The 72,089-nt window shown below is 44.5% G+C and overlaps 3 protein-coding genes across 5 annotated transcripts in view; 2 read left to right on the top strand and 1 right to left on the bottom strand.

Annotated features, from left to right (window-relative positions):
* LOC133343345 (pleckstrin homology domain-containing family A member 1-like) overlaps nt 1-25,767 on the bottom strand; it is a 26,264-nt gene extending 497 nt beyond the window's left edge. The window contains 13 exon segments of the mRNA XM_061552875.1: nt 1-961; nt 1,625-1,705; nt 2,719-2,782; nt 5,196-5,260; nt 7,149-7,217; nt 8,735-8,845; nt 10,143-10,256; nt 10,258-10,293; nt 13,761-13,858; nt 14,818-14,863; nt 15,128-15,184; nt 18,947-19,089; nt 25,325-25,767. The exon segment at nt 1-961 is cut by the window's left edge and continues 497 nt beyond it. Of these exon segments, the coding sequence (XP_061408859.1) occupies nt 695-961; nt 1,625-1,705; nt 2,719-2,782; nt 5,196-5,260; nt 7,149-7,217; nt 8,735-8,845; nt 10,143-10,256; nt 10,258-10,293; nt 13,761-13,858; nt 14,818-14,863; nt 15,128-15,184; nt 18,947-19,087 (1,149 nt within the window). The 5' untranslated portion in view covers nt 19,088-19,089; nt 25,325-25,767 and the 3' untranslated portion in view covers nt 1-694.
* A 10,495-nt stretch (nt 25,768-36,262) lies between these two features.
* LYAR (Ly1 antibody reactive) lies at nt 36,263-47,655 on the top strand. Of its 2 annotated transcripts, none has more exons than XM_061552874.1 (9): nt 36,263-36,371; nt 40,255-40,394; nt 40,975-41,089; nt 42,246-42,353; nt 42,716-42,796; nt 44,172-44,619; nt 45,257-45,331; nt 45,490-45,575; nt 45,729-47,655. In XM_061552874.1, exons 2-9 carry the CDS (start codon nt 40,273-40,275, stop codon nt 45,867-45,869), a joined length of 1,176 nt encoding a protein of 391 aa, XP_061408858.1. In that variant the 5' UTR covers nt 36,263-36,371; nt 40,255-40,272; the 3' UTR covers nt 45,870-47,655. The 2 variants fall into 2 exon arrangements, with proteins under 2 accessions (XP_061408858.1, XP_061408857.1); XM_061552873.1 differs by having other exon boundaries at nt 45,487-45,575; nt 45,729-47,639.
* Nucleotides 47,656-49,161: 1,506 nt separating this feature from the next.
* On the top strand, nt 49,162-58,412 carry LOC133343342 (zinc finger and BTB domain-containing protein 39-like). Of its 2 annotated transcripts, none has more exons than XM_061552872.1 (2): nt 49,162-49,223; nt 52,356-58,412. In XM_061552872.1, exon 2 carries the CDS (start codon nt 52,376-52,378, stop codon nt 54,191-54,193), a length of 1,818 nt encoding a protein of 605 aa, XP_061408856.1. In that variant the 5' UTR covers nt 49,162-49,223; nt 52,356-52,375; the 3' UTR covers nt 54,194-58,412. The 2 variants fall into 2 exon arrangements, with proteins under 2 accessions (XP_061408856.1, XP_061408855.1); XM_061552871.1 differs by having other exon boundaries at nt 49,162-49,346.
* Nucleotides 58,413-72,089: the final 13,677 nt, after the last annotated feature.

Raw genomic sequence — 72,089 nt, 5'->3', positions numbered from 1 at the left:
TTCATCTTTGAAAATTTAAAACGTCACTCGATTTGCACATTTACAGTGTGACATGTTTTACAACATATCACAAATTCCGTTGATAATGGCAGAATTTGTGATTTGATCACAGAAACCCCACTAAATAACGTGCACAATCTTGATAGGGTGTAAAAGTAAAATGAAATCAACATACAACAAAATTGCATAGGCGTTTAGTTAATGAGTACGGTGTCTAAGAGCACAAGTTATGCTGTTAAATTACCTATTAAATGCGTTAAAAGTATTTGGTATATGTAACACTACTTGATGAAATATGCATACATTTATGAAGAAGTAAATAATTTCAATTCGTGACATAATAAACATTAGCAACAACATGTTAGAATGCATGTGAAAACAAACATAAGCATAAAAATCAACACGCAAAACTGATTTGAATTTTCTGTGGATTATGGGTCCCATATTTAAAAAAAAATCACCTTTATGCAATTTAATGACTTATAATGGTTTTCATAGCGGCATTAAGCACGAGACTTTGTAAAACATGCACTGGGTACTCTATAGCAAATCAAACATCTCATTTGCATTCACCATGCCACTTAAGAAACAATGTCATAATACCGAACGCTAATTTACTTGAATCTTCCTCTTTCATAAGGCCGACCTAGATGCGGAGCAACGTGTACAACTTATCGTAACTTCAATCGTAAACTTAAACGACGCTAGCTCTGAGGCTATCCAGGAGGTCCCAGTTAAACCTGTATGGGGGGTTTGAACCCGGGCTCGAGCCCGACTCGGCAGCCTGGCTCGACTGCTGCTCGCTCTCTGCGCCGCCCTGCGACGCCTCGCTGTGCTCCGAGCCCAGCGACACGCTGCGCGGTGGCATGCTGGCCGGGGCGAGCGAGCGCGTGGCGGCGTGCTCCTCCGTCGTGGCGGCCGGGTCTGCCCAGCTCGTGGGATGCACGCCAGGGTCCGATTCCTGCGAGACAAAACGGTAAAGGTGCAGCCATCCAATTTAGACCGCTGGCGCCACTGCTGGTGCTGGCAGAAGGGACTTTTTTATTGGGTGCAATTGTGAACATCGGCCATATCAGACATGATAAGTACATCCAATCGGCATCATCATTGGTTCACTGCAGTGTGGTGAAGTTAGGACATGTACCATGTGCGCTTGGAATTTGAAGGCCTGAAGACCAGAATCAGTGATCTCGCAGACAGTGTGTTCATTAGGGAGGCAGTTCCATATCCGGGCAGAAGAGTGAAGGAGGGAGCTTCTGTCCAGGGAGCATGTTCTGTCAACTGGGGGGGGGGGGCATGGGCCTGGCTTGGCAGGATTGTGCATAATCAGATGGCACGGCGTGTTTCATACGGGGGTAGAAGCATGCCCTGAGGCATGGAAAGAGCTCCAAAGAGCCTCTAGAGTGGGTACTTTAGCCCACGTTTCCACACTCGCCGATTGACTGTGGTCTACCCATATATACAGCGAGGTTGACAGAGGCGGGGCGAGATTTAAGAAATTACCCATTATGTCAACTGCTGCACTACATTCACAAGCGATTAATTTATCAAGAGGGTCATATTTGAATGTGGAGGGGGACCGTTATGATGCTGCTGCGATGGCAAATATTGTGTGCATCTGTACCGTGGACGTGAGGCGACCAGTGATACCACAAGCCCTCCTGATCGCCTGAATCCAGTCCCACATGTCGTTGGGGCTATCGGCCTGCGGAGTGAGAGAGGACACGTCACTGACACATCGCAGTCTCTCCAGGTCTGTGCAACATGGGATGTTAATAAAGCCGTAGCTTCTGCGTCTGGTGTTCTACCAGTGGTACGGTAAAGCCCAAGGTAAGCCACTCCGTGTGGTGAGATTAGACATGCAGGATATTCTGACACGTGGACTCCTTTACGACTTATTTACAGAAGCCTGAAGAACCCATACATTTGGCAGTGTCCATGCTGTGTACTTGGGCTAGAACGTTATTCACTTATATTAATATAAATTATTAATCTCGCAATGCAAGCATCAAATTGTGTGCAATATTTGCTTCTATTTGTATTGTATGTAATGGGTCCATGTCACGCTGCAGCCACTAGAAGCACTACCATTTACCACAATGTGAACATAGTTAATTATTTAAATCAATTGCAACACATCTCTCCATCTCGCTGTAGAAACTAATGTAAGACACGATTTTTTTTTCTAGAAGTGAGGAAGAGGTGGTCAAAATGCCCACGAGAGGGACTCCCCACAACCCCCTGTAGTGGAGGCCCTTCCGCCAGCAGTGCCGTAAGCAAGTCAGTGCAGGGCTGCACCTTTAATTTTCCGAGGCTTCTCCAGCAAAACCCTTTCCCCCAGTCAGTATTTCAACACCAGAGCCACAGTGCTGATGGCGGGCGCAGCAGTACTGACGGGTGCTGTGGTGGTGCTGAGATGTTAACTCCCTCGCCTGGTATACAGCAGGTCGTGGGTTCGATCTCGACCTTGACGCCTGTATATTTGGAGTTTGCATATTTTCCCCGTGGTCACGTGGATTTTTCTCCGGGTCCTCCGGTTTTGCCTTCCACATTTAAAAATCAACATGCATTGGCTGCTACAAATGTCAACATAAGCCAACGTCATTGGGCTATCAATTGTGGCCAGGTCGCTTCTGAAAGAGAGCTATGCAGCTTAGTGGGCCTGACCAGGTACAATAAACAAAAAATGTTTATTAGTTTAGAGCTGCCGCCTCTCACCTGCACATAGAAGGTCCTGGATGAAGTGACGACTTGAAATAGATTGTCCCGCATCATCTGCTCTCTGTTGAGACACAGGCAGGTGCAGTCATTGCAGATTTTGCCGTGTGTCTGCACAATACTCCTGCTGGTGCCACACAGCTAGATAGGACATTTCAATTGTTTCTAACTTGAAAGTATAAAACACACTTTGTTTGATACTCTCAAGTAACACATTGGGGCGTCTCGGTGGCGAGATGTTGACTACCTCGCCTGATCGCAGAAAAAAATATATAATAGAGTGCTATTTCAGGGAAACAGCTCTAACATGTTACACAGTATACTGCATATTTATTACTTATCAATGGTTTATTTACTTCTCGACATATAATGGAAGCTTATTCTTTGCTAGAAGAAGAAAAAAAACAAATACACATTTCTTGGGGCACCCACGGCACAAACTCTGAAGAAAGACGAGTTCACAAAAACATCACGAGACAGAGTTGATGCTGAATGTGGGTGTGTACATTCAGTCAGTGATCGTATACAACTACAAACCCATTTTCTTTGTTCACATATTATAGCTAATAATATAGGGCTTATACTAAATTGAAGCTCCTGGCGTCTAGTGGTGACATCCAAAAATTTCAAATCACCAACGATAATTTATTTTTATTTTACAAAATCACAATTAACACATTTAGCATTTTAGGCTCTCGCAAAAAACAAATGGGCAGAATGTGCTACGTGATGGCGCCGTACACTGCTGGCGCGGGGAAACACTAGGGCAAGCGAGACGTGCCGAGCACACGACAGGGCGCACCGCGGATAACAACACGACTCCCGCTACGAATACGTCGAAGGAAACAACGAATGCAAGTACCTCGGCAACAAGCGGATTTAAGAACCGTGCATGCTGCCTCTGTCGCACTGGGCAACGTGTAGGGTTTTTTTTTTACGATTCGGCGTGTAAATTCCAAATGGCGTGTAAACTCGCACTTGAGTGCGTAAACTCCACATGGCCAAACTAAAGCAACTTGTTGACGATGCTGAGAGTGGGAGAAACGTCCCACGTGATTGCTGGGTGGCTGTCTTGTTTTGGCTTGTGCTGCTACACCACCATGAATGTAAGTTCCTTATTTTTTTCATTATTATTTTGTTTTGGCGTACATTAAGTGTAGGCACGTCTGCTGAACTTATTTCGCAACCGTGCTCAGTGTACATTCTAACCTTATGCAATAGCTTTCACAATTCATCATATCACATGAATTTAAATGTTAGATTGCTTCTGCTGCTGAATGGAATAGCAAACACAGGCAACATATGATAATTCGTTTTTTACCCTTCTATCTGGCAACAAAACTGACACCTTTTTTACAAGGAGTCATGTTTGCATAGACCACAATACCTGCAGCCATAATGCAAACAAAAAACATAACTCTGATAATATATGCACTGTCCTTGAAGTTGATTGGTCCACACCCGGGACAGCTTTCCTTAGAGCCTAGTCTCACATGGGTTGGACCAGATGACGCCAAAAGGCGCACTAAAAAAAGGTGTCAGCTTTGTTGCCAGATAGAAGGGTAAAAAAACAATTATCATATTTTTTACTGGCAAATGAGGTTCCAGTGGTGTACAGGCAACATACACACGATTTAAATCAACAATTGGCAGTAAGGAGGCGTCTGTTAATTGGGTACATACGTCCTTGCTTTTCAAATCAGGAAACGTGTAAAAGTGTTTTTTTACAAATACCAGTAACATCTGCTATATAAATAATGTCAGCATAAATGCTATGCATGCTCTTGCACAATAATGTTGTACAGACGACCATAACTGAGGCTATTTTTGTTTAAAGCTGCCTTGTGCTACATGTGCCTGTTTATGAAAAACAATAACATTTTAAACTTAAAACGGATTGTGACACTTTAACATATACAATTGCATTGCAAAAATCTAAATTTACCCACTCCCTTCAAAATCGGTTTGCTTTAATTGCTCTGAGGACTGCTCCATGTAACATCTGTTTGGCATTCGATATCATCCAATAGCATTTCTCCGTGACAATAATGACGATTAAATTATCAGTGCTCGTTAGGGAGCTCAAATCATCCAGCAGGCCGCACTGGTTATCGCTGCAGTGTGAATTGGCCATAAAGTATGGTGCCGTCTGCTTTACCAGTGGACGTTAAAGGTCGCCCGACGGCTTTCGAAAAGCGTAGGCCCATCGGCCTGCCCGCGTCATGGTCCAAAGTTGTAAATATTGAACAAAATAACCTGCAAATAACTCAATTGAAGACTGCACACCGCAACATCTCCTCCTACCTTGAAAGCACCGCAACCGATGTACGTGAAACACAGCGCCGTCATGACGATCTTGAACTCACGATGCGGCGCGTATGGCAAATGCACAACATTATTAGCATTCTTTTTAAAAAGATCGGTACAAGTAGTTCCTGTGCCGTTTGAAATGTTTTCTATGCTTTTGTGATACTCACCCAAGCTCACACTGCTTTACATTCTTCACATCCTTCAGATGAATCAACCTCAGGGGTTCCTTATCCTAAAAGTAGAACAGATAAAATTAAATGTGTTCGCGCGCCGCTGGTTTTACGAAAATAACAAATGAGTTATTCTACTATCAGAGTACTTCTTCTGTATCCTGAGCTGCGATAAACGACGTGGTCTAAAACAAGTGATGCAACTCGTATTTATGCGTCATTAAATCATGTTGTTCATATTCACGTGTTTTATATATATAGTTGTGTTGAAATGCACTAGAAAGTATTTCACGTTTTAAAAACGTCCTGAAATGTAAGCATAATGTAGCTCATCTTCTTGGTTCTTTCGGTAAAGTCACGTAGAAGGGAAATAATAAAATAATAAAAATAAAACATAGTAAAAAATAATTCTCAGGACGTTTCGGCCACAACGCAAGCAGCCGTCCTCAGGTGAAGAACAGGGCTGTCGGAAAGACTTTACCGAAAGAACCAAGAGGATGAATCCCTGCAGTCACGAAAGCTTTAAATCGAAACAAAATTAATGTAGCTTTCAGAAATGTTCCTATCCATATTTTCTAATATGCTTTAAGAAAAAAAATCTAAACATTTTTACATAAAACATCTAAGCATTATAATGGAATAAAACTCAATACATTGCTTCTCAACTATACGTTTGCACAATGCACACGTATTTTTTTTTATACATTGATTTCCAATAATTATTTAGTACTATCTCTAAAACTATTATTAAATCTTCTACAGAGAACTCCCAATTGCGGAATAAAAATCATCCCACAAACCACATGACCTTAAGCATGTGGCCTTAATGAGGAAGAGCATACAGCAAAAACACCTGCAGGTTTGTATCAAAATCGTTCACATATGGTTAAAGTTAATTTGTCTTGGTGATACATAGTGTACTTTCTAAGTGTCAAAATATCAAATTTAAGTAGCTCATAAAACTTGATTATCATTATTACGCGCTTTTATTTAACTCACTCTGTCTGTTGTTGTCGTTGTTGTTTTTGTATCCACAAATCTGGTAACTCAATTTTAACCCACTTCTCAATGTGGTATCGACTGCAAACTTGGCATACTTATGTCATACTGATGACAATACTATATTCTATCATAAACAATAAAAAAACATATTTTTAAACATTATTTTTTATATGTTATGTTTCGGCTTGGGTCTAATTGTCCACGGTCAACTGACGTTGGCTGTAATTACGTTATGGCAAGCTTCGGGGCCACTTCCTGGAGTCGTAGAGTTCTTCCATTACTAGTATGGTACATTTTATTAAAGCGTGTTTAAAAAAAAAGTATTTTTTTAATATTACTTATTTTTGTTTCACCTCAGGAAAGTGAGCATTGCAAGTGACCCATTATGTTTATTCCACGTGAGATAAAGGTCATAAAGTTGGCTGCAGGTAACAGCGTTCACATTTTGCAAGGAGGTAAAAGGTCACGTTCGTGGAATAATAACCCGCAGAGCAGTCTTTTAAATTACATTTAAATTATCAGAACGTTGCCCTGCATTTACTGCATTGTATAGGCCATACTGCTCGGCTTAAGTGGCAAATATGGAACCTCTGGAGTTTTGATTTCTTTCCAAAATCTGTTACAATCTCAGTGGGTAGATTCCCTGATGTGCAATAATAATAACAATGCCCTTTATGTCAGCGGTCTCAAGACCCCCTTTCCACAAAAGTATTGCAATGGTATGTTTGGGAACTGGAATACCCAAAGGAAATCCTTGCAGATGTAGCGACACTGAAAACGCCACACAGATGCATGCAATGCATTGCCATACGGCCATCTCCTGGGCCACCTCACTGCCCAGGCTGTTTCCCATCTGAGTAGCAACCAGACTCAACCCTGCTGGTCCTCCGTGGTCTGACAAGCTTGGGTGAATTTACTTTGATCTTGAGCAAGAATGCCAAAACACACCTGCTCAGATTTGTAGTAACTCAACGAATGCTCGCTGAGAACAAAGAATCTTCTCCTCCAGGTCTTCATCTGCGAACGAGAGCCCCACGGAAGAGTGAATCGGCGGGAATCAGCACTGCAGTAACACAAGAATAGTGTCTGACCTTGCGTGCTCGCTATGGTTATAGCCAATGCTAACCAGTGCTCATGACTGAAAACAACGCTTCAAATGTGACTCGACAAATTAGAAGCAAAAAAAAACACGCACTGAAATGAATCAACAGAATTCTAGATTTGAAGCTTTCGTGACTGCAAGGATTCATATTCTTATGTTTTTTCGGTCAAGTCACGTAGGTAAACAATTTTAATTAATAAAAGTAAAATAAAAATAAAATAAAATCACGACGTTTCGGAGGCAACACAAGCTTCCATCTTCAGGTGGAACATATATCACTTGATACAGCGAGCGTGCTGTGACTGTTCCTCCTGGAGACGGAAGCTTGTGTTGCCTCCGAAACGCCGTGATTTTATTTTATTTTTATATTACTTTTATTAATTTAATTGTTTTACTTACGTGACTTTACCGAAAAAACCTAAGAAAAATCAACAGAATCTTTCAGGAATGGTCTAGTACATGTCAATTCACTGCTGGATGACGGAATTTACATGCCATGTGGTTCATGGGAGGGCTATTTGACCACACTTTGCCACACTGTTCAGTGCAGGTCGATAAACGTGGAGAGTGTCAGACCCGGGAATATATAATTGCATGACAACAATGTGTTTTGCTGCACCGCCCGCCACGTAGCAGTGCGGCCTATAACACGTGTTTGATGTATCATAGTCACCCATTCAATCACTATCAAGGCTCGAACCTGCTTATTTGCTGAGATATGATGGGATTGGGTGCATTTACGGTTATTTGGTGGTTTGGTCATAGATGACATTTCATCACATACATATCCATGGTCATAGGATAACGAGCGGTTTTTGTAAAAAAAACAAGGACGCTCTTAAACACAGCAATTAAAAATATGACATTAAATATTCTCGAATATACATTCCCTAGCACGAACACATTCGAAAGAACAAGTTTCACAGCACGCACGCTCCATGCGTCGAAATGCACCCAATGCACATGTTATGTCTGGCCGTCAATAAAGCACACATGCGGTGCACAACAACAACAACACAGCCGTTCGAAAGTAATACATTCAATGCAAGTGGAGAGCTGAAAAAAAAATAACACGTGGCACCTGACCGATTTCATCCCCCTTGCCAAAATGAATTACAATCAGATGCTTTAAAACAACAGTTTTTTTTTTTTTCTTGCTGTGGATTTCACACCTGATGACGATTGCTTGTGTTGCAGTCGAAACGTCATCATAATTGTATTGTTTAATATTTTTTTTATTTTATTATTTTCCTTCTACGTGACTTTACCCAAAGAACCAAGATACAACTGTGTTTCTCGTGTATTGTTGTTGCAATGGTAAGATACACCGTTAACTGGTGTTGCAAACAAAAAAACAAGCTTTTGCCTTGAAACAGAATTGTTTTTCTTGTACGGCCTTAGCAGGTGTGTGTGTGTGTGTGTTGCTTAATACCACTGCTCCTAGCTTGACACAGTATCCCGACTTTATGGCCGGGAGGGAGGAGGCTGAGTAACGGTTCCTCCTTCCGTGACCGCGGTCTGTAGATTCCTGTGACTCATCCTCCTACAAAAAACACACAAGTGCAATGAAAAACACCTCGACTCATCAGCAGAGAAACAGCTGGCCTGTTTTCTGTACGGTTTTTTTTCCATTCGTGTTTTATAGATACTTTTACATGTGTTTGTATTTAGAGTACATGCGCACGTGTGTTTGCGTGTGTGTGGAGTGTAAGAAGACCGCCTCGAGTAAGACTGATTGCGAAAATCGTTGCATGCTCTCTGTTTCTGTGCCAATTTTTCATTCATGGTCATGTTTTAAAGTAGAACCTTGTACCTTTGTCTGGACAGGAAGTTATACAATATGTTGGTAATATTCTCAAGATGTCATTTATGCATTTACATCAGTTTATAAATATACAGTAAAGTGCTGCAGCTACTGAGGTTTGAGATATGAACACATTTTTCCCCACTCATGTGTATGCCTTTATTTTTCGCATACAATTTTTGATGAACAACTTTAAATGTGACTGTGAAAAGCCTACTCCTGCTTCGTATTTCTTACACGAGTTACACAATCTAAGGCGCAGACGATCATTTCCATTTATATGTATTAGGCGCCTTTGTTTGTGTGAGCTTGTAAAATTGTGAGACCTTGGAGGAGATTAAAAAATGTAACAAGCTATATGGTTGGACCAAAGATAAATGAGCGGTGCTAAAGTCAGACACGACGTGAAGGTTGAATAAAAAGAAAATAATTGTTGTAGGGATACAACTGGATAGCCAACAAGGGATGTTTGTGCATCTTCGGGACATTACTGAAGGTGGATCTAAATGAGGAAATTAACACAGAGCAGCTTGGAGCACTTTTTGTCAAATTAAATTGGCTCATGAAAAGCAACTTATCATTGTACCTAAAGCAAGAAGAGGTTCAGATGAGCGCATATTACCTGCTCCGATACATGGATCATAGTCATGGACAAGAACAAAGAATGTTTTTTTTTACTAAAAACGTGAAAAGTGGGCAAAGTAGCTCGGCTGGAAATTCCACCGAGAAACAGAAAAGGGAATGAATGGATCAGAGAGCAAATGTAAATTCGAAACATCAAATAGACTTTGAAGAGAAGTCGGCTTGGCCAGGACACATCCCGAGAGAGGAAGATTGCCGATGGACGAGACTTCTGACATAACATCAGTACTGAATTGAATCTTAAAAGTTTAAAAGGGTGTGACAGCTTATGCAACAATGCAATGAAAACATGAGGCAACGCGTACAGTGCTTCACGGCAAAACGATACTCTGAACGAATGACTGTACACTTGAGATATTAAATGTTGCAACCATGCCCTGTGTAACAGCAGTACCTGGCTGAGCTGTGATTTGATGACCACACCTCCAATCACCTCGGTCTTGTAGGGCCCGGCTTTCTTGGCTCCGTGGTGCGGATGGAGGCCACCCTTTTCCTCCAGACGGCCCGCAGGTGCTGTCCAGCTGGGATGAGCATTGTCGAGGCACCTACAGCGCACAAGGGTAACAAGCTATTCCCACGTCTGGTGAAGATCGGCACTGTGCATACTGTCATCAGCGTTGCCACCTCTGAGGTCCAAAAGAAAATCGGGACATATCGTGTGCACAATAATACCTCACAATATCGGAAGAGGGGCGGACTACATATAAATGCATTGTCTTTGAGTGGTGCATTGCTGCACAACCGAAATAAGAAGAAAAAAACACAGGAGTTTAATGTTCCAGGAAGGCTTGCAGAATTCCCAGGACAGCGTCATCAAGAAGAGGACAATACTCCTGGGAATACCAAGATACGTAGCCAGCCTCACCATTGTGCTGGATTCTTCAACGAGCGGCCCGCGGACCACAAAAGGCTTTTGGGAGTGGCCCGCCGAGTTATTGCCCGCTGAGCAACACGGCTCGGCTCAGACATTATGATACACGGGTTGGTGAGTCAAAAGATGTGACAAAGCGTGCTTCCGGACGCTACAGAAGCAAAACATTCTGGCTTGAAACTTGCTTATTTAAACTACTTTCCTCAGGGGTGGTGTGAAGCAGTGAGTAAGATATCAAGGTGTTACAGCCTGCTGCTGAAGCTAGTCTGGCTGAGACGGTCTGAGGCCACGATGTTACGATCATGAAGTGCCCAGAAGCACACTTTGTCATGTATCAGGTCACCACATCTGCATCTGGCAGCAAGACAAGATAAATAAAATTACCGCGATGAAAGTGAGATAAACAAGAGAAGGACGAGACCTGCAGACAAGGGGTATGGATATGACGTCGCTGCACAATGCTCCATTATAAACACATCTACACGTCACTTATGATGTCGAGTGGCTCGCCAGCACGTGCTAATTTCACGTTGTGGCCCACCAAAAAATACAGTTCACGAACCCCGCTGCAGCCTATTTTCAGCGGGAGATCTGCACGGCCTACTCTTCCATGCCGACACTGCACGTCGCTTCACGCATTCTGCAAATCAGTTGACTTCACTCGAGATCAAGGTGTCATCATGACCCCAAAGCTACTGATGCCGCCACAGCTTGATAACACTCTACACTCTGCTGGATCTTGCAGCTGCTGCAGAGTAGCCAAGTGAACTCCAACATTTGCCCCAACAGTTTGGTCGCCAGACTTGTGGAGACCGTTTAATCATTGGCTGCAGAGGCACTGGCAGTGTGACAGCTCCCACTGTTGCTCCCACTGATGCCAAATGTGCTAATTATTTACCCGGGAAAAGCCTCACTGCATTTCCAGACTCTTTTTCAGGAAGATCCTGCATTGGGATGTTTCTACGAAGACCGTCGATGCATGTTGGGCATCATTTTCCTCCAACAGAATTCAAACTTCATCCCTTTGGATTGGAGGGCCAATGGCCTAGCGTCTACGCTGCGATGGTACCATGTTGTCCCGCAAAGCCTCATTTTTAAACCTAGGTTCAGAGTTCATTCTTTAAATAGTTGTCTCATGTTACATCATACAAACTAGCTACACCTCATTCTTCACAGGTTATCCTACTTTTACAACTTACTTAAATCTAGATTTAAAACTAATTTCTTCAGAAATACTTTTTTGTGTTTAGTTTGTTGGCCTCCCCCCGCACTTCCGATCGTTATGGTGTGCTATGTAGAGTGCAAAAGAAGTTCGACATTCATACGTGCAAAACAACATGCTATGTCAATACAGAACCGAGGAGTTTATTTCAAAAGAACAGCAAGAAAGTAGCATACATTCCGTAGAATTTTTGTCTGAATTTAAAATATTTCCAATGTAATGCCCGTTGTTGCTATGCGTGGCTAAATGATAATACTGCAGTCTTTAGCAGGGAGCTATAAAGCCAGCTGTGCTATTCACTTGAGAAACTTAAAAATCCCATGACACTTTTTAACAGTGGACTACTGTTAGCCATGTAATAGCCAAATCAGCCGCCCATAATGCGTAATGTGATTATGGAATTTCCCACAACAATTTTTCTTAGACTATATGTTCCACTGCACCCAAAAGAATTGCTGTACCCAATGAGAAAAAAACGAGAATGCCAATGAAGTCCCACTTTACCCTGTACACAAAATGACTCAAGCTTCCACTATTTATTCAAACGGCCATTGTCATCACAGGCATCACTCTACCATCATCATCAGTGCGCAATGTTTTTTTTACTATTCTCATATCATAAAACAGTGAGGTTTAGGAGAGATCAAACACTTAAACAGAACACTGTAGACAGTCTTATGCACTGTAACACGTGACAACAACTCGTATTTTACGATTCCTCTCCCCATACAAAGTTATGAGTTACAAGTGCGCATTGAAACGGTCCTTCCATCTGCACCTCATTCTAGCTTGATGTCTTCCTTCCTTGCTTTGTTAATGCCCAGTGGGGTGCCCCATGTCCAACATTATAAAGATATCAGTGGCCCAACAATCGTAATCTTCTTGTGGAACCAAACACTAAACAGTGTTTTCTCTCATTCGTCATATAGCGTGGCCTGATTGAGCTTTCAATGGCCAAATAATGTCGTCATCTTAAATATATTACACAGCATAATACTGGCTAATACATAAAATATCTTAAATTACGCTACATTTTAAAGGTCAGTTGGATGATTATTATAGAATAAACATAAAAGCATATTCTGTATTAAATTGCAGTACCCATCACAGATATTATGGTGCTACGTGGTGGGCAGCAGAGGGAAGTGCAGACAAATCCAATGTTGTACTGTGCTTCTGTGCTTCCACGTGTATGAGCTCCTCCTCCACCAACCCGCACTGGCCAGCATGGCGAAGCATGTTCAAATAACCCCAATGACCCGCACAGCGTTTGGGGAGCCCCTCATCCAGCAATGGATTGATAAGAGGGCTGTGCACGTACACATGCACATTATGGCTCCTGTTTCGGGAACACAAATACAGTTTCCGTGGAGGAGTTTTTTTGACGCAATACATTTCCCGCATCTCTGATCGGGAAGCAAATTGAAATAGGCCACGCAATTACAGTAGTAGTCATAATAATAAATTCCAGCCATTCTCAATCCACCAATGGATGAAGGCCTCCCTATGCCACGTTGATCATGGAAGTTTTAGACCATACTCCACCAGGCTTGTCAATGAGGATTGCTGGTGAGGGGAAGGGCAGCATCAGTTGTGATATCACTCACCGCTGATGTCAGCTGTGGCCGGGAATCTTAGGTCGCTGGGTTCACAACGCAGAGCGCAAACCACTGTAACGCCAATTCACCCTGTTTGATGTATTATTTTAGAACAGTGGTAATTTTGTCTCGACGAGAGACAAAGTGTTCCTTATGGAAAGAGCACATTTTTTTGGTGCAAGTTTTATCCAAACAAGCCTCTGAGATCTACTACCTCAGCAAAGAAGACCAGCTGTTCAACTAAAAAAAAAACATGTTTGCACATTTTTAAGTGTCACTAAAGAACAAGATGTTTAAATATAAAATAGCAAATATGTTCACCGTGATCTTGCAAAGGTTGTTTAGCTCAGAGACCCACTCCTCCAGGTCTCGGTCATCGTTTGCCTGCAGAAAGAACTTCCTCTTGATGGCGGTTATCACTGGCAAACAGAATCAGTTGCACAATGGTCATGGTATGCACTTGCCAGCACAAATTCATCATATTACTCACCAGCTGGTATATTTACCTTTAGAGTAAACTGTGGTTTTATGGTGCGGGTGGGCAGCCAGCCACACTTAAAACCTTGGTCTAGTTTCAATATTTTGTCTTCGTAAGGGGTCTGCAACCAGTGACTCTGGTGCCGCATGCGGTGGCTCTTCAAGGGCTGTTTTGTGACCGTCATTTATTAAGGACCACCACCATCTCGTATTCACCACACAGTGCATTGCGGCTTTTGAGTTTTTTTTACCGAATAAAAAAAATGTCTCTTCCTGTTATTTTGATTTCCGACCCCCTGGCCTAGGTCATTACAAGAGTGGCAAATATGAAACACGTCTAATAAAGCAAAATCATAAACACAGCATTGCACATTTCCATCGTTTTAATTTTGTAAACATGAGTCCTAAGAAGGCTTCATCAAAAAGTGCTTATATGACCGATAGTTTTTTTTGTGTTTTTTTTCTGGTGGTGCACCGAGTGAATTGAGCACTATAAATGGGAACAACAGGTTATTGTTCGGCAGGATGGATGTCAGTACTCCCACCTCTTACAAGGGGCCCTACCAGTGTGAAAGAGTAGGCCAATTACCATTTAGAGAGGTTCTCTAGATCTCCCTCGAATGGACGCAGTGGCATGAGCAAGCAATTTCAGGGCTGCACCTTAACCTTTAATTGCGTTCCCTTAGAAAATCTCTCATATCCAGAATACTTATCGAGCTGCGATATTTAACATGTTAGTGCAGAAACTACTGGGAAGATTACAAGTCCAGGAGTCCACTGAACTGAGAATAAAAACCTGTTGCATGTAAGTTCAGCTGTGTGGTGTGAATGACAGTACATTCTAGTGTTCGTGTTAAACTATAATTTCCGAGGATATGTACTTCCACTTGATAACACTTACCGAAACAGTTCTCCACCTTTGGCCTGAGTTTGCAAGCATCTGAAACCTGTACCCGTGAGATCGTTAGCACACTGTCGCATGTTGCCATCAGTGATGCACGAATACCGCTCTGTTCAAACGAGGACAGTGAATGTGTAATGAGTTCGCATTTAACAAATGACCCTTTAAATACTGAAGCAGGATCATTCACAAAGCAGGTAACATTTGCAATATAACTTACACACGCACGAAAATATGGACATAAGGTTACCAAAATGCAGTTTACTGAAAACATGTTTAAGTTATTACTATTATGTAGTGGTATTCTCACCAAAGAGATATAAGGGAGGCTAAGGTTCCCCAGTGGACCAGTGCCATCTGGAAGATTCTGCAGTAAAGAAACACACAAATACACATTTACACAGATTTTTACACACAGATCAAACGAATCCACGTTTACACGTACAGTATAATTAAACAGTGAGACAATGGCGGAGTTCAAGTGCAAACTCACCTTCTTCTATACATTTCAATATTTGTGCTTCACTTTTGAACTTCCACGAATAATGTTAATATTCAGTAGAAAAAGGAAGGAAAGCCTCACTGAGCATCACGCCTCTTTCAGGATGGTCCTGCATTGGGATGTTTGGCCAATGCCATTCACGATGTGATGTTTGGCCAATTCCATTCACGATGTGATGTTTGGCATGTAGGAGTAAAACCAGAGTACCCGAGAGAGGGCCCACAGATACGAGGGGTTACTCTGCATCATCGGCATCTCCTGAGCACCTCACCTGACAAAAACTGACAAATCCTGGTGGTCACCCATGCCAGTGCTAGCTCGGCACACCCACGCTTATACTTTCTGAGATCTGACTAGATTTGGTGCAGCTAGGGTGATTTGGTCATAGATTAAAAAAAAATTACAATACATTATCTTGAACAAAACTGATGGGAGAGAAAATCGGAAAAATATAAGCACTGCAAGCATCAATTTCTAATCTACACCAAAATTACGATACCAAAGTGAAAATGGGTCAATATGTGGTTGCATCACCAGCAGTCTCTCATGTCATGATTGCAAAATTGTTCTAGTGCTCGTGTCAATCTCAGCTTGGGTGGCTTGAAGACACATGCATTAATAATGCCCTTAATGTGCCGGTGTATAATGACTGACCATTACTGACCTTGGCCATTAAGAAAGCCAATTTGATACAGTGCAGAGAGAATAATAAATTATGTAGAACATGTACTGCATCTGAGCGATACAGGACACCTTCTTGGTTCTTTCGGTAAAGTCACGTAGAAGGGAAGTAATAAAATAATAAAAATAAAACATAATAAAACAATTCTCACGACGTTTCGGCCACAACGCAAGCAGCCGTCCTCAGGTGAAAACCAGGTCCGTCGAGGCGACAGAGTCTGAATGAAACAGCACACGAGCTTGGAGCATATATATAAGCTGGGCGCATTGACAAAGGAATTTGCATATCAAAAGGAATTTTGCATATTTATGGGAAATGCAGGAATGTGATTAGTACTGCATATGCATGTGCATTATGCAGGATTAACAGCATCAAAGGGAGCTGCAGTTACTGCTGCTGCAGCAGTTGCTGCTGCTGCAGCAGTTGCTGCTGCTGCTGCAGTTTCTGCTGCTGCTGCAGTAACTGCAGCTCCCTTTGATGCTGTTAATCCTGCATAATGCACATGCATATGCAGTACTAATCACATTCCTGCATTTCCCATAAATATGCAAAATTCCTTTTGATATGCAAATTCCTTTGTCAATGCGCCCAGCTTATATATATGCTCCAAGCTCGTGTGCTGTTTCATTCAGACTCTGTCGCCTCGACGGACCTGGTTTTCACCTGAGGACGGCTGCTTGCGTTGTGGCCGAAACGTCGTGAGAATTGTTTTATTATGTTTTATTTTTATTATTTTATTACTTCCCTTCTACGTGACTTTACCGAAAGAACCAAGAAGATAAATCCCTGCAGTCACGAAAGCTTTAAATCGAAAGATACAGGACACGTCATCTTTAATGGTTGGTCTTTTTGCCCCAATGGACTTGCGGTGTCTTGCCATGAGATGAACATTACACTTGGAAATCTGGAACAGCAAATGTGCTCTGTAGGAGAGGATTGCTCACAGATGAGATTGTTTTTTTGCATGACTTCTCCAGAAAAAAATTGTCATGTGCGCTATTTAATGCTTTACAACAAAGATCCCCCGTATAGCCTTAACAGACTGTGCTGTTAGCGAGCACCTATGAAGGCCAGAACGGCACACAAGGGGGTGGGTGGCCAGCACTACGCCCAGCCGCCTTTGTCTCCCCAGTGGTAGATATTTACACACCACACCAGGTACTCATTTGAGGCTGAATCGACCTAGGGGAGGCCCAGGACCGGTTCAGATAATCGTCACTGATGTTGGCCATGAGAGGAAATCGCCAGTTTCGTAGTGCAGCGTGCTAACCGCTACACGACACCGCTCCTCCTTCACATAGTAGGGGACACACTCTTGCACGTGCTTTGCTATTATATGCCCTCATGAAAGTCATGACAATACATTATTTTTGCTTATGCATGCTATTTAACCAGGTGAGCATCGACTGGGAATCATATATAACAGTGACCAGTCTGTTTATTTGCAACATGCAATGACTTGCACTTGCGACTAATGTCACAGTCTCCAACACCCATCAAAAATAATGGACAATGTCCTTTGTTAATTTCCCGTGAACTTTACCATGTTGTTGTGGGAATCTACCCGCTGCCTGAAACCGACAGCAGTGAGGGTGCTGATGACGAGGCTAAGCAGCCACCCGCGGATAACCTCACGAGACCATGAATTGTAAACACAGAATGACATCAGCGGTGCACCCAGATAAAATTTTGGAGGGGGCAATTAATTTCAGGAAACAAAATTGCAGAAAGACTGAGTTTTTTTTCACCCAGCGGCGAGTAATATTAGATCTTGTCCTGCCCTCCCACACTATTGCCAACCCGTACTGATCAGCATGAAGTATGGTAAAAAAAATATATCAATTTGAAAATCATGGCCGACATGACATGGGGAGGCCTTCATCAATTGGCAGATTGAAAATGGATGGAATGTGTTTTTTTTTATTTTAAAGTGTGGCTACTCGAACCACTTTCAAACTGACTGGTAAGTCTCAAAGCATAGGTGAACATGGCCATGGAAGAGGATGTATAAAAATTTAAGTTTGTATGACAGTATTTATCATTTCGGTTAATAATGTGTATGTATATGAAGTCTAAATATAAACTTGCAGTGTGTTGGCTAGCTGCCCAGGAAACAATTTATTTCTGAGCCATGTGGGACCTATAAACAGACGTACGTAAATGTCTGCCTTCCGGATCATGCACAATGCTGAGGAGATGTGAAATAATAAATAATGTACTTATTTTGAATATGCACATATGCTGTTTTGCATGCTATTGTGGAGGAAAGAGTACAGTATGCAGTCTGCGTGTCAGACCTTGGTAGTTTTAAGGTTTTGGACGTGTATTTCAGACACTTCAAAGATGTGACCAATCATGAGTCTAATCATAAAGTGCTTTTTATTTCATTTGGGCATAGTACGCCAACCATTTGGGACTGTAATTCAGACATAAATAATCATCTGTCCGCCTCCCTTGATAATAATGAGCACATGTATTTGTCCAGCGCCATGTTTCAGAGACGATGTCACGAGGCCGAGGCGGCCTGTGGCGATGCTCGACTGTGAAGGGGCATTGTTTCGCGTAGCCTGTCCCACACGTAACAATGTTTTTCATAAATGTTTCTTGGACGTTTCGTGACACCGAATGGATCGAAGGTCAGCCTGGCAGAGCATTCCAGACCCGTGGAGCTGGCAACTCTATAAATGCTGTGCCATCCATTACAACAAGGGAGAAATGTTCATACAATACCATATACGGTAACACGACATTGGCGGTAATCAAATGAACACTTGCAGCCACACTGGGATAGCGGCACTGCATTCGGTTTAATGTGTCAAACCATTGGCTTTATTTCCGTAGAGATGAGTAGATAATTACTTTCAAAATTACACTTTTTTGTGCATTATGAGGATGTTTTTTAAAATCTTGAACCACGAGGTTGCTTAATTCGTAGAACTGCCCACCTGTGGGTTGTCCATGTACCATCTCAGTGTGTTGGTGGTAACGTCCAACTGGAAAAATCGCCGCAAGAACCTGCTGCTGCCCTCGGTCTCCTCAAGGTCCAAAAAGCCACACACGTTCCCCTCGCGATCGCGGTACGGCATGTCTGTGGCGAAACATCAGAAGGCACGGGTTAATTGTCTGAAACAAAATGAAACCACCGATGGGCCCACTTGTTAAATGAATGTAGCATTTACGAAGGATTGATTAAAGTCACTTATACCATTACCATGTTTTCATCATGATGTACAGTATATTATTACAAATATTTTTCGCAGAACACGAACAGGACACATTCCTGGCACACGCACACATTGGAGGTGCAGGCCAAGTGCACTTTAATTTTTCAACATCCCTCAACGTCTCGCACAGAGAATCCACAATAATAATGTCCAGCTCTGTCTTATTGTGATAGGTTTGTCCTGTGGGTGTTCCTAAATGGATGGCGAACACGTTTCTGGACTACGGCGCTGAGGCTTATTGCTCCTGCTGGGAAGTGTTGACATAATGGATGTGCGAATCAGAATGTAGCGGCTCTACGCTTTATTGAAAATAGTTTTTAGTCGGCAAATAATGTTACGCTATTGTAAAAAAGAAATGCACTTTGCAATGATACGTTTCAAATAACATTTCCCACGATCATTTAGTTTGATGCGGGGTGGTTATTGAACCAACATTGCACGCAACATGCGAGTGTCAACTTGCTAAAGTTTTTCACCGTTTGCAAACACCCAAGGGCAATGTGTGAATTCCCAAACATAGCGTGCATTGTTACCGATTAACTAACCTTATTAATGTTATACGCCAACCACCGCCGTCACAAACACTGCCATGTCGAGAAACACCGTACTCTACCGCATATAATAAACACACATTTTGGGCAACGCTCCTTTACAAAAAAATCATCATGCCACACTGCATTTTAATCCAGGGCTGTATTTGGAAAGGCCAATGAGAACACTGTGCTGTAATAATGTAACACCAGATTTAACACCACTGCCAACTAGAGCTGGGGCAATTAGTCGAGTTAAGTCAATTGACATTTATGTTTAGTCGACTACTATTTTGTGGCTAATTACTGGCTGCCCTCACATCCTGCCTCCCAGAGCCACCAACACGCTGCCGTCCAGGGTGACTTGCTTGGCTGGTGATAGCGAAGCCATTACCCGGCTCCCGCTCATCACCTTCCATGCAGTGTCACACGCGGGAACAGAGCAGAGGCTTTGTTCCCAGCTATTTCCGCGTTATCCGATTTGTTGAGCAATAAAAAAAAAATTTAACCAGTAGTGTATTACTTAAATACTGAAATTGGATAGCTCGGCTCTTCGGCCAATGTAATTCCACGAAAGCAGCTTTTTATTTAAAACAAACAATTGGATTAATCCGAAAATAAGACCTAGATACAAAATTTCAGTCAATATGAGAATTGTTTTTGTTTCAGAATGATCTGAAACCAGAAATGGCAGCACTCATATGAATGTCACTTCTTAATTTTTTTCCACCCAAAAGTTTTTTTTGGGTGAATATAATGGAAATTATAAAAAAAAATTTGAAAACGATCCAAAATAGTCTTTGAAAGTTGAAAAATCCTGAGTTGTAAGTCCACAATTCATCCCTAAAAGGAGTATTCACCCTTGTGGAGCAAGTATCCGTCCTGTGCATGGGATCACAAGGGCTCGTGTTTACATTCGCAGCAATGCAGGAAACACCACGCTCTATATAGCACTGTATAATGTATAAATCACCTTGCAGCTGCCCTTCGGACCAGCTCTTGGGTCTGTACTACGGAGACTATAGGGGCATCCAATCAAATGTAATCGATGCACATTTTATCATGTGGGAGCCCAATATCACAGATCTTATTATCCGCAGGGTTATGCGCAAACTTATTTCACTCATCCATCCAAAAAAACTGCAAATAATTACGAATGAATGGAGTAACTTGCCACTCAACCTCTCTTATCCACAAAAAAAATATGAGGATAATTAGATTTTGTATGGCGTATTTGCCCAGAGTGCGTGGCAAGAAAAAGAGCTGTTCAATACCTATGGACAACCGACAGGTAAATCAATTAATTTTCCACACGACCATACTTATATTAAAATGCGCGCATCATTTTAAAAGTGTTTCATTCGCTATGGTAATGCTCAGGCATTGATATTGCAACAGGGGTCTTTGTCATTTGAAGCATAGCAGGTGTGCGTTCATCCCCGTCCTAACCCACGAGTAATGGAAACACATTTCCGTGCAACTCCTCTTACCGCAAAATATTGCACGTGTAATTGTATGTACAGTATGTATGTTGAACTTATTTCGCACCACGTACGTAGCCAACCGTGCGAACCGGAGATGCAGGAAATTGTAAGCCGATCCAAAGTAACCTCTCGGGGAAAAAAAACCTGCGGGTGATGGCTGACAATTGGAAGAAGAGGGCTGGCGATGACAGGGAGTTTTCACGGACCTGACTGTCCCCCACGGATAAGGGGGGCCGTGGACAAGAAGGTCATCATCGCTGCTGGAATCATCTCACGTCGTAGTCCCGTGTGTGTACCTATCTAGAGTTTGTTGCGCCAGTTTCCGCTTTCTCTCGCCAGAGCTTCCCGCTCATTGACGTTGATGTTACAGTCGTGCTTGCGGATGTCCTTCAATAGGGGTTCTGGGTGACCAACACATTTCTTGGCATTTGACATCTCACCAACAATATTACTTGTGTTACTATATCAAAATACTAGGTATACGTTTATAAATACTATGTATACATTTAAATGTAACTGTATTTTCAACGTACAAAATTGCGTTGGATCTTTATTTCGAAAAGGGAAATAGAGTACGTTGAACTTTTAATCTCATACGCCAAGAATGAAATAATTTCACTGCTTCATTTCGCCCATATAGGGAAATATTTTGAGGGGGTAGAAAACCAGATGTTCCACTGATGTTGGGTCATGGAACCAACAAAATTATTCCACATTACTTTTCCACTGTACATTATATAGTTCTGGAGGGCTACTGTATGTAAAAGGTAAAACTACAGCCTTGTAAATGATTTCTCTCACCTTTGCTTTCTATTAGGAAGCCACTGGAGCTATGCACTTTTAAATATAGATTGCAAAGTAATTTCTTTAGAACTGCTTTTTGTGCGTAGATTGTTGTCCTCTCTCCGCACCTGCGATTAGCGTGGTGGGGTACGTGCGGTGTGAAAGAAGTTCAACATACATACATTGCTGGAATAAGTATTTCCATGCTGGCCAAACGACTTGGAAGGGGCTGTGAGTATCCATACCTCCACCAACACGCACGGCCTGTGTGTCGATCGACTGTGGTGCACCCATTTATGCTACTGGGTGAACAGAGTGGCCGGGGATACAAAACTTTCCCATTGTTGCAACTATCGTGCCGGGATGCGTAGGCTTTCGCGAACAATATCATCCATAACACAGGTTTTTTGTTTTGGGTTAAATCGCGTAACTATATAAATGTGTCGTTACCTGCTACCGTTGAACAATAACAGGGACGGATATTTTAGTGCACACAATCGACTGGAGATACAAGAACAATGGGCTTGCAAAATGCACATGCATAATGTATGTGGATTACCATATAAATTGATACCATTTATATGAATTCATTAACCCCCCCCCCCAACTTCGTGCAAGAAGAGCTCACAGGTGATGTCATCATATCTACCCCTCTATTTAAGGAACTAAACAGGAGGATTCATCCACAAATCTGGATGTCGCCTGATGAAGCCAGTTGTAATTACTGGCGAAACGTCGTACTCAGATTGTAGTGGTTTTCTTATATTGACATGCTAATCTCTCACAATACAATGGCCACCTCCACAGCTTCGTCGTCGTGGAGGTACATCAGCTCTCCGATCTTACATTTACACGCAAATTCCATCTCTAGCCCCGCCCACTTACCCTTGGGCTACACCCATCTCAAGCCTATATAACATCCTGCTTCAGCAGCTCGGCCGCTATATTTTTTCCTGCCTCAGTAGCTCTCCCGCTACATTTTTTCACCTGATGACAATTGCTTGTGAGGCGATCGAAACGTCGTGATAGTTTTGGTATTTTATTATTTTTCTATCTACGTGGCTTTACCGAAAGACCCAAAGAATATGAATCAGATTGTAAATGTTGTGGCTTTGCTCTCCAACGCACCGATGTGTGCTGTACTAGTGTAGTGTCAACGATTCAGAGACAGAGTTTCTAGGAGGCACTTTCTTTATTAACAACTTCCACGGTCTCGTTCAACCACCCTCTCCACAGTAGCTCAGCCTAGCCTCTACATTACACTAGCCGCCTAACACTGACGGCGCTGCCTGAGATAGCCAACTACTCTCCTTCGCAGCGCAATATCTAGCGGAGACGTTTAGCGACGACGGCGACGAGACAACAGCAATGATGAGACGAGTCCATTCCCAGAACCGGCAGCCTCGAGCTACCGCTCTGGGCTCCTTTTATGCTCCCAGCGCGGCCTGGCCCCGCCCTGACCACGCCTCCCTTCTCGAACCCGCTAGCGGGTTCCAGGGGCCTCCAGACGGGGTCCTCCATGACCCTTGCCCCAGTTCCTCCCCTCTGCCCACACACTGTGCTGTCCACCAACCGGCGCTATTACACTAACTGCAATATACACCCGTCCTTGGATGGGCAAAAAAGCTAGTTAGGTTTTATTTTACCAGGTAAGGCCCACTGAGCTATACAGCTCTTTTCAAAAACAACCTCGCCGCAAATGATAACTCAATGAAGTGGCTTATCACGTGGAAATAATTATGAGCCATATACTCTAACACATGTTTCTAAATGTGAAGGGAAAAACCGGAGGACTCGCAGAAAATTCCACGCGACCACGGGGAGAACATGTAAACTCCAAATATACAGGCGGCAGGGTCGGGATCGAACCCACGTAGCTAACATCGTAAGTTGCTGAACATATGCTATCCTGAACAACTTACAAAAAGGTCTAAAGTTGTAGTTGTGAGCCAGTTTTGGTAATTAACTTTGTAAACTCATTTTATTCTGTAACAATTTTTCATTCCATGAAAAAGGTAACTTTTACGAATCTGAATTGTGTTATTCCATGCACTGTACATATGCACGTGTGAACTGATAAAGTTGAGAACTTCCTTATTCCATTCTATAAATATAAATTTGAGATGTATTGCAGAAGTAACAAAAATAAGTTTTCACTCTAAATTGCAGTGGCATGAAAAGTCATAAGAACCTGGGACCATATAAATTGGTTAATATATTGTACACTCTTAATTATATGCAGAGGCTTTCACGACCAACATGATTGATAATTATATAATTGGTTTCTTTTGGGTTAGGTCGAGATTTTCTGGTTTTAAGAAAGGTATCCTCCCCATAGGCTTACCGAAAACAAACCAAATATGAATTAATACAATCTCGTTGTAAGCAACAACACGCAGTGTCATCAAGTAAAATATGCTGTAACTTCTAATCAAAAGGCTCAACGTAAGATAGTTTGTGTTGTTTGTAATGGTGGACTGCATCAAATGTCCTGCACTGTGACAGCACTGAGTTAGTGGCAAACGGGAAGTACTCAGCTCATAGCTGACTGATGAAATCAGCACAGTTAAGCCCGTGTGTTTAAAGCGCACGTTCCAGTTTAGTCTGTTTAACCAGGTGAGAAGTCAAGAGACCAGAATGAGTCTCATTTGCAAGATTGAGCCTGGGTTACACAAATGTTGACAGTATTCCCCAAGTAATACCCAGAATGAAGGTATACCTAAACACACACCGTACTCCGGTCTGACTATCCGCAGTTGATAGAGAGTCAGAAAATTGCTGCTTGCTACCTGTTACTAGAACTGTGAGGAATAAACTCGGGTCTCACGATAAGACAAGTCTTCAATCTCACACGCTCTCGTGTTCATCCACTCTTCTAACACGAGCAGCTGCTTGTCCGTGTTTATTGTACAAGGTGGTCTAGATGTCTTGTGACCCGTAATTAATTGACTCCGACATTTCCCCCCCCTCCCTCTTTGCTTATTCATTTCTGTTTTAACATCATTAAATGGGGGGGGGGGGGTCACAAGACATATGGACCAGTACGTGCAATAAACAGCAACGCATGAACTTTCCCAACGGTGACCTCCCCCTACCCACGGTGACCTCTCCCTCCCCCCACACACGGTGACCTCTCCCTGCCCCCCATGGTGACCTCCCCTACCCCCCCCCCCCACGGTGACCTCTCCCTGCCCCCCCCCCACGGTGACCTCCCCCCTCCCCCCAATCACCCCGGCGCTTCTCTCACCTTTGGGGGGGTTGGGGAAGGAGTTGCGATGATGTTGTGTGGGTGGGTCACTCACCGGCACGTCCCTGCTGCTGTTGTTGTTGCTGCTGCTGTTGCTTCTGCTGTTGTTGCTTCTGCTGTTGTTGTTGCTTCTGCTGCTGTTGTTGCTTCTGCTGTTGTTGTTGCTTCTGCTGCTGTTGCTTCTGCTGCTGCTGTTGCTTCTGCTGCTGTTGTTGCTTCTGCTGTTGTTGTTGCTTCTGCTGCTGTTGCTTCTGCTGCTGCTGTTGCTGCTGCTGTGAGGACCCAGGCGGCTTGTGCCTCGTCTGGCGCCGTGTTGTGTGCGTACTGTCTCCTCTCGCTCTCTCTCCCTTCCGCTTTATCGAGTAGTCGGAGGAGGAGGGAGCCACACGAGCCTCTCCCCTCCCTCCCCCCCCGGGGCCACCCGCCGCTTCCGCGTCTCCCGCTTCTGCGGCCGGAGTAGCCGCCCACGCGGGGTGTGTGGTCAGCGGCGACAGCTACAACCAAACACCACCACGTGCTCTGTGTGTGTCCCCTCGCTACACCACCACCACCACGTGCTCTGTGTGTCCCCTCGCTACACCACCACCACGTGCTCTGTGTGTCCCCTCGCTACACCACCACCACCACGTGCTCTGTGTGTCCCCTCGCTACACCACCACCACGTGATCTGTGTGTCCCCTCGCTACACCACCACCACCACGTGTTCTGTGTGTAGCCTCTCGCTACACCATCACGTGCTCTGTGTGTCCCCTCGCTACACCACCACCACCACGTGCTCTGTGTGTCCCCTCGCTACACCACCACCACCACGTGCTCTGTGTGTCCCCTCGCTACACCACCACCACCACGTGGTCTGTGTGTCCCCTCGCTACACCACCACCACCACGTGCTGTGTGTCCCTCGCTACACCACCACCACGTGCTCTGTGTGTCCCCTCGCTACAACACCACCACCACCACGTGCTCTGTGTGTCCCCTCGCTACACCACCACCACCTCGTGCTCTGTGTGTCCCCTCGCTACACCACCACCACCACGTGCTCTGTGTCTCCCCTCGCTACACCACCACGTGCTCTGTGTGTCCCCTCGCTACACCACCACCACGTGCTCTGTGTGTCCCCTCGCTACACCACCACCACCACGTGCTCTGTGTGTCCCCCCGCTACACCACCACGTGCTCTGTGTGTCCCCTCGCTACACCACCACGTGCTCTGTGTGTCCCCTCGCTACACCACCACCACGTGTTCTGTGTGTCCCCTCGCTACACCACCACCACCACGTGCTGTGTGTGTGTTCTCGCTTCACCACCACCACGTGCTCTGTGTGTCCCCTCGCTACACCACCACCACCACGTGCTCTGTGTGTGTCCCCTCGCTACACCACCACCACGTGCTGTGTGTCCCCTCGCTACACCACCACCACGTGATCTGTGTGTCCCCTCGCTACACCACCACCACCACGTGTTCTGTGTGTAGCCTCTCGCTACACCACCACCACCACGTGCTCTGTGTGTCGTGTCCTCGCTACACCACCACGTGCTCTGTGTGTCCCCTCGCTACACCACCACCACGTGCTCTGTGTGTAGCCTCTCGCTACACCATCACGTGCTCTGTGTGTCCCCTCGCTACACCACCACCACCACCACGTGCTCTGTGTGTCCCCTCGCTACACCACCACCACCACGTGCTCTGTGTGTCCCCTCGCTACACCACCACCACCACGTGGTCTGTGTGTCCCCTCGCTACACCACCACCACCACGTGCTCTGTGTGTCCCTCGCTACACCACCACCACGTGCTCTGTGTGTCCCCTCGCTACACCACCACCACCACGTGCTCTGTGTGTCCCTTCGCTACACCACCACCACGTGCTCTGTGTGTCCCCTCGCTACACCACCACCACGTGCTCTGTGTGTCCCCTCGCTACACCACCACCACCACGTGCTCTGTGTGTCCCCTCGCTACACCACCACGTGCTCTGTGTGTCCCCTCGCTACACCACCACCACGTGCTCTGTGTGTCCCCTCGCTACACCACCACCACCACGTGCTCTGTGTGTCCCCTCGCTACACCACCACCACCACGTGCTCTGTGTGTCCCCTCGCTACACCACCACGTGCTCTGTGTGTCCCCTCGCTACACCACCACCACGTGTTCTGTGTGTCCCCTCGCTACACCACCACCACGTGCTGTGTGTGTGTTCTCGCTTCACCACCACCACGTGCTCTGTGTGTCCCCTCGCTACACCACCACCACCACGTGCTCTGTGTGTCCCCTCGCTACACCACCACCACCACCACCACGTGGTCTGTGTGTCCCCTCGCTACACCACCACCACCACGTGCTCTGTGTGTCCCTCGCTACACCACCACCACGTGCTCTGTGTGTCCCCTCGCTACACCACCACCACGTGCTCTGTGTGTCCCCTCGCTACACCACCACCACCACGTGCTCTGTGTGTCCCCTCGCTACACCACCACCACCACGTGCTCTGTGTGTCCCCTCGCTACACCACCACCACCACGTGGTCTGTGTGTCCCCTCGCTACACCACCACCCCCACGTGCTGTGTGTCCCTCGCTACACCACCACCACGTGCTCTGTGTGTCCCCTCGCTACAACACCACCACCACCACCACGTGCTCTGTGTGTCCCCTCGCTACACCACCACCACCACGTGCTCTGTGTGTCCCCTCGCTACACCACCACCACCACGTGCTCTGTGTGTCCCCTCGCTACACCACCACGTGCTCTGTGTGTCCCCTCGCTACACCACCACCACGTGCTCTGTGTGTCCCCTCGCTACACCACCACCACCACGTGCTCTGTGTGTCCCCTCGCTACACCACCACGTGCTCTGTGTGTCCCCTCGCTACACCACCACGTGCTCTGTGTGTCCCCTCGCTACACCACCACCACGTGTTCTGTGTGTCCCCTCGCTACACCACCACCACCACGTGCTGTGTGTGTGTTCTCGCTTCACCACCACCACGTGCTCTGTGTGTCCCCTCGCTACACCACCACCACCACGTGCTCTGTGTGTGTCCCCTCGCTACACCACCACCACGTGCTGTGTGTCCCCTCGCTACACCACCACCACGTGATCTGTGTGTCCCCTCGCTACACCACCACCACCACGTGTTCTGTGTGTAGCCTCTCGCTACACCACCACCACCACGTGCTCTGTGTGTCGTGTCCTCGCTACACCACCACGTGCTCTGTGTGTCCCCTCGCTACACCACCACCACGTGCTCTGTGTGTAGCCTCTCGCTACACCATCACGTGCTCTGTGTGTCCCCTCGCTACACCACCACCACCACCACGTGCTCTGTGTGTCCCCTCGCTACACCACCACCACCACGTGCTCTGTGTGTCCCCTCGCTACACCACCACCACCACGTGGTCTGTGTGTCCCCTCGCTACACCACCACCACCACGTGCTCTGTGTGTCCCTCGCTACACCACCACCACGTGCTCTGTGTGTCCCCTCGCTACACCACCACCACCACGTGCTCTGTGTGTCCCTTCGCTACACCACCACCACGTGCTCTGTGTGTCCCCTCGCTACACCACCACCACGTGCTCTGTGTGTCCCCTCGCTACACCACCACCACCACGTGCTCTGTGTGTCCCCTCGCTACACCACCACGTGCTCTGTGTGTCCCCTCGCTACACCACCACCACGTGCTCTGTGTGTCCCCTCGCTACACCACCACCACCACGTGCTCTGTGTGTCCCCTCGCTACACCACCACCACCACGTGCTCTGTGTGTCCCCTCGCTACACCACCACGTGCTCTGTGTGTCCCCTCGCTACACCACCACCACGTGTTCTGTGTGTCCCCTCGCTACACCACCACCACGTGCTGTGTGTGTGTTCTCGCTTCACCACCACCACGTGCTCTGTGTGTCCCCTCGCTACACCACCACCACCACGTGCTCTGTGTGTCCCCTCGCTACACCACCACCACCACCACCACGTGGTCTGTGTGTCCCCTCGCTACACCACCCCCACCACGTGCTCTGTGTGTCCCTCGCTACACCACCACCACGTGCTCTGTGTGTCCCCTCGCTACACCACCACCACGTGCTCTGTGTGTCCCCTCGCTACACCACCACCACGTGCTCTATGTGTCCCCTCGCTACACCACCACCACCACGTGCTCTGTGTGTCCCCTCGTTACACCACCACCACGTGCTCTGTGTGTCCCCTCGCTACACCACCACCACGTGCTCTGTGTGTCCCCTCGCTACACCACCACCACCACGTGCTCTGTGTGTCCCCTCGCTACACCACCACCACCGCGTGCTCTGTGTGTCCCCTCGCTACACCACCATGTGCTCTGTGTGTCCCCTCGCTACACCACCACCACGTGTTCTGTGTGTCCCCTCGCTACACCACCACCACGTGCTGTGTGTGTGTTCTCGCTTCACCACCACCACGTGCTCTGTGTGTCCCCTCGCTACACCACCACCACCACGTGCTCTGTGTGTGTCCCCTCGCTACACCACCACCACGTGCTCTGTGTGTCCCCTCGCTACACCACCACCACCACGTGCTCTGTGTGTCCCCTCGCTACACCACCACCACGTGCTCTGTGTGTCGTCCCCTCGCTACACCACCACCACGTGCTCTGTGTGTCACCTCGCTACACCACCACCACCACGTGCTCTGTGTGTCCCCTCGCTACACCACCACCACCACGTGCTCTGTGTGTCACCTCGCTACACCACCACCACGTGCTCTGTGTGTCCCTCGCTACACCACCACGTGTTCTGTGTGTGTCCCCTCGCTACACCACCACCACGTGCTGTCTCCCCTCGCTACACCACCACCACGTGCTCTGTGTGTCCCCTCGCTACACCACCACCACGTGCTCTGTGTGTGTCCCCTCGCTACACCACTACGTGCTGTCTCCCCTCGCTACACCACCACGTGCTCTGTGTGTCCCCTCGCTACACCACCACCACGTGCTCTGTGTGTCCCCTCGCTACACCACCACCACGTGCTCTGTGTGTGTCCCCTCGCTACACCACTACGTGCTGTCTCCCCTCGCTACACCACCACGTGCTATGTGTCCCCTCGCTACACCACCACCACTGCTCTGTGTGTCCCGTCGCTACACCACCACCACGTGCTCTGTGTGTGTCCCCTCGCTACACCACCACCACGTGATCTGTGTGTCGTCTCCTCGCTACACCACCACGTGCTCTGTGTGTCCCCTCGCTACACCACCACGTGCTGTGTGTATCATCTCGCTACACCACCACGTGCTCTGTGTGTCCCCTCGCTACACCACCACGTGCTCTGTGTAGCCTCTCCCTACACCACCACCGTGATGTTGGGCTATATGAACATTATGGCGGTACGCCGGGGTTCCATTATACCCCTGATCTCGCATAATGTCCGTGATGCAGTCATCTTTAGTCTGTTGATGGTCGGCGATGCGGCAATCGACTCATCTCAACGAGCTGTACCCACGATGCACTATTAAAAGTTTCATTTTTCGATAACGGGTTTTTTATGCGAATGTTTTGGCGTTTCGACATCGCGGAGTGGCACTGATTTCGGATTGATTGGTACCCCAGTCGCGGAGTTGAGTAACACCCCTGGAAAAAAATAGTGTCCCAGAAATAAAATATTTAATTGCCTCGACCAGTTTGTATTATTTGGTACCCCGGGGTACCGCCATAAGGATCATTTGTCAATAACACCTCCAGCGCCACGTGCTCTGTATCCTCTGGTTACACCACCACCAACACGTAGGGCATCTTCAACACCAGAACCACGTGCTCTGTGGAACTACTGGGCATCTGTGTATCTACTGGACGTCTGTAAAAATCGAGCTTTACAGCTCATCGGATTCCTCCAGTCTAAATATTCATGATTCGGTGTCCTCTGGCATGTACCAAATACCCGCCACCAACACTTAGGCCATCCATCAATAACAACGTCAGCACCACGTGCTCGGACTGTAGCTACACCACCACCACCACGTGCTCTGTCCAGTAGCACCACCGTGAGAGCGCGTTGGAGCGATGTTGTAAAGTGTCACTTGATAATGCTAAACATGCCAATTAATGTCTAAAGAAGAACGTTTTTAATCTCTACATTTTACCTGAATCTGAACAATTATCACCCAGATCCGGAAGAATACTCAAGAACAGTGGAACAACGTGGATGTCCAGAATAATCGCCTCATTGGAGACCCCAAAAATCATTGCTCCTCCTGCAATCATAAATCGAATCAAACAACAGGCACGTCTCCTTCAAGCCAAAGTACGACCGTGTTTATGCTTCCCAAACTATGGACCATCAAAAACACCTCCTTCAACGCTAATGGCAAAACTACACGAACTCTCCTGTGGCTTGCAGGCCTCGACATTGGAATGTAGCTCCTGAACGTATTGCTGCCATACGCAAGAATAGCGCCATGGTAGCGAGATTCTACCCACTTACCTGATATGCACGAAGGCGGAGGATCGATCCTGACCCTGACGCCTGCCGTATATTTGGAGTTTGCAATCCTCTCCGTGGTCGTGTGGAATTTTCTCCGGGTCTTCCCGTTTTCCCCTCCACATATACACATACCTGTCAACCCCTTATCAGTGCCCACCTTATTACAGACCCATTCAGACCTTATTGGTCACCCCGTGCCCTTATCAATCTCAACGTTCATCCTACAGTCAATTTCCCTGTACAAGCATACGGGTAAACCGTATGGGTTGACAGGTATTTATATAGAATCAACATGCGTTTAGAGTTTTGGGCTGCTAAAAATGTCCACATCACTTGATAAGCCACTTAATTGAGCTCTCATTTGTGGCCAGATCGCTTCTGAAAAAGAGCAATATAGCTCACCGGGCCTTAACTGGCAAAATTAAATTCGTTTAGTTTTACTTTAAGAAAACAGAAATCGTCACCATCACTTATCCCACCAAACAGAACACGTTCTCCATCCATCACAACCACGTGCACGTTTTCCCCATCACTGACCTTGAAGCGGTCTTCTGTGCAACACATGTTGGGATATATAGCTCCTGCTCTAACCAATGCGAGTCCGTGGAGACAGAGGGCCTTACAGGAAAATCGTAAAACAATACGGGGGGTGTCCATGCCTTTAGACTTACGACAGGCCACCGGGGACATTTAACATTTCAGCTGCGGTCAAATCAGAAAATAGTGTACATACAGAGGGACATGCAAAAATATGCAGAGACCATTTCCCAGCCAAGGAGGAATGTAGTAACTCTTCCGTGAGAACGTCTACCGATCAGGAGATGGAGCAGACAAATTCACCCCATGTGCTGGTGCTACGTGGATTGTTACCACCATCGTTATCGGAGAACCGTCAGAGATGGCGGTGACTTTGTGGAGGATGCCTTCTTCCATCAGTGGATTGATCACGGCTTCTGATGATGATGATGATGAATTTCCCCCTCGTGTCTGATTGAACACTTCGGGAATGGAATAGCAATCATTGCGTTAGCGGAGAAGAGGTGAGAGGAAGGACAGCGTTGATAAAACAATAGGCTTTTGCCCTTTTTGGCAGTAAAAGAAGTGCTAAGATGTAAGGCATCGGGTCTGCATTCGTCGTCTTGATACTGACACACACAAAAGGGTCCCATAGAAGGACTGCGTGTTTACCAAGAGCTGTAGTCACTGGTTTATACAGAGTGTGAGCGATTACACGGCGAAGTAGAAGTTTGTCGATGTGTCATGGAAACCAGTCAAACGTTCACAGCAACAACATTTGGCAACAACACAACATCCCCCCAAACCACAGGGTCAAGAGTGAGCGAACACTCGGCATAGAGAGGTCATTGACAATGGAATAGACTGCGGATGTTAAAGAGACGAACTCAGTTTAGTATCGTATCTCCGCTGTTTTAATGTCATTACGGCGAAAACAAACGCTGCATTTGTTATTCAATCTGTGGCCAATTTGGCTTTAATGAAGCAGCCGCTTTATATTGCGAAAAGAAATGACGTCACACACCTAGGGGGGGGGGGGGGGTCAGACATTTGTGACGATGTGTGACGGGGGGGGGTGAGAAATGTGACGTCACATCAAAATGCGCAACTTTAAATAAATATGAACAACACGTTCCATTTAATGAAATTGACTTTTTAATAAATGTTTTCTCCTACAACATCAGAGTGCAGCGGCACATTAAATATGCACTACAATGACAATAGTTTAAAGCGATTTGAAACATGTTTTATTTGGGGGAGGGGGGGCAGAGCTTTGTGACGTCATATTTGAGGGGGGGGTCTGACTTTTGTGACGAAGGGGGGGGTCAAAAATCGTCCAAGATTGCGTGACGTCATTTATGGACGGACCCTTATGAAGGGCCATTACCCTGAACGTCACCTATTATGTTTTCCCCTTTTAAGGCCGCACATACGCACAGCGTTATTGGAGAATGTGTTGAGTTGTTCAAAAAAAGGTGTCAGTTTTGTTGCCAGATAAAAGGGTAAAAAAGCAATTATCATATTTTGCTACTGGCAAAGGAGGTCCCAATGGTGTAAATGCTTCCCCGAGCTCTCATACTCTGATGGTTCATTGTTTTTGAGTTGTGCGCCTTATGCGTCATCTGGTCCAACACCATGTGAGACTAGGCTCTAAGAAAAGCTGTCTCGGGTGTGGACCAATCAATTTCAAGGACAGTGCATACATTATCAGAGTTGTGTTTTTTGTTTGCATTCCGACCGCAGGTATTGTGGTCAATGCAAACATGACTCCTTGTAAAAAAAAGGTGTCAGTTTTGTTGCCAGATAAAAGGGTCAAAACAATTATCATATTTTGCTACTGGCAAAGGAGGTTCCAATGGTTATTCTTTGTGCTTACAACTCTGTCGTGTTGGCGGTTCCGATGCTGGGCAAGATTAACACGCAGTAAGTCGTGGGCAGCAAGGCTTCGGCGACCAATATCCATAACTACTTTTTGTGGGTTAGATTGTGGGTTAGATTGCGTTAATATAAACCATACCTGTCAACCCCTAATCAGTGTCTACCTTATGACAGACCAATTCAGACCTTATCGGTCACCCCGTGCAACTCTCAAAGTTCATCACGAGGAAGAAACACAAATGGACAATTAAATATTTTTTGCCCGCATTAAAACAGCTGTATGCCGTATGGACGTGAATATTCGATTTCCGTGTGCAAGAATACGGAGTAAACCGTATGGGTTGACATGTCATTTTTTGTAGTTTTTGCGACATTGAAGTGTAATGTATAGACTTATTGTTAGTAGCTCAGCTTATTGGAGATTACATTGAGTATATTGATGATATTGATGTAGTTTATATTTTTGTTTTTTTTTTCGGTTCACTATATGATAGTCATTATATAGTGTATTGTATACCCAGTTACTTAATGTTAATAGCTCAGCTTATTGGAGAATATATTGAGTACATTGATTATATTGATGTAGTTTATATTTAGTTCTTTCACATCGGTTTATTGTATGATAGTGGGTGGTTGCAGTTCTTTAGCGTCAATATACTAAATGCCTCTGTTGATATGTAAACTTTCACTTGAACATAGCCACTTCCGTGACCAGTTACATGCTAATTCCTCACATTAACATCATGCTAATCTCCCAGTTACATGCTAATTTCTGACTTTAACATCCTGCTAATTCTCTCACATTAACACAGCTTATTCAAAGCTAAATTCTTCTGTTGATTTGTCAACTCCTTTGTCAAGGCGCTGCCAAGCTTAGCAGTGTTCATTGGAGTCAGTGGCGGCTCCTGCAAAATCTCTCAGGGGGGGCAAATGTCTGGATGATTGATAAGGATAAGGTCCACCCATGCAATGGATAAATTAACAGCTTAAGCATGTAAGGGCAACTTCACTTCTTTAATATTAATGAAAAATAAAGTGACTCTTACAATACATCTTGTTTGTTTCTATACTCACTATTAAAACAAACACTCAAGTTTATTTTATAAAAGTTTCCACTAGGTGGCCACAAATTATATTGTTGGATGAAACGTGCTTACGTATGATGACGTAAGCACGTATGATGACGTAAGCACGTATGATGACGTAAGCACGTTAGGGCGAGCCCTCCCGGAAGCCATAGAGAATGCATTGCAGCGCCCCCGTTCGAAAAAAAACATCTTTGAATGTAAGTCTATGGGGCCACTCGGGGCGATTCTCAGCCGGAGTGAAATCGCCCAAAAAGAGGCGGTACTCCACAGAACGTGACATGACGCTGATTGGACTATATCCAGAGGCTGACAGTGACGGCTAGCGTGACTCTGTGGTTGAATGACATTGGTGGTGCGTCGCCCAATCGCCCTAATGAAGAAACCGCCCCTGATTGGAGTGGTATCTTTCAGACAGCCCTGTTCTTTACCTGAGGACGGCTGCTTGTGTTGTGGCCGAAACGTCGTGAGAATTTTATTTATTGTATTATTTCCCTTCTACGTGACTTTACCGAAAGAACCAAGAAGATGAATCCCTGTAGTCACGAAAGCTTTAAATCGAAATGTCTGTGTTTGTTGTTGTTAATCACCAGCCAAGCGCCAGGAACTCGAATTGTAAAAGTTGTTGTGGGTTTACTTGCCAACACACCGGAGTACTGAACCTAGTCACACTAATTGGCGGTGTCTTGTGGTTGTTGTTGTTTGACTTGCATCCCACTGGGATTTTTGCACACAGTGTTGGTGTACGGTGCTTTTTATGCAATATTTTTCTGTCTTTTCTTGGATTTTCTCTTTGCACATAGTCACTTTAAGATGTTTTCTTGTTCATGTTTTTTGTTTGTTCCGGTTGCACCCAATTCAAGAGCCGAATGGCTCACAGGGCTATACCTAATAAATACATGAAATTAAATGAAATTTACGCGATCTAACCCACCCAAAATAAATAAAACCCAACAAACCTTCATTGTGGTTCAGCATGTGCTGCAAAAACCCAGGGCGCAAAAGGAATCGATTCCCGAATCGTAACTCAACCACTCACCTGAATCGTGGAATCGAATCGCGGGGTGAGAGGTGAAGGGTCAGAGGGAAACACGTGGGTGGAGGACACGGAGCCGATACTTAGCAGCAGCAGCAGACAGAGTCTTTGAGGATCTCGGCGCTGGACTCAGGTAACACGGGACGGGGTGATGGTCACCCCAGTGTCCAGCTTGTGCCTGGAACGTTTTGCTTTGCCGTGTGGGACTTGTGGTGGGGTGGGGGAGGGAGCTGAGTTGGTGCGGGGAGCGCTCGCCACGTGGCCTCCGTATTGGAATTTGGAGCGCCGGCAAAGCGGGCTAAGAGATGAGAACACAACGGCGTGTTCGTGTCAAGGCAAATGTCGCAGAGCATTAACTCCGAATTGCTTCGGTATAATTTGGACAGTTCAATACACACGTTGAACTGTGGATGAATTAACGACAGGGTTGTACTGGAGGCGATGCCGCTCAAAACTCCGTAACCCATTTTTGTGTGGTATTGCGTTGGCTACCTCGCAGGCAAGCAGGGTTTGGAAGTTTGATAAGTGTGGGCGAGTCGCAAGTACTTGCCCCGTATAGCACCCGCGTCGCTTTAATGGCCTGCGTCTCCGTTGCCCGGCTCACAGGGCTTCTCATTGATACACAACACACGATGGTCGTATTCACCGCCGAATTAATCAAATGCAATACCAAAAGTCTGTGGAAACTACGGTAACATTTTATTGTTTTTTTCGGTAAAGTCACGTAGAATGGAAATAATAAAAATAAAACAATACAATTCTCACGACGTTTCGGCCACAACGCAAGCAGCCGTCCTCAGGTGACATATAACCCTGAAAACCTCAATGTTTTTTGTTTAATGGCGAAACGAAACGTGTTTTTTGGTTCGCTAGGCCAAGGGCAGTGCATGGAAATGCATTGGGACTATTCAGTAGGTACGAGCATATAGATCAGCTTGCGTGCCTTGTACGGTACTTGCCAAGTTGTTAAAGCTTTGAATGCTCTCCGCCTTCAACTCGTACGGAGAGCAATGTGTTGGAAGTACAGTATATTCTTAGGTTTTTTCTGTAAAGTCACGTAGGTAAAAACATAAAAAAGTAAAATAAATTAAAAATCACGACGTTTCGGAGGCAACACAAGCTTCCGTCTTCAGGTGGTACCGTCAAAAGCCACGACAGCTGTATCAAGTAAATGAGAGATTGCAGGAGCTACCACTGCGTTTATATAATGGTTGGAGAAGGTGGTGGGGCAAGGGCCGCATACTTATTATTAATATGGTAAGGTGAGGCTTAAGACTAAGAATATGGAGAGGTGCGGTTTGTGACTCAACCTGTAACAGGGAGACCACCACTAAACATGGTAAAACAGTAATGGTTGCCTGTCAAATAAGATTGGCAAATAAGTGTAGTTAAATCTTTTTTGCATGGTCAATCACATCTTTCCAATGATTACTCAGTTTGTAACCGTCATCACGGTTGAAATTATGTCTGTGTTTGTATATTTGTATGGCTTCGTGTACAAACCTTTGATGGTAGCCAGGAGGTTTGCAGAGAACCTTGGTCTCGGGAAATACAATTTCATGAGAGCCCACCGAGTTGTAGCAATGATCGGCAACGGCCGAAGAATCAGTTCTGCCGTGTTTCAGATCTGACTTGTGCTCGCGGACACGATCAGAAACATGACGTTTCGTTTCTCCAATGTAGCAATGACCACAAATGCAACTCAATTTGTAGACTCCAGGATACTGTAAGTCAGGAACGACATCCTTCACAGATGGAATCAAATCACGGATTTTATGCACTGTACTGAATCGGACTTGGATCTTATGCTTGTTTAGAATTTTGGAGATCTTTTTGGTCACAGTATAATCAAATAACGCCCTCGGCCCTCATCCGGCAGTGAATGTACAATCGACCGAGGCAACACGTTACAGTACTAGCGTTTATGTCGGGGGTGGGGGGGTGGTCAAGGAAATAACAGACGATGCTCAGTTGTTCAATGGTTAATGGTCAGGCGCAAATTCGATGGCCGTGGGGTACAAAGTCATGGCCAGGGGTCTGTTTATGGGCCTTGAGATCGGGGTTTTCCAGTCGCATTTACTTGGATCGGATTTGTCGTCTCTAGTAAACGTTTATCCAGCATATCACATACTGCTGGCGAGACTAAGAAAGTGTAGTGTTGTAATTTTAAACTGTTCTAGGCTTGGCCTGCTCAAGCAGTTTCTGCTGAAATTTCTATTGATGGAGTTAAACGGTCATGTGTTTTAGCAATAGAAAAAAGACCATTGTATATTATTTTATTGCTGCCTGATGTCTGTCTCGGGTTCTTATCTGGTCGATTAAACTCACACAGCAGTGCTTTTCAGATCAGTTTTCCCACAATACGTCGCAACGCATGACCCCAAGGGGCCGTTATGGAACCTCAAATGCAATAAATTCAACACCCAATAAAACAGTGGCACCATAAACAAGATGCAGTGCAAAGCCTTTGATTCCCACACATTTTACTGTGGTATTATTTCCTCTGTCACACATCCTCATGATGTACCATCCTTCCCGTCAGTATTACTTCATTCCCTCTTCAATATTGCTCATCCCAAGTGGCAAACGTCCGTATCTCATGGCACATCTTTGTACAGTGATTGCACGTGGTGTCACGTGTTGATTCTTTATATGTGTACATTGTTTTGTAAAGGGACGGGAGCTTGCGAAAAAACTGAAGATTCTGGCCTGGAATATAGGTCATTGGGTAAAGCCTCGGTTTTTGGAAAATATAAAAAATGTTAAGATATAAAGTCGTTTTACTAAAAATGTATCCAACGACGTGGCTTTAATGTGATCGCAACAATTACTATAGTCCAAACTTGCAAGAAAAGTAAGAGGTGAATGGAGTAAAGCAAAACATGAATTTAGAAAAAAATGCACGAAAGATTCGCAATTTGGATGCATTGCAAGTAAATGGAGCCTATGGCCCTGTTGATCAAACAATACATAAAACATATCACATGCAGCTTTAAAACAATGGTCATACCTTAAGGGGACAGTCGAGTAAGAACTGTGGAGGCCAATGAGGAAGTAAAAGTTATTGCACAGCTGAAAGCGTAAGTCTTAGCTTTTACTTCCTAGAGCACTTGCCAAATTATGAAACTGCTGCGTTTCAACAAAGCGCACATGTACATTCAAAACGTTTTGACATCCTAAAATGGCAATTTTGAAACACCACAAGTTAACTTTCAGATAAACATGTCCTCTCATAAGTTATCTTGTGCACAGTGTGGTTTGGTTAAGTGGGGGAGCATAGACATACTGTACAATACCGCAATGGATGTTGTGCAGTGTGCTCTGGTGCCCAGACCATGATCGGGGTTAATAGATTTTAACGGTAAGTAATTTAAACCGGCTAGACTGCTATTTCTCCTGCTCCGTATCAAACCAAATTTCAAGTGAATATACACCCACCATAGTACATTACAGTCGAGAGCAGACACATTGTTTAAGCGGCAGATTGCTATCGTCAGGGCAAGAAACAACGATGTTAAGCCTCAACTTTTGTGGTCCAACATTGAATTGAACTTCTAGATTTGAAGCTTTCGTGACTGCAAGGATTCATATTCTTAGGTTTTTTCGGTAAAGTCACGTAGGTAAAAAAAATAAAATTAGCTGTATCAAGTGATACAGCGAGCGTGCTGTGACGGTTCCACCTGAAGACGGAGGCTTGTGTTGCCTCCGAAACGTCGTGATTTTATTTTTATTTTACTTTAATTAATTTAAATTTTTTACCTACGTGACTTTACCGAAAAAACCTAAGAATATTGAATTGAACGTTTTGTTGTCAGAGGTGAAGTGTGGAAGAAGGTCTTCTTGTCTTATGTTTGCCTGCCCCCTAGTGGTCGATGCAGGTCTGTTCTAATTCGCAGCTGAGCTGTATGTATTTATTTAAGTCTCAGCTTTTCTGTTGTACTTTGAGGTGCCATAGTCTAATCAGTGGCAGTTGAGCTGTATTTTTGTTAACTCTGGCTTTTCTGTTGTGCTTTGAGGTGCCAGAGAAGCAGACCATGGTGTTCTTCACCTGCGATGCATGTGGGGAGTCTGTGAAGAAGGCCCAGGTGGAGAAGCATTTGAACGTATGCCGTAACTGCCAGTGCTTGTCCTGCATCGATTGTGGCAAGGACTTCCGGTAAGGATTTGGTTGAAAGATATTGCACTCACCGGAAAACCCAGCTCAGAGCCATTTATGCAAAAAAACACTTTACATTTTCAAAGGTTCTTAAATAAAATACATCAATGTAGAAAACACGTTCCACGGAACAATTCAAGATGAAGTGAAATTCTAATTAAATACAATACTCAGAATTAATAACAGCATCTGAGTGTTAATGTAATGCCATCTTCAACAAACACCGTGCTCATAAAAATGTAATCTTACCTATAAAATCATTAAACTATAGTTTGAGCTCAACCAATAACAACTATACCCACATACACTTAGTCTATTGAAGCTTTTCTTGTGTAAGTTTCAGCCTTTTAAACCTCCATATGTCCAGCCATGGCATTAGTGATGTCCATCGTATTGAGATTTGGAAGGTGATTCATGTAGTACCCAGAATGCCCCACAACAGTCTTAAAATGGTAGGTCTGTTGAGCTTGTACGTATTTGTTATTGAACATTTTTTTATAGTGCTTTGGAATAAGGTGCTATATATACCTATATAAGATGAGATAAGATTTCGTGTTTTGTAATCTCTTTGCCTGCACAGAGGTCAGGACTACAAAACACACCTGCGGTGCATCACCGAGAACGAGAAGTACGGTGGCAAGGGATTTGAGGCAAAGGCCAACAAAGGAGATGTCAAGCAGCAGCTGTGGTTGCAGGTAATTGTGGCTTGTAATGCACTCTCATGAGGACTCGTAATGGTCCAGTGTACTCACTTGGTATAAAATAATTCACCTTCCCCAGCGATTCAATGAATTTTCACAACTACGAGGCATAATTCGATAAACAAAAATAGTTTTTCGTTCTTTTCTACTTCAATTTTTTTGTTACATATTTACTTTTTTATTTCCCTCCATTAACCTTGATGTAATATGCACGTCTCATTTGCGTATGGTTTGTATTAGTCGGACATACCCAGTTCTTACTCACCATGGGATTTAATGTGCGTGTTGTGAGCCTGGTGGTATTCTCGCAGAGTCTTGTGTGTAGTGAACATACATGGTATCATATTCTTGGTTCTTTCGGTAAAGTCACGTAGAAGGGAAATAATAAAATAATATAAATATAAAACAATAAAAATTCACACGACGTTTCGACTGCAACACAAGCAATCCCCAACAGGTGTGAAATCCACAGCAGTCGAAACGTCGTGAGAATTTTTGTTTTATATTAATATTATTTTCCTTCTACGTGACTTTACCAAAAGAACCAAGAATATGAATCCCTGCAGTCACGAAAGCTTTAAATCAAAATACATGGTATCACCATCTCGTGGTATACACGGTGTGCCAGCTCAGTTGTCTGGGCTCAATTTGTGGCAATGCAGATGGTTATCTGTAGTTGGTGTGTGCCTCCTCTGTGTTTTGTATAAATGCATACCTCGTGCATTGTGTCTGCACCAGAACATTGCAAGCTGCAGATTAACTGAGCTGATTATGTTGCTTCAATCCTGTAACTCCTTATATGGAAGGAGATAACAACTCGGGCTAAATGTTTACATTTTATTCTTTAAAAAAACTGTGCCTTTACTGCCCTGATTACATCGTTGTCATGTTCACCGAGGTAGATACATTTTTAAATAAAAATTTTACGCACAAACTCGCTATCTAGCTCTATCAAAGAGATAGCACTCCTAAGTGTATTTATTTAAAACAATGCGAATAAACATGCTGACATGCTAAGAAATATAATTACATTTAATTTTGCAGTTTCTTGTTGGAAAAAAAGACTCTTTTGAATGCATTACTTTGGTTGCAGCTAGTTCATGTGCCATTAGTATCACCGCATAATTTGATTTGTGTTTGATTTCTTCAGAAAGTACAAGACGCAATCAATGCCCCAGGCATCAGCCCCCAGGTCCGTGATATCATGAACTCAATTGTTGGCTATGACAATGTCCCAAGGAAGAAGCCAAAGTTCCAGGTATTGTAATTTTTGGTAATTATTGGTTAAATATATACAGTAGTTTGTAATTACAGCAGCATTTTTCATTTGGAAGTTTAAAAAGAAAGCACTTTTTTATTGTAATAAATTGTATGAATATTGTAAAATGTATTTGGTTTCAGATGCCATGAAATTTGTATTTATGTACAAAATCACGTATATTTTCGAAGTTCTTTTGTACGTACGGTGAGGAGAACGACTCATAAGTCATTTAATCAATACATGTAAATATTAAATCCACTATCCAAGGGGCGTGCAAGGTTAATATTTGCCAGTGGCAATTGTTCCCTGTGTCTTCTCGTATCATTTGCATTGTTTGTGGGAAATGTTTTTTTCTTTAGAACTGGATGAAAAACAGCCTGCGTATTCACAAGCAGGAGCTGCTGGACAGGGTGTGGGAGGTCTTCTCCTCGGCACATGCGGTGAGGGTGCTCTCTCCTCTCGAACTTTGTGCATTGCGCTCAAGCATATGCATATGACAAGCAATGCCATTTGTGTCAGCTCCCAAATGTCACTATTTGTGGTTTTACTTCATGCTTGAAGTTCGTGTTGTTTTACAGGTCGCGTCATATGGCTTTGGTATGAAATGTTGGAACAAAAAGTTTTGTAATTGAATGTATGAGCTTAATGACGGTTATCTTGCTGTGTACAGTGCAATGTAATTTATAATTATGTAATGTCTACATGAGACCGCATATAAAACCAGTGTACAGAAACAGTTGGCTTATGCAGAGGAAAAAAACAAAGTCTTAAGCATGGAATTGAACAAGAGCAAGTATGGATGGCAGGGGGAACACGGTTCCAGACTACGTGGGCAGCAGAGTAGAATGGGCAACCCCCCACTGAGTGAAGGTTGACTGACTGGGGCTTCGACAGGCCAGTCAAGGGGTCACCGCGAGTAACCTGCGATGAACTGCAAGCCTTAAACACGTCTTCGGAATTAATCGAAACCGACTCATTTTGTGGGATGCCCACGGGGTATCCTTGAGTACCCAACCCATTGCAGGACTCTTATTTGTGGTGTCATAAGCATCAGGATGCTCGTGGAGAACTCCAATTGGGAGTGATCCAGGGTCTAAAGAAAGATCATTCACCACACGTAAGAGAACAGTTTGGTCGTGAGGTTTGGAAGTTTCTGCGTTGGAGCCAAAGGCTCTGGTGCCTGGAGGGGACTGGACCAATTAAACGATTGCCTCTGAGCTCAAGCAAGGTGGTAGGGTTATGGTGAGGAGTGTTTCAACAATGTTTTTTTTACTATGGACTCATGATGCAGACAGTATAAATAGAAGAGTGCAAACAAGAGCCAGACATTGCAAACGGGGAAAACAGAAGCACGAGACGTGCAATAGAAATGGGGAAGTTATTCAAAACAAGACAGTTCACATTGGAGAGGGAGAAAAAACAATAATCATTAAACATGAGACGGACACTAAGGACGGCATAGACATAATATGCAAGAGCGAGCACAGGATCAAACAATATCAAATGGCGCAGACAGTACAAACAATACAGACGAGGACACATAGTACAGGTAGATTGATGCAGGTAATACAATTGATGGTACAAAATGATAGGCTTGTAAACAATACAATCTGATCAAACAAGACCAGTAATGTAATCAAGTTTAATGAATGTAGAGATACTATGTAGCTAGCCGCCAACTCCACAGCACTCATCTCTTCGTCAAGGACGTGGTTTTACCTTTTGTTTTATTGTGACAGCTGTGATGAAGAACAAAATTAATACTTTACAATATTAAACGTTATTAACATTATATTGGGTTTTCTTTCTGTCCAGAACCAAGTTAACCCCAACCACCAGCAGCAGAACAAGGTGGAGAATGAGGAGACTCCACAAAGCAATGTGGTGCCCACGAATGGCGGGACTTCGCTGGATGATGAAAACACAAAGCAGGAACCCGTGGAACGCAAAAAGAGTAAACAAGAGAGGAAGGAGGAGCGGCAAAAGCAAAACAGGGTCGAGAAAAAGGATAAGAGGATTCAGAACACCGATGACTCGGAGCAAAATGAAGAGAGCAGGAAGAGTAAAAAGAAAAACAAGAAAGGACAGGCGACTGAAGAAGAGGGTGAGGCGGCGGAGGAGGGCAATGGGGAGGTGCAGAAGAATGGAGAGACTAGAGGGAAAAAGAAACGCAAGCGGAAGGGGGAGGAGGCCGAGGAGGCGACTCGTGAGAAGGAGAATAGCGAAGAGCCGAGCAAAGCTAAAAAGGTCAAACGCAATGGAGGTGAGTGGTGGTCATCAAAACGGCATCACTGTTAACATATACGCATAGTTTGACGATAACTACACCTCCAGCTGACAATATTGACGGCTTGTATTTTTCAGGTTGTAAAAAAAAGCATTTGCTAGCAAGTGTATCCAAAAATGGACATTTCACTTTCGTAGTTCACCTGAATATTGAAACTCCTGGTCCTAGCGTGTCTGATGTAAATTAAAATTGGCATCACAAACAGGCCTTACTTAAAGGATTTTTTTGCATAATGTCATTTTACATTTTAGTTCAGCACTGGTCATCTTCCAGTTTACTGGACATTGCTGTTTATTTTTCCCTTCCGTGTAGTAATGTATTTTAGGAATAAATAAAAAATACTCCTATTTAAATCCAGTGCTTGATAAAGGCCTCCCCATGCCGTTCGGTCATGGTGATTATTTCACTATATTTCACCGTGCAGCTCAATGTGAATTGATGAACGATTGCGAGTCCAGAAATGTTCAAGATATTTCAGAAACCACTCGCCACCAATTTTGGCCATGGTTTGGAATCAAACTCAAGTGCACTTACCACTGAGCCAACACCTCAAGCCCCCCATTGCAATATTATTTGGTGGTTTTAATTTGAACAATGTTCTTGTGTTTCTCAGATGAGCAAGAAAAGAAGAAGAGTAAAATATCAGATGAGGCTAAGAAAGACGAATGCGAAAATGGCGCACAGAAAGGTATGAGAGCCCTCATTTTTGTGCTAAGCTGGTCAAGAACAATGTGCAAGTATTTTGGATTATACCTGCAATGTTGTGTATACATGTACTTAACTTGTCAGATGCCTGCTAAACTTGTGAAATGTGCATCTTTTTTATCTTTCTGCATTTGTCAGCAGGTAAATTTAACTGGAAAGGAACAATCACGGCCGTACTGCGCGTGGCTGAGAACAAGGAGATGTCGGTTAAAAAGCTGAGGAAGAAGGTAATGTTATACATGCATAAAAAGAGTGCCATCACGACTAAGGATATCATTTTTATAAGTCAACAGGATTGTTCTCGATCTTCTCGGTCACCTACTCTAAAAAGCGTCCATGACGCTTCGTTTGGTCATCAATTTTGTGATGTTTACCCACAGGTATTGGGCCAGTATTTGGCCATGGACGTCGGTGGGAAGCCATACACTGAAGAGGAACTCTTGGCCTTGTTCAATAAGAAGATTCAAAGTAATCCAAAGTTCAGAGTTCTCAAGGACAAGGTCGTTCGGCTTGTCGACTAGAACAAGGAATCGTCCAGCCAGGAACACTTTGCAGAATCAGTAATTGAACTGCTTTGTATCAGAGCAGAGAAGGAACTTCAATGTTTTTTATGTTGAGATATGTTTTGATATACCTGGGTATAATATGTAATTGTGATACAAGTGGTTATGTTGTACACTTTTTATTGATGCACTGCAACACATTTCAAAAGCTTTTGGGATTGCGTCTTGTTGGAATTCTAAGGAACAAGCTGTTCTTGTGAAAAACGTTGGGAACAGATGAATCGGTGGTTGAGATTTTGGCACCTGGATTGAAACACGACCCTTGCATTCTTTAGAGTGCTGTGTGCCAAATCAAACCTGGTTACATACTGTACTTGTAAATGCTGTACATTTAATTTTGGATGAAATTGCGTGGGTGAGCTTTTTACCTGTAGTAACGTACATCTATTATGTTGTCTTATATCAAAAACATGATGCAAATTCCATTTTTATACGGCAATTGTACAAACTGATAATGGTTTGGAATGGATATTTTAAGGCTTGTCAATAAAAACGTATATGCTAACCACAAACTGCAAATATTTTCACATGTTTCGTCCAGTTTTACGTGCATTCAATGCATGTTGAATTTAGTTACCCTTAAATTTTGATTTAAAGCTTTCGTGACTCATATTCTTGTTTCTTTCGGTAAAGTCACGTAGAAGGGAAATAATAAAATAATTGATTGCTTGTGTTGCAGTCGAAACGTTGTGAGAATTTTTATTGTTTTATATTATTTTAGTTCCCCTTCAATGGAAAATAAGGTAATTGAAGGCAGTAAGCAGCATATACTGTACTCGGAAGAAATATAAATTGAAATATTTTTTTTCCTGAGTGTGTATGCTGGTCCCTCATTACCTCGTGTTCATATCAAGTCCGTGAATACACGTTCTTTATATTTCAATTCTATATCCAAATATAGTTTTCACGCCTATTAACGAATCCCCAATCTCGGCAGCTAAAGGCAAAATTCAGCCAGGATTGTGTTTGGAGGGGGCAACCGCCACATGTCTATACGGGTGGTACTGAAAAGTTACATCGGATTCATTCTGATATTTCTGACTGCTGAAAGAGGGCTTACAGCAGCATAACATAAATATGCTGCCCGGGACTTGGAACTTACAACTTGGAATCCCTTTTTGACGAGCTACTTGCCCTGCCATCCACCTTGCCGGATTGTCCAAACATGCAAATTAGACTGTATTCAATCTTGATTTGAAGCTTTCGTGACTGCAGGAATCCATACTCTTTGGTTCTTTCGGTAAAGTAACGTAGGTATAAAATATAATAAATCACGACGTTTCGGGTGCAACACAAGCGTCCGTCATCAGGTGGGAAAGCATGGTCTGCTGCTGAGGCAGACTGGTTTTAAACGGTTTGAAATGGGTGTCGCCTAAGGGTCATAAAGAAGTGGCCAGGGCGAGTGATGTTAATGTGAGAAATTAGCATGTAACTAGAAAAGAAGGAAAGCGGCCTCCTAGACGAGGGCACGGAAGTGGCTGTTAATGTGAGAGATTAGCATGTTAATGTGAGAGATTAGAGGGCACAGAAGTGGCTATGTGAATGTGAGAGATTAGCATGATGTTAATGTGAGAAATTAGAGGGCACGGAAGTGGCTGTGTTAATGTGAGGGATTAGCATGATGTTAATGCGAGAAATTAAGAGGGCACGGAAGTGGCTATGTTAATGAGAGAGATTAGCATGATGTTAACGTGAGAGATAAGAGGGCACGGAAGTGGCTATGTTAATGTGAGAGATTAGCATGATGTTAACGTGAGAGATAAGAGGGCACGGAAGTGGACTGTGTTAATGTGAGGGATTAGCATGATGTTAATGCGAGAAATTAGAGGGCACGGAAGTGGCTATGTGAATGTGAGAGATTAGCATGATGTTAATGCGAGAAATTAAGAGGGCACGGAAGTGGCTGTGTTAATGTGAGAGATTAGCATGATGTTAATGTGAGAAATTAGAGGACACGGAAGTGGCTGTGTTAATGTGAGAGATTAGCATGATGTTAATGTGAGAAATTAGAGGGCACGGAAGTGGCTATGTGAATGTGAGACATTACCATGTTAGACTGTATTGTGTGTACAACGTAATGCTGGTTAGGGGTACGCGGGCAGTTTGTAAGTCTGCTCAGGAGTACACGACGAGCAAATTATTTGGGAATAACATACGTAAGTAAATGTATAATGAAGCCTTGTATTATGGATGCTCTATGCGTGCATTTTATTTTTTATTCTAGTTGTCTATTTAACACGTACGCTTTCGCCACCAATATCACAGCCAATTAGTAACGTTTGTCACGTAAACAGAACATGCCGATTCGTGCTGTTTACGCGATCAAACCCAAAAAACTGTATTATAGATGATATTGGTCGCGAAAGCCTACGTGCTAAACTGGAACTCATATCGTTCTCATTATAAATGGGTAAGACTTAACGCGTTACGTAGCCTCTGTGTAAAGGGCGCCACATAAAATCTTGACTTGCAAGCTTTCGTGACTGCAGGAATTCATATTCTTTGGCTCTTTCGGTAAAGCCACGTAGATACAAAAATAATAAAATTATCACGACGTTTCGATCGCAACACAAGCAATCGTCCTCTGGCTTGAGATGGCTGCCACCTATGGGTCAGATGATTGTCTGGCAGCATTAAGCAATTGGTAATTAAATTTAAAAAAAATTCCCTAAACAGTGTAAAATTTTGGAAAAATAGTTTCACGAAAATGCATTGTCACGTTCGATTGGATCACGGGAAGTGGGTTAAAAACGACTGAAATATTTGCACGGTCCTAAGCAAGCAAGCAAGCGAACTTAATATAAAGGATTTAAAAATATATAGTCGGAGAGCTGCCGAGGCAGGAGAACAAATCCCCCCGCCCCCCCGCCCCCACTATTTAAACTCGCCTCTCAGCCAATCAGCGTTCGTCTTACCACGGCGACAACTGCCACCCCCTTAGCAGGCCCCGCCCATCTCACGGCCGTGACGTCTCGCGAAGTAAACGTCGGGCGAGGAGGAGGGGGGGAGGGCTGTGACGTCAGCCAGCAATGACGTCACGCGCAAAAAACGGCGGGCGAGGAGGAGGGGGGGAGGGCTATGACGTCAGCCAGCAATGACGTCACGCGCAAAAAACGGCGGGCGAGGAGGGAAGGAGGGCTGTGACGTCAACCAGCAATGACGTCACGCACAGGAAACGGCGGGCGGTGACGTCGGCAGGCAGTGACGTCACGCGACGGGGGAGGGGGGGGGTCAAAGGGCAAAAGCGGGAGGCTGGCTGAGCGATTGAGCGAGGCGGCAAGGCAGGCGGCGGTGGCGGCCTTCGCGTGTGAGGTACTCATCGCCCTTCGTCTCTCTCTCTCCCCCACTCATCGCCACAGCCTTCTCGTCGTCGTCGTCTTCTTGTCAACACGAAGCGGTCCGCCTCCCTCTGCCACCCGCTCTGCTCGACACGGCGTGAGTCGTTCGCGTCTTCCTTGGAGGGATAAAAGACACAATCATTTCGGGGGCCCTCACTCGGTGGCGACGGACGCTTTTGTTGCTGAAGGCCGCCACACACACGCACACATACGCCCGCCACCACACACACGCACGCAAAGGTAGGCACATTATTGCCGCCACCAGGGCCCGAGTGGGGGGTTTGTGTGGCGGGCACGCGATCTGTGCAGTACAATGGGGAAAATGCCGCCCGCCGGGGCTGGCGTGAGACAATGAATTTGAATGTCCCAGTGGCCTGCCTCGTCTTCTCCCACACGCCCCGCCGCTCAATGGAGGCGCCGTGCCGGATGCGTGGTGGGTGGTGGTGGTGGTGGTGGTGGTGAGTGGTGGTGAGTGGGGGTGGATATCAGACGCGTGGCTTGCCTATCCCGCACTTGTCTCGCCGTCGGTGTCGAGGAGGAGGAGGACGAGGGTTGAACGCCTCTCTAACGCCGCCGGTGGCGCCTGGGATCGAGGCTGGTCAGTGGCTGTATGAGGAGGCCTCGTGGCCGCTTTCCGGCCGCCCCCTACCACCACCTCTCCCCGGTACCTCGAGGAATCGCGGTCCCAGCGCAGTCGAGGCGCTCTACGTGGAGTCTGAGACACGCGGCACTCGCTCTGACCGTCTTCCCACCGTGACGTGACGTTACGGTGGTTTTTGTTTTTGTTAGGTCCGGAGAGCTTATTCGTTGGCTTTTTCCAAGCAATTATATGTTCCCCCACGGGCATTTGTTTGCGCAAGAAAACTCCGGACTGGATTCGGGCCTCCTCCTCCTCCCCCTGGGTCTCATCGGCACACAATTTGGGCTTAAATAATCGAGAGTCCCATTATTAATTATTGGTACCTTTTTTGCACCGGCGTGTCATCTCTCTCTCGATAATGCCATTTAGTCGGACTGTTACTTCCATTGTAAGTGCCATTTATTTTGTTTAATCGTCACGATTTTATCGTTGCACGCAGAGTCGCGTGGGTAGAAGTTGATTGAGTAACCCAACCGTACGTGCAATCGGTCCCACGTATATAACGCCGCTCGATGCTGTACTGTGATACTGCAGTAAGGTGGGGGGGGGGGGTGAATTTCCGTAGAGCGGTATATGTTCGTGGAGCGGTATATGTACGTGGAGCGTTATATGTACGCCGCTTCTGTCTAGTAGCGTGGGTTGAGGTGCGGTTAAAAGCCTTCCTTTGTTGTCCGAGTGCATGGTGTATTTACAGTGTCAAACCGCTGAGCTAGCCCTGGCAAAACGATGCCCCTCGCTGCCCCAGGTGTGTTGCAAGCACACTGAGTAAAGGGGGGCGCATTTGCGGTGTTGCCCGGTGTATTGTGCGCCGGCTTTGTAGTCGACGATATTTTCACGAGACGCCCTAAAGCTGGAAGCGTAGTTTGGCCGTGTGTGTCTGGGCCAAGTTCTGTCTTCCGTCTCTTTTTTCCCTTCCTCCTCCTCCCCCCATCTGCTGCTCTGCCTTTCAGGCCACCAGCCGTTGTTGCCAGCCGCTGCATAGCCGCTCGCTTTCCTTTTGTTTTCAAATGCTTTTTTTTACCCTAACCAACTGAAGGAAAAAATAAAATAAAAGCACAGACAGCATTTGGGGGGGGGGGGGGTGGAATTCCCATTGTTCAGAAACACGAATAGAGAAAAATACTAAACACAAAAGTCGCGAGTAACGCGAGGAAGGTCCTATTCACCTTGCATCTCAATCACTTGTGACTGGACGTCCTCGCCAGCAAACATCGCATACTGTATGAGTATTGTTAAAAGGCTGTCAGCCTTTGCCCCCTTAAGAGGATACTGTAACTTCAACACAATGCAGCTTATAATAAGTAAAAAGTGAGTTTTGATACTCCACAATTCATTCTACATCCTTTGGTGGATGGTATTTTAACATTCGTCTCGTGATGGTTATCCGACATGATAAACTCGAATCATTGTCGGTCAATCTTTTCATCTGAATGAACATGCAGTATGTACATTTAGACGATTAATTTATTTAAAGATAGACTGTCCAACTGATGGAGCTTGAAGTTGCCTGATGGAAACTAACTCAGTTTCGATAATTGCGCCAATCTTTCATCACAGGAGCATAAAATGAAATTAGTGATTTCTGTTGAAGGAGAAGACCCAGCTAATAAAACATCACTTGTAGCTGTGTACCTAGGTTGTCTCTCCTGAACTTCGTTCATAATAAAAATGAGTTTTAATTATGTTTTTAAAGTGAATTAAGTTAACGGTATAGATGTGTATTACAATGTGTTCCTGTTTTAATTGGTCTTGGAGGTGTTGGCAGAATGTGCACTGCATCATTGAGAGCAATGTTGCCTGTGTGACCAGCTCAATCGCTTGTTGCAACCAAAAGGAAACCTTTTAACAAAAATAACAATAGTGAGTACTGCAATTATACAATTCATTTGAGTATCCTTTATTTAAAACAATAGGGGGAATGTAAAGCATTGAGTATAAAATTAGTCTGAAAAAGTTACTATGGTGTGCATATCACACACTGACCCTTATCTCCAGTAACAGTTTTTTTATACCCTAGTGGTTCTCACGCAGCTGACATTGGTTGTTAAACAGCTGAATGAATGCACATCTTTTTCAAATATGAATTGAGGCTGACTGTATGTGAACCAGAATGATGAGTGGACTTAGATTTTGTGCTTTAATTTTCATTTTGGCATGCTAAACATTATTGATTGGCATACGTTAACACAGTGGTTTCTTTTACGTTGTAACATTGAAAAAAACTCTGAAATATAGGTAAGATTATTGAGGGTTTTTTTGTGTGCGATATGAACTCATACCTGCAAGCTAATGTTATCAGCACCCAGCAGCTTTATTGCTGTGGCCATCATTAGCCCGTGCGCAAATGCCAAGCAGGACGTCATTTTGTGGCTTGCCAAACTTTACATTAATTTTTTTCATAAACATAAGGAAATGCTTGTTTTACCTGCTCTTACTAATTCCAACACACATTTCCCCCTCCTTTAGTTGACAGAAGGGAGTCTACCATGGCGGAGGCGGTGGAGGATGGGTTTCGCCTGAAGAACGTCCAAATGATGCCCGAGCTGCTGGGAGAGCTGTGTGAGCTCCGTCAGACGGGCTCCTTCTGCGACGTCGTCGTGGAGGTGCAGAGCCGGCGCTACCTGGCCCACAAGGCCGTGCTGAGCAGCACCTGCAGATACTTCCGGACCGTTCTCTTCAATGCTCCCTGTAGCAGCCTGGGTCCATTTGTGTTGGACTTTGTGGGGGTGGTGGCCTTTGAGAAGGTCCTCGACTTCCTGTACCGCGGGGACGTGTTGGTCGGCCGGGGTGACGTGCGCGAACTCTACAGTGCGGCGCAGAACCTAGGCCTCGAGTCGCTCGAGCTGATCATCCAGCCCATCCTGGAAACGCTCGACGATGTGGACGAGATCGCAAATGGTACCAGCACCTCCTTCGATGATGATGTGCAACAGGAGCGATACACTGCAGACGTCAGGGAGCTGGTTCAGCTGAAAAAGAGAACCGAGAGCGCAAACTTCAAAGACAGGAAAGCGCGGGTGAGCTGCGATGTAAAAACTGAGCGCGTTAACAATACACAGTGTCTCCAGGAGCGATATGCAGGTCACGAGTCGGCCATTGAGGGCTGCGGAAATGAAAAGGACCTGTTTCCCACCTTGGGTCCGAGATTTTTGAGTGGTTCCGATGACAGCCAGGGTAGGTGTAGGAGAAACTCTGAGCAGCAGTCCATTATCGGATTTCACAATGGGAGCTCCGGAGATCAGGTCAGAACTGACGGAATCTCGCACGGGTCCACAGAGGATGAAAATGGACAGCTGCCCCTCCCCATGATAGAGGTAAAACAAGAGCTGGATGACGAGAGTAATATGTGTTCCTACGACACTGCCGACATTGTTGGTAGCCAAGGAATGCACGCGAAAGAAGACAAGATTGAGATTTTGCAGAATGAACAAGATTATAACGTTATTGGAGTGGAAGGAAAGTACATGCCAACGGCGTTAATGACGGCCTCAGGCTTGAAAAACGAAACGCCTGAGGAAGGATCAGTTGTTGACTCTCCAAAGGCGTACGGGTACGTGCAGTGCCAGATCTGCGGAGAGACCCTGGAAGAGAACATGTCCTCTCTGCGTGAGCATGCAACGATGCATGTCGATCGCGAGACTCTCGAGTGCAGGGTGTGCAGGCGCAAGTTCAGCCTCTTCAACAGGGCCGTGGAGCATATCCTGTCCCACGCCGGCATCACGGTCCTCTCCTGCAATGACTGCGGTAAGAAGCTGCTTTCCCCCGCGCGGCTCAGCCTGCACTACAAGAACTGCAAGATGCGTAAATCGTACGCCGGTCGGCAGAACGCCTGGCAGCGCCAGCAGCCTCCGCAGCAGACGTCTGACGGGATAGCGGACACCTCGGACGATGGTTACGGCTCCATGCCGTGCCAGGTGTGCGGCATGGCCGTGCCCAAGAAGATGGCGGTGGTGCGGAGGCACGCGCGGCTGCACGTGGACATGGAGAAGCTGGTGTGCAAGGTGTGCGGCCTGCAGACAACGTCGAGCGGAAACCTAGTGAAGCACACGCTGCTTCACATCGGCGTGTTCATCCACGAGTGCAGCGTGTGTGGCAAGGGCTTCCCTTTCCAGAGCCTGCTACAGCAGCACCAGCGGCGCATGTGCATGGTGCAGGAGGCGGTGTCTACGCCGGACGCGCCGGGGCCGGAGTCCGGCTCGTTTGCTGGAAACCCCCAGGTGGCGGAGGCCGTGCACTTTTACCTGCAGTCAGGATCATTCCAGTCGTCTGCGCCGGTGGAAGGCGAAAATAGTTTCCAGACGTAAACGCGTATTTACGTGTGGCACAAACCAACGAGGGTTTCGTGTGTCTTAGTGTTTCTTATGCGTGTAATTTGTATTATTATTTTGAAATGTTCATAAAATAAAATAAGCTGTTAATTATATTGATGATGCTTATAGGTATCGTTTTCATATTTTGACATTTTTGAACTCTTAATCTCGCATAAGTGCTTTTGTTCAGCGTATGTATTGCGTGCTTTACAAACACTGTTGCATATTACATTTGCAAACACCTCGTCAATGGACCAATTGACATACAGCCCATGTCTATGATAACTGCATAAGTAAGTTATATATTTCCCTTTGTCCCCTTTTTTTCAATCCTTTTTATTTATTATTTTTAACATTCTGCATTCCAATAATTCCACGTTCATCAATTAAATGATGTTGTGCGTATAAACCTTTACATAAAATCCATCCCGTTGAAAAGTAAGGGATTGTACAGCTGAAACATTCTGACAATTGTGCCAAACTAAAGACACGTGTCAACATTTGAGAGAGCTTGTGCATGTTTGTAATATGCTGTATTTGTGCTTTGCTGGTGTTGCAGGACTATTTTTTAAAAATACACAGCATTGTCTACCTTTATAATAACATTCAACTTTCACGTAGGGAATTTTAAACACGTGCATCCGTATGTTTCTTTATTCCTTTTTTGGTGCATTCACAAAATGTAATGATCAGGTCTCAAGGGTATACTGGGCTCTTAACCTGAAAAAAAACTCTTGGTCCCCATATCGGTAGGTCTGGATTGCAACTGTCCACAATGATCCATATGTTATTGGGCAGATGTCGTCACTGACTGTTGGTTATTTCAACTTGGGTCTAATGGGCTCCCTGGGCTTTTGGTCGCAAACTAATGCTCATCGGCAAGGAGCCTTGAAGCTGTTACGACGAACCTCCCGAATACCCTGTCCCTTGTGCCATGGTTGCTGCATGGTAAAAAAATATTTTGCAGGCATGGTAAAAAAACAATTGTTCTTACCTCTCCTTGTTTAAAAATAAGTGGTGTCTTGCAAGATGATTACAGAGGTACAGATACATTGGACTAAACCCTTAGGCAAAATCCCTGCTCAGCAGAGCCTCCTGCGCCTGTAACCTTGGGGAGTCTTTAGTTGTAATTCTGCAGAAGAAATTCATTCTTGGAAGTCACTCCATTATCAACTGCTGGCTTTCACATCACGTGTGCTGTGAATAATCTCCTCCGTATACTTTCTTTTTGTCCAAAGTGTGTTATTTTTGGCTTTATACCCTTCGTGGTTTTCCCATTTGCAAGTACCTCGTGGTTAGTGTTGGCGAGTCATGTCGCCAGTTAATAAATACAATTTTCTTAAAGGCCTATGACCAAATCTCTCGGAAATTCCCAGATCTGGGAAGCTAATCATGCCTGATGCTTTGATGGGTGGCCACATGCACAATGGTTTATTGACTGGGACGACATAGCAAGCAGCAGAGGGTTGTGCAAGAGCCAATGCTGTGCTGTACTGCTATGCTCCCGGGTCTACAATCCCTTGCCTTCATAATATACATAATATAGGTTTTTGGGTCAGATCGCGATATTTATAAATGTGTCGTAACCCTCCACCACCCGACACGGCCAAACAGTAAAAAATGTGTCACGTTTTCATTAACTCGCACCGACCAGTCCAGTGGGATTCTGGTAAAATATCCTCCATGACATTGACGGATAAAGAGAGGCCCTCCTTCAGCAGTATATTGGGGAAAAAAGGGCTGTACATGTATGTTATCAGATGTAACGGAACTAGCAACACAAGTACAACTTTTTGTCTTTTGTTACATAAAAGGCGTGTTGACAAATGCGCTGACGTTCGATGAACACTTTCCACAGAACCCCATCACAGTTTTCACTAAAACGAAAGACATGTTGCTTTGTTTATTTCCTTTGTGCTCTATATCCTTAAAGGGCCACTTACCGAACACTGGGATGGTTTTGTCGTACTGTCTTGCTGTAGTTGATGGAAAGTGGTTCACTGGTTTTTCTCCATTACTCAATGGCCACTGTTTGGTGTGAATTGACATGGATTTCATGTTTGCTACGGGCAGCGTCTGTACCCTGACCCCTTTTGCAACTTAAAAACGTTTTGCAACTGCTGAACACAACCAAAAAAGGTGTTTGTAATTTTAATAACTTAAGCAGCTGAGCAACTCCTTCAAGCTGGTATCTTGTATATTCCAACCAGGGAACATTTACTTCATGTTCATTAACTTACCATATAACATGGACAGTTTTTGAGTATTCCGTCCAATGTAAAAATATGGTGCACAATTTGTGTTATGTTTTATAATCAAAACATGGTTATATAATTCTATGGCAAAATTATTCTGCAACAAGCTTTTAACAAATCTGGGCTTAGGTGATGGCGATTGGGTTAAAGTTTGCATTGTCACGTTTTGAATTGGAAGTCTTGTTAATTATTTTGTAATAAACGTGTAAAAAATGTATGTAAGCGATTTTTGTAACACTCCTATAATTATGCTGAATCTCACATCCTTTGGTAATGGTCCCGGTTTCAACAATTAACATTCTGCCAATTGTGCTCTATACTTGCCAGTTATATTTACCTTTTTGTTCTACGAAAATAGCGCATGGTTTCTCCTTCGCTAACCATCCACTTTTACAGCTTCTTTTTCATTAAAACTGTTTCTTTTCTTTGACTGCAACATAAAATAAAAGTGTAACAATTGAGAGCATTGGATTTTTACTCATGAGGAGGGTCAAATGTACCTTTTGGTGTGCAGTGGTTAAATAGGAAGTTAAGGTAACTCGTTGTGTTTTAAGAAATGCATTTATGAATACATAAGTCATTACAAGTGCATAAAACTGAGGCTCTTTTGGGAGGGATGGATGAAGTCTTCCCAAATGGACAGGCGCTTTCCATGGCTTATTTATTCCATTGTGACTGATCGGGTAGCATATGTCTTATACACCCCTATCCTGCCCCCAGTTTTCCAATGCAAGTAATGGCTGTGTTGCATGCATATATACATGCACATATATGTAGCGATACACATGTGCTAACACGGTTCTTGAAAGTGAGACTCAACTATTGCAGCGCAACAGATGTGTCCTTTAATCCACGCAATTGGCCCATCTCGGCAAACAGCGCTCAGTGTCTTCATTGCAGAAGCTCAAGGGTTGCCCTCTGCTCTCGCAGCAAGTGGATATTCTACCACTGGGACCTGTTGCAACGAAACGGCCCCAGCAGAGGGCTCTGTGGCAGCCCAAGAATACTGATGATGCCTGTCATGCCGACAACTTGCAGTGTGCTCGTTTGCTTAAAATGTTGACATGAGAGTGAATGTTTCATATATGGTGTATATTGTTAAATAATTCATTGCAGAGTTCAGTGCCCACCTTCCTTGTAAGCTCACCCAAGCTATTATTTAAAGGATATAAATAGAAAAGCTTGGATGAACGACATTTAAACCACTAAACACTTTTGTCAGAGAAAATGATTGCGTCTTTTTAGGCACGTTCTGTTCGAAGGATGATAAATGTGCAAGTTTGCATTGCTCGCCTTTTAATCTGTTAACAATTATGACATTTCATTGCATACTCTAAGGATAAAGGCAAGGTGGGGGCTCGTGACCAGTAGGAGGCTGATATATCTGAAAATGTTATGTTGATAATGGAAATATTTTCAGTGTGTAACTTCATTTTTAGTTGTGGATAGTTAATTTTTTTGTTTTGGTTATTTTTAACGCGCCAGACCATACTTTTAAAAATAACAACCTAAAGTAGATAAATGAAAATATGAAAAAACTTCAATAAATATATTAAAACAATCTCTTTGGTTTGCATCTGATTTATCTAGGGGAGTCTGCTGCGTTTACAGCTGAATTGTTTTTGTAATTATCCTCTGGTTCTTTCGGCCGAAACGTCGTGTTTTATTATTTTGTTCTACCTACGTCATTTTACCGAAAGAACCAGAGAGAGTATGGATTCCTGCAGTCACGAAAGCTTCAAATCAAGATTGTTTTTGTAATTGTTTTATTGGTGAAGCTTAAAAGAAGAGTTTTTAATCGGTATGTATAACTGCTATAACGTGGTTCACAAATGCCAGGACACGCCGATAAAAGGGATGATGCTCAAGAATAATGGAGTGGGCAGCCAAGGAAAGGAAATGTGTCTGAGGATGTCCATCGAGGAATTAGTGTGAAATAAAGCTGGTTTGCAGATGATCATCGTGGGAGGTGGTGGTGACTTGGGGAGGGAGGCCTTAATGTGGCCATGGATTGACCATGGCCGATGTTTTTTAGTGTATTCTTGGTCTTTTTACTTCAACATTTTGTAAAATGTTTTTTTTTCCTGAATTCATCCCGATTGTGTTTATATGCATTGTGTCATGTGACAATGTAGCCATCTGTATTCCTCACATTTTCTTATTTCGCTTCAAATGGCCTATACAATAATTATTCACTGTGTAAGTAACAAAAACAAAAAAAAATTGTTCCTGGGTAGTGTTATTTTCCAATTGCTTATGCCTCAAAAGTACAGAAAATGGCTATTACTCCCCACAAACTTTGCTCAGGACAGTGATATTTTGAAATTGACCTATTTTCAATGCGAAAACGTGCATTTGTGTCTTTACGTAAAGTCCTGGTCACAAAAGCAAAGTTTGTGGGGGATAATAGGCATTTTCTATACTTTTGAGGCATAAGCAATTAGAAAATAACACTACCCAGGAACAAAAATCGTGTTACATAGTATAATATACTCTGGTTCTTTCGGTAAAGTCACATAGGTAGAAAAATAAAACAAAATAAAAATAATATAGTATAATATAGTACACTTGTGAGATTTGCCACTCTTAATTCATTAACCACACATGTCAGTATCCACTGTTATTTATCACGTGGCATTTTCAGGTACCTAAGATATTGCAGGCAGGAATATGTTTGGAAAATGAATGTTGGGAAGACATTTGATCATATGACTAACATAATCCAAATACATCAAAATATTTACAAATAATGCTTGAGCTCTCAACTATATCTCTATGAAAAAAATACCATCCTTTCCACAATGGTTAAATAGATAAATTGTATACTTTCTGTTTAGCAACACAGGATGGAATAAGCCCATGCTAGATTATCCAGTTTATTTAGTTCTGTGTCCAGCAGTAACTGGCTTCCATTGTTACAGACATCTGCCTGCAGGTTGCAGACTGAGTGGCACGTGACATTTAGCTTCAGCGTTGCGTGTCTGTTTTTTTCATAAGGCCTCGCATTGAATTCTCAGTCAATGCTTGACTGACTGGCTGATGTCATGGAATTATTTTTTGTCTGCATTGTAACGTTATAGTTTAATGGACCATTGGCATGACATTTAAAGGATTCTGCAGTTGGTCCCGTCTCTGTATTCATGACGGTAATCGCTTTTTCAAAAAGCACAAATCGTGTTACGTTTGTCCTAACAGTTTAATCGCTTGGTGCCGTTGAGCTTGATTGTGCATTGTTATAGTCATACTTATGTCATTGTTAGCTTGGTTCTCTGTGATTTCTCGCAACAGTCGCAGAACGGTAACAGACTGGTAATGTGAAATGTAATGTGGACAAGTAGGTTTTCTGTAGCAGTGGACTGCTATATTTGATGTATGCACATTTTTAAACAGCCTTTCATTCGTAACTAAAGAAAAACATCAACTACTCCGCTCCATCACATACTCTGTTCAACCCTTGGTAAATCCTTACATGTCACGGCAAATTTCTCTCACCAAGTCCATCTGACCAAGAGTAGTTAGTCCAATGCATTAAAGTATTCGCCCATTTGACAGATGCAAAGTACTTAAACAATGACAAACATTGTCATTTGTAAGTTACAATCTCTAGGTGAAAAGGCTGGACATTCTGTCACTCGCACGGTTTTTTTCCCCCTGTACTGCCTGAACTGACAAAGCAGTCCTTGAATGCATAGCATCTCGTGCAGACCGATTAATTCTAGATTTGAAGTTTTCGTGACTGCAAGGATTCATACTCGTTGGTTTTTTCGGTAAAGTCACGTAGGTAAAAAAATAAAAAATCACGACGTTTCGGAGGCAACACAAGCTTCCGCCTCCGAAACGTGATTTTATTTATTTAAATTTTGTACCTACGTGACTTTACCGAAAAACCCAAAGGGTACAGACCGATTAAGTTGATTACATTGTTTAGGGCAAGATCAAGCCAAGGTTCTTGTTTAATGAAACCCATATTGGGGGTGGGATTATTGAAGCACAATTAGAATGTGGTCGTATAATGTTATGTACACGTGCACCTGAAATAGTATGGAGCAAAATGGCACAGTGGTTGAGAGCATTGTGCTATGAACCCGGCGACCAGGTTTTGATTCTCAGCTCTGGGGTAAAAATCGGCGTTGATTAAATGGCACCACTGGTCCTAGGTTTCTAATTCAACCCACACCGAGCATTGTGTGGTTATGTATGGAAAAACAATGCCCATGACGGATACGGTGTGGGGAGATCATCAAGCAGTGTATTTACAAAGTCGTCTACGTTTGTATTTACACTGAAATGCACAGTCCCCAGCTTCAACAATTGCCCGATGATGCTGGTTGCAATTACCAGCGAAACGTCGTACTCAAATTGTAAATGTTGTGGCTTCAACACACCGGTGGGCTAAAGCAACGTGACACTTTTTTACTGATTGGCCGTGTCGGGTGGTGGAGGGTTACGACACATTTATAAATAAACGCGATCTAAACCCAAAAACGTTGATTATGAATAACATTGGTCGCGAAAGCCTACGTGTTAAACTTCAACAAGAAACACGGCTTTTCTGCATTAATCTCATAGGGGTAGCTCAAAGGTTAGCTTACCACAATCGTCGCACGTGATTTACATTTTAGTTTTTGTGGCTTAAAAATTACATCACACACTTCATATTACATGTATCCACTTGAACAGGCATTCATCATAATGTCAAGGCATGCTTTTGTAATGATGAAAGGTAGACGTGATGTTTCTAATTGCCTTTGTGGTTTACGCGTCTAACGATCAACCACAACGACAGATTGCTCTGAATATAAAACAAATATTGTTGAAGTTCAATCAAAGCTATTGACAAAACAATTATCAACATGTTTTGTTTAATAATACAAATGTAATTAATAATAAGTTATACTTTGTCTCGGTAAACTACATACATTATTAGGTGATACTCTTACCTCTAGCCGATGTGCTGTTAAGACGGGGGACCACTCGGATGAAACCTCATATGCTGCTTCTTTTGAAGGCAGTGGTAATGACTGTTACGGGGGTTTTTTCCGCTAAAATGTCTGTGCAATCCTGCACGTACCGGCCTTAATAGGTGCTTGCTAACAACACTTACCCATAACAGTCTGTTAAAGGCTGTGGGGATCTTTGTAGATGAAAACAGGCAGTTTTGCGGAAACTGGATATCGATGCGTAGCGCTTAATATAATCATGCACACGTAATTTTAATTGCAAATCGAGAGTAGTTTAAAAGCTTAATGTGTTCCTTGTTAAGGACGTTACATGTCGTGCGTCTGGCTGCAGAAGAACACACGTCCACACGTGGAGTTTTCTGAGCAGAAATGTTTCAACGCAACCTGCAGCGCCGCGGCTGTTGATTGGAACACAATGCGACGTGGCTTGCAGTCCACTTGCAAGGCTGTCCCGTGTGGCCGCACAGGGGTGCAGTGTTTACTCTGCAGTGTCCCATTACTGCGTGACGCGAAGGGTTGTAACTCTCGGTAAGAGATGCGTGCAAGATCTGCGACCCGTGTGCTCGCAAAGGTCGTGCCGCATTTGCGAGATGTTAACTCCCTCGCCCGGTATGCAAGAGGTCGTGCGTTCGTTCCCGACCCCTGACGCCTGTTGCTGTATACTTGGAGTTTGCGTGTCTCTCTCGACGTGGTCGCGTGGATTTTTATCCAAGTCCTCCGTTTTTTTCCTCCCCACCACATTTAAAATTAACGTGCGCTTTTCGATAATTTGGCTCCTCCATATACATTTCCACACGATATAAGCCACTTTAGTTGATTATGATGACCGGGTCGCTTTTGAAAAAACAATAGCTACATAGCTCAGTGGGCATTGCCTAGTAAAATATATATTTTTAAACATTTAAGTCGTGCAATGCGTGAGCGCACACGACATCTGCCGAAGTGGGTGGGGTGGTAAGAATCACGGAATGTTCTCAGCCCGAGAGGGGCCAGTGCTTCTTGGTCCGTGAAGTAATTTCCCTCGAGCCACGTGCTCATACCTGTCAACCATCCCTCTGAACCTCGTATCAGTAGTGCACCACCTTATTACAGACTTATTCAAACCTTATTGGTCACCCCGTCTCCCTTGGAAATCTCAACGTTCATCCTACACGGTCGCATCACAAGCAGAGAAACACTAACAGACATAAACAATTCGCCCGTATTGGAACGGCTGTTACGCCGTATGGACCTGAAAACTAAATTTCCCTGTACAAGAATACGAGGTAAACCGTATGGGTTGACACTACCATACACTACACCAGCGGTCGGGAACCTATGGCTCGCGAGCCATATATGGCTCTTCGAGTGACGGCATATGGCTCCCAGAGAATTTTGAGTTGAAAAAAAAATCAGTTTGGAACTGATTTTAAAAAACTTGTAATATTGCTTAATAATACTGTGTCATTTTAAAGTAAACAGAAATTAGTTTTGAAGATACATTTCACGGGTCACGGGTCCCGTGACCAGAAGTCGCATTAAAAGTAAGACATATTTAATTTATTATACGTTAAAAATACTATATGGCTCTCAATGAAATATATTTAGAAATATTTGGCTTTTATGGCTCTCCCAGTAAAAAAGGTTTCCGACCCCTGCACTACACTATACACTACACTACTATAATCACATCTGTCAACCCCTTATCAGACCTTATTGGTCACCCCGTACCCCTTATGAATCTCAACGTTCATCCTACAAAGCCCCATCACAAGCGAGAAACACAAACAAATAGATGTTTGAAAAAAAGATTGGCCCGTATTGAAACGGCTGTTGTGCCATATGGACCTGAAAACTACATTTCCCTGTACAAGAAGACGGGCTAACCCGTATGGGCTGACAGGTTTGCGTTAACCATATTTATATAAAAAAATATATATGTTCCCCCTTGACATCCGTGTCCCGATACTGATGTCGAATAAATGTGAATGTCACTTTGTAATGCCGCTTTCTTTGTATTTCACAAACCTAAGAGATTTTTTTTTAATTCTAAGACTTGAAAATCTGCTGCTTATCTGTGTTTTACACATTCCACTCCTTTAGTATGTTAGTAACTGTATCTTACATCTATAAAAACAAAAAAACCCCATCTCTTGTCGATCTACTGCTGGATGAAGGCTTCCACAATGCTGTGTATCGGACGTGGGGGAGGGCGTTACCATACTTCACCTCACTGGTCAATACACGCGGCAGGGGTAGGAAGGCTGAAAATCGGTTCAGGTATCACTTGTGCCACCGATGTTAAGTCGAGGCCTGAAATATAACTCGGGTGTATGCACTCCGCACACCATCCCGACAAAAAGAAACCTCACCGAGTCTCTACACAACTTTCAAGAGGCTTCTGCCAAGTTTTCGCTGTAGGGAGCGATGTTGCTATGTTCGAGCTTTGTTGCTGTTCGTCTAACATTTCTATAAAACATCAAAACAGGTCAATTAAATCTGCGTTGAGAATAGTCACAGACAGTTCTGTTACTGTTAAGCTTCGGTAACATGTGCTACGCTGGTTGTTAAAGGCAGTGTCGTTATATGTGGACGTCACTACTTTGCTCATTGACATTTTGGAATATTACTCGGTCATGCTGACCTCTGAGCTCATAGTTAAAGGCTTAATAGCATTCGAAAAGAGTTCGGTTCGATGGGACGCAAGCAAAACCAGGTGAACCTGCAAAGGGAGTTGACGTGTTAAATTAAAACGGCAAGTGGCTCCAACAGAAGACTTTTTTTTTTACAAACGAACCACGTCAACCATCCTACCATCAGTGCCTATTGACCGCAGTTGGAGTTTATTGTGCACAACAACAGAACCAAACAATGTGACTGCTCCATCACGGCAGCATTGAGTAGGCCTTGCGTGCACCACAAGCTGCGGTTATAGCAGCACTGCAGCTTGGTTGTGCTGACGCAAGTTTTCGTTTCAGACTATAGATCACTCGTGGCAGGTACTGCTGCGTCATCTGTTCTCAACGTGGCAATTGAAAACTAAAGGGCAAGCTTTCGTAAATGTCCCCCACCGCCCACCAACCTTATTGCCCACCACGCATTGTCAATGCCTACACGCAGTGGGTCGGGAGATCGTGTGTGGGAGGGTAAGATGTTGGGTGTTCCTACATCTTCCAAGGTGTCAGTCCAGCGTGAAAGATTCAGGCTGAAATACCCTTTTGAGTGGCTCTCTGGAGGCGGCCGCGAGTGCAAAGGCCCTTCTCGCAGCAGTGGTGTGAGCAAGTTAGGCCAACCTTGGTTCTTTCGGTAAAGTCACGTAGAATGGAAATAATAAAAATAAAACAAAATAATTCTCACGACGTTTCGGCCACAACGCAAGCAGCCGTCCTCAGGTGAAGAGCAGGTCTGTCGAGAAGACAAATGCGAAGGAGACATTATTTTATTGTTTTATTTTTATTATTTTATTATTTCCATTTTACGTGACTTTACCGAAAGAACCAAGAAGATGAATCCCTGCAGTCACGAAAGCTTTAAATCGAAATTCAATTAGGACAAGTCAAAAGCTAATAATGATTATATTTCAATTGTGCGCTCAGGGTCTTGTCATGAGATGCAGCCATCTCTGTGTTCCAAGGAACTCTTGCAGAAAGCGGTCAGTGAGACGCCCGGGGAGATGACATCACAGACACACTTTGGAAATCACTTGAATAAGGCCTCTTGATACTCTTAGTTCTTTCGTTAAAGTCACGTAGGTAAAAAATGAAATGAAAAAAATCACGACGTTTCGGAGGCAACACAAGCTTCCGTCTTCAGTTTCACCTGTTGTCAGTTTCACCTGAAGACGGAAGCTTGTGTTGCCTCCGAAACGTCGTGATTTTACTGTTTTTATTTTTTTCATTAATTTAAATTTAAATTTTTACCTACGTGACTTTACCGAAAGAACTAAGAGTATGAATCCTTGCAGTCACGAAAGCTTCAAATCAAGGCCTCTTGAATCCAAATTAAAAGGGACACATTTAATTTGCCCAGCAAAGAGCGTTCGTTACATGTCGGACTAAAATCTTTGAATCTGTGCAGTTATTAATGCTTGGTGCTGAAGCCATCAACTCGTCGAACTCGAGAAATTAGTTTTTAGTCGTGGCGTGCTGACTGTAGTCGAATTCAGAATATCAATGGTGCTGGCGAAGCGAACTTGACCCCTGAACCATGCACGCATGCATAAGTAAAACTCACAAAACACCTTGTGAATTACCCAACGAAGAAGATCTCCGGTTTTGATCTTCCACGAAGCTCATGGTCCACCCTAAACCGCATCTGCACAAACCATGGCAGATGCAGATACCTTATGCTACAAATGTAAAATTGAAAACTCTCTTTATGTGCGACTGCGGTCATCCAGAACAAACGATCCACAAATGCGAAGGAGACATCACAGCGATACAATCCGCTGGCTCCTGACGCGGTTGTCTGGCTTGACCACCTAAATGTGAAATTGTAGTTTTTGCTCTGCATCTATATCAACCATACGAAAGAAGATTAGTGAATACATATCGTACAGATCCATCGACTGGCAGGTGAGGATTTAAGTTTGTTGAGCATTATATGGGCATTCGTCATCTTTAAAGCACGTTGTACATAGAAGTGTACGTATTTATCAGACAATGTGTTGAACCGACAGCACTGAGACCCTGCCGGTAACGTGTCCACCTCGCCAAACATAGTCACGATGCATGTCTTCCGCATTGGAATGGGGTTTTTTTTCTTTCTTCTTCACGTTAAAAGTTGTTACGCCATTATTTCTCCAGCGCTTCTGCTCATCACTTTCCAAGTTTGCTACATTGCACAGCTCACGTTGAATTTCTCTCTTTCTTTCTGACACGAGAAGGAGCATCTAAAGTTCTAAACCCTCCCGGGTGGATACCTGAAATGGCGTTCGACCAAAATGCACACTAAATATAGTTGACATGCTTTATTCTCTTGACATGTGGAAACACGTTGACGTTTTTTTTCGAGTGAATTGCCTATTTTTGTTCTATTTCGGGGGATTTCCAGATAGCTTCCTCGAGCAATATGCAAAAATTAACATTCACATGTCAAATCTAAAGTATTCGGATATGACTGTGTGTGACTTCATCAACCGGTTGTTGCGAAACCCTCACCTCCTTTCACCCGGTCGCCGTACACCATGAATGCAAACAATGCATGAAGAGTGGGAATGTAACACGATGGCAAATGTCACCAGCAAGTGAATCTGTAATCCTCACTGATTGTCTCTCGAACAATCGCTTTCTGTAGAACAGGTGGCGTGTGTAGCAGCAGCAGCGCGTACGATAACATCAGGAGCAGAATTGCACAGCAGGCAACAGCCTCGTTTCAGAAGCCTTCGTCTGGCATCGGATTTACTTGAGTTGCTTCAAGCTTCTCGTGGGACTTTGTGATAACCGAATAAATAAATAAGTAAATACATGGATTTCAATCAAGGCTGTGGAATCCTCAAATCTACGTTAATTACATTTACAAGTATACGATTATGCCTACGCGAATAAGCTGAATGCAACTTCAGAATTTCCCACGGGTGTTGTTCAACAAGCTTACTTCCACGTGAAGCAAGGTGAAGGCTGTTGTGTGTTTCTTTTAATTAATATTATCTCATTAACATATTACATTATTTTAATTTACCAGATAAGGCCCACTGAGCTACGTAGCTCTCTTTCAGAAGCGACCTGGCCACAAATGACCGCTCAACCAAGTGGCTTCTCATCACGTGCACATTTGCAGCAGCCAAATACCCTAAATGCGTGTTTCTAAATGTGGAGGGAAAAAACGGTGGCCCCGGAGGAAAATCCACACGATCACGTGTAGAGAGACCTGCAAACTCCAAATATACATAATACAGGGTTTTTTTGGGCTGAGATCGCGTAAATATGTGTCGTTAAACCCGCCACAGCCAATTAGTAAGGTTTGTCACGTAAACAACATGCCAATTCGTGACTAGTGATGCACGTTAGAGACACTTTATTAGGAGGCACTGCTGATTATCGCCTTCGCAGGCACAGGGGAGACTACAATCGGGTCAGGACAGCAACTGGCTGCCTGACCCCCCACACCGCTGAAGACGAGGGTAGAGACGCGTTCTTCCAGATGATGACGAAGACTTGATGAGCTCCAGGGGTCCACTCCAACAACAGCCCCGAGTCCTCTCCAGGGTCTCCCTTTTATCCTCCCAGCGCAGCCTCGGCTCCGCCCCCCTTCCAGAACCCCCTCGAAGGTTCCTGGCTTTCTCCCGTGCCCCCTCCCGTGACGCCTCCGTCACCTCTTCCCACATCCCTTCCCCCTACCTCCCCCATCACCTGCTGGCCGACAGAGTTGCTATGGCAGCCGAGACCCTTATTGCCAGCAGCTCACGCTACACGCCATAGTGACCCATTCCATGTCACTACACGAGGACAATACACACTGGGTGTGTTGTGGTTTTGCTCTACATCACACTGGGTGTGTTGTGGCTTTGCTCTACATCACACTGGGTGTGTTGTGGCTTTGCTCTCCATCACACTGGTTGTGTTGTGGCTTTGCTCTACATCACACTGGGTGTGTTGTGGCTTTGCTCTACATCACACTGGGTGTGTTGTGGCCTTGCTCTACATCACACTGGGTGTGTTGTGGTTTTGCTCTACATCACACTTGGTGTGTTGTGGCTTTGCTCTACATCACACTGGTTGTGTTGTGGCTTTGCTCTACATCACACTGGGTGTGTTGTGGCTTTGCTCTACATCACACTGGGTGTGTTGTGGCCTTGCTCTACATCACACCGGTGTGTTGTGGCCTTGCTCTACATCACACTGGGTGTGTTGTGGCTTGGCTCTACATCACATTGGGTGTGTTGTGGCCTTGCTCTACATCACACTGGGTGTGTTGTGGCTTGGCTCTACATCACATTGGGTGTGTTGTTGCTTTGCTCTACATCACACTGGTGTGTTGTGGCTTTGCTCTACATCACACTGGGTGTGTTGTGGTTTTGCTCTACATCACACTGGGTGTGTTGAGGCCTTGCTCTACATCACACTGGTGTGTTGTGGCTTTGCTCTACATCACACTGGGTGTGTTGAGGCTTTGCTCTCCAACACACTGGGTCTGTTGTGGTTTTGCTCTACATCACACTGGTTGTGTTGTGGCTTTGCTCTACATCACACTGGTTGTGTTGTGGCTTTGCTCTACATCACACCGGTGTGTTGTGGCTTGGCTCTCCATCACACCGATGTGTGCGCTGCACTAGTAACCAATTGGCATGTTCTGTTTACGGAATTACCTGGGAGGCAGCGGAGGGCAATGCGGGAAAATCCACTGCTGTTCTGTACTTCTCTACTCCCATACCTACGCTTCTATGACCCCACTTGAATTGGGGGTGACACGGTGGCGAGATGTTAACCACCTCGCCTGGCATACAGGGGGTCGTGGGTTCGATCCTGACCGTGACGCCTTTGGGCCATTCCTGGTAAAAAAAAATAGGTCGTCTGCATTACACCCTTGAATACCTGGGGATTCACTGTACCTTGAGGCTATATCCAGGGCACTCTTGTGAGACCTATCCTGCTGTCTCAAGTTTTCACTGGGCTACATAAATAAACACGGATTCTGTTGACACATAAGGAAGTTCTTGACAGGTTAATTATGGCTTTGTTTAGCTTCATATTGTGGGTTTCCCCTGATAGAGGCCTCGAGCAATATGCAAATTGTAAACACACATACTTTTTCACTTGACGAAAGAATCTTCAGAGGACATTACAACATTGTCCATGCCTCTTGTGCAGAAAGGTTATGTCCCTATGATGCAAGGTGTTGGCGGCTGGTTTATATATATTTGTTAATTTTGCTTATGATTATTAATTACATATACCAGGGATTATAGGCTGTGGAATTACCTTGTTGGCAGCAAAGTGCAATACAGAAAAGTCCAAAAAAAGGTTTGGTGGTGATGAAATGGGTGTTAAGATGTTCAAACACAAAATAGATACCACGTAGATCCCAAAACAGATCTCTTTGAACATCTTAACATGAAAAAGGGTAAACACTTTTCTTATTTCTCCTTATTTTTGTTATACTGCCAAACAAAAATGTCCCTTAGATAAAGTCCAATTCAGTTATATGCTTGTTTTCGACATCTGTGCTCAGCTCCCACAAATGTGCCCCTCCAACAAGCCCGCACTGACCGATGCGATGAAGCGTGGTCAATTAAACCCCCACACCCCGTACAGAATGGGGGGGGGGGGGGGGTCCCTCATCCCTCATCCAGCAGTGCGTTGACAAAGGGATGCACATGCGCGTTCTTATTCGCAGGTAATGTTCAACAACGCGATTAGATCTTCTTGGTTCTTTCGGTAAAGTCACGTAGAAGGGAAATAATAAAATAATAAAAATAAAACATAATAATTTTATTATTTCCCTTCTACGTGACTTTACCGAAAGAACCAAGAAGATGAATCCTTGCAGTCACGAAAGCTTTAAATCGAAACGCGATTAGAGCTACGGCAATATAACTCAACGGTCCTGCCCTTTCAACAGACGGGGGTTACAGGATGTTTTACTTACACTGGACATAAACTGTTTTGGTAATTCTCCACAAGGATCATCGAGGGCATTTGGGAAACCCAACAAGTTATCGCATTAACACGTAGGCTTTCGCGACCACTATGATCCATTGTAATTTACATGCATACAGTAACCACCCTCTGGCCTGATTGTCTCACAAGTGACGACATCACATGTATTTATTTCTCTGTTTAAACCCCGAAACAAAAGGATTTATCCACAACGCTGGCTGTTGCCTGACGATGCTGGTTGTAATTACTGGCGAAACGTCGCTCTCGAATTGTAAATGTTGTGGGTTTACTCTCCAACACATCGGTGTGCTGTAGTAGTAACGAATTGGCATGTTTTGTTTACGTGGCAAAACTTACAAATTGTCTGTGCCGGGAGGTGGCGGGTTTAACGACACATTTATATTTACGCGATCTAACCCAAAAACCTCATTATCCAAGTTATCGCAAGCAAATTGAGCCAGTGATGAATGCACAATATGTAGGCTCCCCATCTGCTAAGTGTGTTCTTTCAGACCAGATGTGTTCTCTACTATGTTAAGAAAACTGGATTTGTATTTTCTTTACATGATGCTTTTTTGGGGAAATTTAAAGCCCCTTTAAAATTGTGTTAATCCTGTGAGCTGTTATGTGCTGGAGACCGTGCCGGATTAAGCTAGAGCGGGGCCTGTAGCATATGTTATAAAGGGGCCCTAAATGAAAAAAACCCATAAATATGAAAACACACATTTTTTACTTGCATAGTAATTAATTTTTTCATTTGCTATACAGCCAGAGAATACGACAAATCACTCACCTTAAACACCCAGTCGTTCATATAAGTTGAAGGCGGTATAGTACTATAGTAATAGAGCAAGTGTAGATTCACTGAACCGGAATTGATATCTTGAAAGCATTTAGCGCGGGGCCCTTGAAAGTGCGGAGCCCGTAGCTACTACTACATATGTAGCTAGTTTTGCTACTAGGATAATCCGGCACTGGCCGGAGACAAGCCTCAACTGTCCGATTCTAACCGAAGGCTAGATTGTGAAATGCGCCCATTTAAGGGTTGTGGTTTAGGTGTGACGACGACGACGTAGTAGACGTAGTCGTCGTCGTCGTTGGCGGCAGTGTTTCACCTTCGCAAAGCTCCAGGCGGAAGGTCCGCTATCGAGAAAAGCAAAGTGGGACTGGGATGGCAAGTGATCAAAACGAATGATGAAGTGACAAGCAGACGAGAGAATACGCCCAAGAAGACATCCGCTGCAAGAGACGGAGTGGTGGAATGGGTTTGTGTGGAGGTAGCTGCGATAGATTCTTACACCACAGGACCGGAAGAGAAAGCAAATAGTTGGGGAGTTCTTCATCGAGCAGTGGTTTAAGTATGGCCGATGACGACCCCTAACTTTTTATTCACGAAAAATGATCACCGAGTCTCAAGGCTATTTTTCAGAAGTTTACTTAGATATTGTATTTTGTAAAAAAAAAATTGTGTTACGAGGCAGATTTATGTAGTACATACATAACTGGGTTTTGCATGTACTGCCTGAAGACACACTTTAAAGTAATTCCATTCTGCGCTTATAGAATGTAAGTGTTTGCTTTTCGTCATCAAATTCAGTTTGCTAAAAGCACTCCCACTCCCTCTCAATAATCTTCATATTCGCGGTTAGGGCATGGATCAGAAACTTGGCCATTGACAAACAAAAGCGTAAAAGGGTGCAAATAAAAGCAGAGGTGCGCATTTAAAATACACTAAGAGACGGAAAGAGGAAAACATGAATTACATTACATTATATGCAAAAGAGACATAATTTGCCTGTGAAAGGAAGGCAAGCGGGCTTGCACAGGACCAATCATGAGAGAAGGGATGATGGCCCACGGCTGAGACGAACAATTGAGTGGGCAGCCAACGGAGGAACCACGTCCGAGATGCGTGTATGTTGAACTTCTTTCGCGCCGTACGTAGCCAACCGTGATAATCGTAGGTGACGTTCTCCACAGAGATGGAGCAATGAAACGAGCTCGCTAGCAGGTGCAGGGTGACTTGTGCGCTTTGCAGGGCCAGGAGAGACGGGGACAACAACGTTGGGAAGCCTTCACCCACACAGTGGATCGATCA

Source organism: Lethenteron reissneri, chromosome 17, assembly GCF_015708825.2.
Source record: "Lethenteron reissneri isolate LAM-NWPU_2019-01 chromosome 17, ASM1570882v1, whole genome shotgun sequence".
NCBI classification, from domain to species: domain Eukaryota; kingdom Metazoa; phylum Chordata; class Hyperoartia; order Petromyzontiformes; family Petromyzontidae; genus Lethenteron; species Lethenteron reissneri.
The sequence above is the reverse complement of the archived record's forward strand: the minus strand, read 5'-3'. Positions and strand labels throughout refer to the sequence as shown.

Bases quoted from the DNA above. Each gene is read 5' to 3' on its own strand.
- LOC133343342 (XM_061552872.1), top strand. From the start codon at position 52,376: ATGGCGGAGGCGGTGGAGGATGGGTTTCGCCTGAAGAACGTCCAAATG.
- LYAR (XM_061552873.1), top strand. From the start codon at position 40,273: ATGGTGTTCTTCACCTGCGATGCATGTGGGGAGTCTGTGAAGAAGGCC. The intron at 42,797-44,171 runs GTGAGGGTGCTC...CTTTCTGTCCAG, and splicing joins TCTTCTCCTCGGCACATGCG to AACCAAGTTAACCCCAACCA. The intron at 45,576-45,728 runs GTAATGTTATAC...GTTTACCCACAG, and splicing joins TTAAAAAGCTGAGGAAGAAG to GTATTGGGCCAGTATTTGGC.